Source organism: Mus caroli, unplaced genomic scaffold, assembly GCF_978045245.1.
Source record: "Mus caroli unplaced genomic scaffold, Mus_caroli_1 scaffold_12, whole genome shotgun sequence".
Classification (NCBI taxonomy): Eukaryota; Metazoa; Chordata; class Mammalia; order Rodentia; family Muridae; genus Mus; species Mus caroli.
The window spans coordinates 45,340,638-45,412,726 of record NW_028227267.1 but is presented as its reverse complement, the minus strand read 5'-3'; the positions used below and the strand labels follow the sequence as shown (position 1 = coordinate 45,412,726).

Sequence of the window (72,089 nt, the reverse complement as noted above, 5' to 3'; positions counted from 1 at the left end):
TACATCCATGGGAAGAACAGCCTGATATGGTAAACACAGTTGATAGCTTTCAGTGAACAAACCCAGTTTTCTATAGCACTGTTTTCACAAGCTATTGTCAAATATTCTTTCTTGGGCAGTTGTGAAACTATTAATACCAACTTCAAATATTAGAAGAAGCCCTATGGTCACCTTAGTAAACAGACTTTGACATATATGCAAGCTTCTGGCAAGGGACAGATTAGTGCATTTCAGTTTATACTATGTGATAAATGACGCTGGAAATATTTACTCAAGATTGTCCTTACCCAGATTGATAATGGCTGTTTGGCAGTGCTAAGCTCTCAGTTCCAAAAAGATTTGCCACACAGTGTCTGTCCTACAGTTCACCTGCAAGTATTTTTGGAACAGTGTGGCCTCCTCTAGGTTGCTGATTCTCATTTTAATCAAGAATGAATCAAAGGCATTGGTGTGTCTACTAACTTATTTCCACATATAAAATTTTAACTCATTTTGCTGACACAGTACTAATTTTACTAAATACACCACACAGATTATTTTTATTTTGCCTCATCTATATGAAAATATGCACATGTTATGCTTAAGAATGAAAAATATTAATATTGTGTTAGTATTATCACTTGTGTCCCTGAGAAGCAGAAATTTCAAAATCAAAGCACTGGCTTTGAACTCCATGTATTCATATGAACAGATGAAATATTTTATCTCCCTTATATATAGATTATTCTCAAATATAAAAACATTATAACCATTTAAATTTTCCATAATGCAAATTCTTACATGTCAACTAAACATTTAAATATTAAAACTATTTTATACTTAGTCTTATGACTTCTGAAAAAGTTTAAATCTGCAATCACAAGGACTTCTCACAAAACACCACAGTATGAAAATGTTGGCCCTGTTGGAGGTTTGGACTTAGGTTGTAGCAGCAGTGTGATCCCTATTCCACATTCAGCTGTCAGTGTGCAGGATATATAATACACATCTTAGATTTTATCATAAACATGCAGTCACAAAATCCAAACCATGAAGAAGTATATACCAAAGGGATAGCATTTTCCCAGATAGAATGTCAAACAAATATAGAAACAGAAGGAAAATCTGTGGAATCTGAGGATTATGGAATCAACAACTTCAAGAATAAGCTATGGGCTAAAGACATATACTTGGGTGGCAATAAAGACAGATTCATTATTACTGTGAGACTCAGTGTAGTGGTTGTGGATGGTGAGAAAGAGAACATTGCCATTAGATGGGGCACCTGAGGGTTTCTGAGGGACCTGAGCATTCTCTTTAATCTACCTGTTGATTGTGAGACAGGCATTTACCATAATAAAATTTATTTTATGTACTTTAGGCATTTGCTTTTAAAATATAGAAAATGGCTGGGAAAGTATATGGATCAATGGATAAACACTGAATGTACAGTCAGATGAATCCATCCCCTAAAACTCACATACAAAGCCAGAATGGTTGCATTTTCACCAGTAATAGAGGCAATGTAGTCTGGAGTACATAGTATATCCTAGAAACAAGAGAGTCTTTGTCTCAGCATGGAAGAAGTGGAGAGCCAAAGCCTGAAAGATGTCAGAGGACATCCACAGATATGCTTGTGAGGGTTCAATTGCCAGGAAAAAACAATGACTAAAAGCAAGTTGGGAAGAAAATGATTTGTCTGACTTACACTTCTATATCACTGTTCCTCAGGGAAGGAAGACAGACCAGGTACTAAAATAGGGCAGGAACCTAGAGGTAGGAGCCAATGCAGAGGCCATGGAGGGCTGCTGCCCCCTGGTTCACTCTCCATAGCTTGCTCAGCGTGCTTCCTTGAAGAATCCAGAATCAGTAGCCAAGGGGTGGCCCCACCCTGAAAATGGAATGAGCCCTCCCATAACAATCACTAATCAAGGAAATGCCCTGTAACCTCTAGCCCGACCTTATGGAGAAATTTTCTCCATTGAGGCTTCCTCCTCGTTGATAACTCTAGCTTGGGTCAAGTTATAGCATGTACGCTATGGCATATGTGTACCCACATTCACACACACACACAGAGTCCCCTTTGCCCCAACACATACAATGTTTGAATTTGATTTTCTGTTACTGTCATTAAACACTCTGACCAAAAACAAAAACAAATTAGAAAGGGGAGGATTTATTTCATCTTACAATGCCCAGGTTACAATCTATCCCTAAGGGAATTTAGAGCAGAAACTCAAGGCAACCTCTAGGCAGACTCTGAACCAGAGACAATAGAGAAATGTTGCTTACGGGGTGGGTTTCTTGCTTCTAATCAGCTACTTTTCTTATATGCCTGCCCAGGTCTACCTGTCTAGTGATGGCAACACCCACAGTGGGCTGGTCATCCTGTATCAATCTTTAGCCAAGAAAATGACCCATAGACATGTCTCTAGGCCAATTTGATGAATGCAATTCTTCAATAAAGTTTCCCTCTTCCTCATTTTGTCAAGTTGGCAACCAAGTTTAGTACATACACAGATAAACACACAAATACATAAATAAATACAACAATACAAATAGTATTGCAATAATTTTTTCCATTAACCAATTTATTCACTTCACTTCCCAATTGCCACCTCCCTCTCCTCCAAGTCTCTCTCACATGGACCATCTCTCCACCCCCTCCCATTCACCTCTGAGAAGGATGGTCTTTCCCATGAGCCAACCTACTCTTGCACCTCAAGTTACTGCAGCACTAGGTACTTCCTCTCCCACTGAGGCTAGATAATGCAGCTCAGTAAGGGAATATGATCCACAGGCACACAACAGAGTAAGGTTAAACCCTGCTCTACTCATTGGGGAATTACATGAAGACCAACTGCACATCTGCTACATGTGTGCAGGGGACCTAGGCCCAGCCCTTATATGCTCTTTGGTTGGTGGTTCAGTCTCTGGGAGCCCACAAGGGTCCAGGTTAGTTGACTCTGTTGGCCTTGTGGAGTCCCTATCCCCTCCTGGTTCCTCAATACTTCCCCAACTCATCTACAGAATTCCTTGAGCTGTCTAATGTTTGGCTGTGGGCCTCTGTATCTGTTTCAGGCAGCTGCTAGGTGGAGCCTCTCAGAAGACTGTAACACTAGGCTCCTGTCTGTGGATCCAGGCTGACATATACAAACATAACCTAAGTCTTCATGACAGTTGAAGGAAGAAGGCAGGCCTGCAATGTGTCCAGATAGATCTGAGCACAGCTGGGAACATTCTCACCAAATTGGCAAGGGTTGCTACTGCATTTACTACATGTCAATCACACATAAGGCACCTGTGTATCCATGGCAGCAGTGACAAATATAGCTGTCAACAGTGTCTTCACATGTTGTATCCTTGTGACAAGGATCTTATCAACAAAAAGTCTTCAAGGTCTCACATTATGTCTCTGTGAATCTACTACCTGAACAGACAGAGTTGTATTTTCCTTTGTCCACACATAGACCTCCATGAATACATGGCTGACTATCACATTCTCCAAAGTCGAGTTCACAGTTGTTCCCAAGGAATCTAGGTGCACAATTATAGGTAAAGGCCCCAAGAGCATCCTAACATGTGGCACCATGTAGGCGCGACTGGGCTCCACATCTGTCCATTTCCAACTCATAGTTCACACCAGAATACTCTTGAGGACAGACACATGTATCTTCCTACCTCATTGAGGCATACAGCCTCATTCATGCAGCGATCAGACACACATTCATCCACTTCCAAGACCCAATGTCTGCCTTGGTTTCCAGGCACACAGAAGCAGGAGCAGCCACTGACTCCATCCTAGCACATAGCTGCATTGTAGCAAGGGCTGGAACCACATTCATTGTCATCTGCCTCACAGAACCTTGCAGCATATCCAGCAGGGCCAATACAGACAGGATGCTCAGGGTCTTTATGGCAGGTGCCTCGGTGTGGGCAGGTGTTCCCTGTCCAGGAATTAGTGGCAGTTCCATGGGTCAACCCTCTCTACCCAGAAGGATATTGGCACAAGTAGCCCCTTTCTCCTGGGGTACTTATGCAAGTGGTAATTCCTTGGCAGGGACAGAGATGCAAGGATCTTTTAGATCATTAGATTAAAAAAACAAAAAACTGTGTTTGCTGCCTTATAATTTGCATCTCTTAAGACATGGAAACTTAGGCATGCTGGACAAGATTTCTAACACTGAGTTCTATCCCTAGGCCCAGTATCTTTACATGTGTGTGTTCATGTCAGAATGTGTGTATACATGGAAGCCAGAGGACAGCCTTCAGTGTTGTTCACCTTTCTTCTCTTTCTTAAAATAATTGGGCTTCTCATTGTTCTGGATCCCTCGAATTAGGCCAGGCTGGCTCACACCTGAGCTCTAGGCATCAGCTTAGTTTGCCATTCCAGTTACCAGCATATACCATCAGAAGGAGATTTCCTCACATAGGTTCTGTGGGGAAACTCGGTTCTTGTGCTTACACAGCAAGCATTTTACTGACTGAGACTTTATCCACCAAAATTTGTTATCTTTTAATTTTGCTTTGAACCCCCAACTTTGTTTTTCTTTTAAACTTACACAGAGTCAAACTTACTTTTATCAGTTTAGAAATCTGAGTTTGAAAATAGATGTGGAGAAAAGCACCAGGGTAGCTAGGGCGCAGGGTTGGCTGACACCCGCCAGCTACCCACGACCCCCTCCACAGGATTTTGAGACTGCTGGTGAGTGGAACACAGCTTCTGCTCCAGTCCAATCACGTGGGACCTGAGACTGCTCTGGTTGGGGAGGCAGAAATCCGGCCTACGTAGGGCCACAAGCCTCTTCCGGTCAGAAAAGCACCGGGGTAGCTAGGGCGCAGAGTCGGCTGACACTCGCCAGCTACCCACAACACCCTCCACAGGATCTTAGACTTCTGGTGAGTGGAACACAGCTTCTGCTCCAATCCAATTGCGCACGGGACCTGAGACTGCATTAGTTAGGGAAGCAGAAACCGGCCTGAGTAGGGCCACAGGCCTCATCCGGCCAGAACAGCACCGGTGTAGCTAGAGCACAGGGTCGGCTGACACCCGCCAGCTACCCAGGACCCCCGCCACAGGATTTTGAGACTGCTGGTGAGTGGAACACAGCTTCTGCTCCAATCTTTAAACAGTGACAACGACAACAACTAACCCCAGAGATTACCAGATGGCGAAAGGTAAACGTAATAATCTTACTAACAGAAACCAAGACCACTCACCATCATCAGAACCCAGCACTCCCACTTCGCCCAGTCCAGGGCACCCCAACACACCGGAAAAGCTAGACACGGATCTAAAAGCATATCTCCTGATGATGGTAGAGGACTTCAAGAAGGACTTTAATAACACACTTAAAGAAATACAAAGGAACACTGGTAAACAGGTAGAAGACAATAAAGTGGAAGCACAAAAATCCCTTAAAGAATTGCAGGAGAACACTGCTAAATAGTTACAAATCCTTAAAGAAAAACAGGATAACCTAATCAAACAGGTAGAAGTCCTTAATGAAAAACAGGAAAACACATCCAAACAGATGATGGAAATGAACAAAACCATACTAGACCTAAAAAGGGAAGTAGACACAATAAAGAAAACCCAAAATGAGGCAACACTGGAGATAGAAACCCTAGGAAAGAAATCTGGAACCATAGATACCAGCATCAGCAACAGAATACAAGAGATGGAAGAGAGAATCTCAGGTGCATAAGATTCCATAGAGAACATCGGCACAACAATCAAGGAAAATGTACAATGCAAAAAGATCCTAACTCAAAACATCCAAGAAATACAGGACACAATGAGAAGACCAAACCTACGGATAATAGGAGTGGATGAGAATGAAGATTTTCAACTCAAAGGACCAGCAAACATCTTCAACAAAATTATACAAAAAAACTTCCCAAATCTAAAGAAAGAGATGCCCATGAACATACAAGAAGCCTACAGAACTCCAAATAGACTGGACCAGAAAAGAAATACCTCCCGACACATAATAATCAGAACAACAAATGCTCTAAATAAAGATAGAATACTAAAAGCAGTAAGAGAAAAAGGCCAAGTAACATATAAAGGCAAGCCTATCAGAATTACACCAGATTTTTCACCAGAGACTATGAAAGCCAGAAGATCCTGGACGGATGTTATACAGACACTAAAAGAACACAAATTCCAGCCCAGGCTACTATACCCAGCCAAACTCTCAATTAACATAGATGGAGAAACCAAAGTATTCCACGACAAAACCAAATTCACACATTATCTCTCCACGAATCCAGCCCTGCAAAGGATAATAACAGAAAAAAACCAATACAAGGACAGGAACCACGCCCTAGAAACTACAAGAAGGTAATCCCTCAACAAACCTAAAAGAAGACAGCCACAAGAACAGAATGCCAACTTTAACAACAAAAATAACAGGAAACAACAATTACTTTTCCTTAATATCTCTTAATATCAATGGACTCAACTCCCCGATAAAAAGACATAAACTAACAAACTGGCTACACAAACAAGACCCAACATTTTGCTGCTTACAGGAAACTCATCTCAGAGAAAAAGATAGACACTACCTCAGAATGAAAGGCTGGAAAACAATTTTTCCAAGCAAATGGTATGAAGAAACAAGCTGGAGTAGCCATTTTAATATCTGATAAGATTGACTTCCAACCCAAAGTCATTAAAAAAGACAGGGAGGGACACATCATACTCATCAAAGGTAAAATCCTCCAAGAGGAACTATCAATCCTGAATATCTATGCTCCAAATACAAAGGCAGCCACATTCATTAAAGAAACTTTAGTAAATCTCAAAGCACACATTGCACCTCATACAATAATAGTGGGAGACTTCAACACACCACTTTCACCAATGGACAGATCGTGGAAACAGAAACTAAACAGGGACACAGTGAAACTAACAGAAGTTATGAATCAAATGGATCTGGCAGATATCTACAGAACATTCTATCCTAAAACAAAAGGATATACCTTCTTCTCAGCACCTCATGGTACTTTCTCCAAAACTGACCACATAATTGGTCACAAAACAAGCCTCAACAGATACAAAAATATTGAAATTGTCCCATGCATCCTATCAGATCACCATGGACTAAGGCTGATCTTCAATAACAAAATAAATAATAGAAAGCCAACCTTCACGTGGAAACTGAACAACACTCTTCTCAATGATACCTTGGTCAAGGAAGGAATAAAGAAAGAAATTAAGGACTTTTTAGAGTTCAATGAAAATGAAGCCACAACATACCCAAACTTATGGGACGCAATGAAAGCATTTCTAAGAGGAAAACTCATAGTTCTGAGTGCCTCCAAAAGGAAACTAGAGAGAGCACACATTAGCAGCTTGACAACATACCTAAAAGCACTAGAACAAAAGGATGCAAATTCACCCAAGAGGAGTAGACAGCAGGAAATAATCAAACTCAGGGGCGAAATCAACCAAGTGGAAACAAGAAGAACTATTCAAAGAATCAACCAATCAAGGAGCTGGTTCTTTGAGAAAATCAACAAGATAGATAAACCCTTAGCCAGACTCACTAGAGGGCACAGGGAAAGCATCCTAATTAACAAAATCAGAAATGAAAAAGGAGACATAACAACAGATCCTGAAGACATCCAAAACACCATCAGATCCTTCTACCAAAGGCTATACTCAACAAAACTGGAGAACCTGGATGAAATGGAGAAGTTCCTAGACAGATACCAGGTACCAAAGTTGAATCAAGATCAGGTCAATGATCTAAACAGCCCTATATCCCCCAAAGAAATAGAAGCAGTTATTAATAGTCTCCCAACTAATAAAAGCCCAGGACCAGATGGGTTTAGTGCAGAGTTCTATCAGACCTTCAAAGAAGATCTAATCCCAGTTCTTCACAAACTATTCCACAAAATAGAAACAGAAGGTACTCTACCCAACTCATTCTATGAAGCCACAATTACTCTGATACCTAAACCACAAAAAGACCCAACAACGATAGAAAACTTCAGACCAATATCCCTTATGAATATTGATGCAAAAATCCTCAATAAAGTTCTTGCTAACCGAATCCAAGAACACATCAAAACAATCATCCATCCTGACCAAGTAGGTTTCATCCCAGGGATGCAGGGATGGTTCAATATACGGAAATCCATCAACCTAATCCAGTATATAAACAAACTCAAAGACAAAAACCACGTGGTCATCTCGTTAGATGCGGAAAAAGCATTTGACAAGATCCAACACCCATTCATGATAAATCTTGGAAAGATCAGGAATTCAAGGCCCATACCTAAACATGATAAAAGCAATCTACAGCAAACCAGTAGCCAACATCAAAGTAAATGGTGAGAAGCTTGAAGCAATCCCTCTAAAATCAGGGACTAGACAAGGCTGTCCACTTTCTCCATGCCTATTCAACATTGTACTTGAAGTCCTAGCCAGAGCAATTCGACAACAAAAGGAGATCAAAGGGATACAAATTGGAAAAGATGAAGTCAAAATATCACTTTTTGCAGATGATATGATAGTATATATAAGTGACCCTAAAAATTCCACCAGAGAACTCCTAAGCCTGATAAAAAGCTTCGGTGAAGTAGCTGGATATAAAATTAACTCAAACAAATCAATGGCCTTTCTCTACACAAAGAATAAACAGGCCGAGAAAGAAATTAGGGAAACAACACCCTTCTATATAGTCACAAATAACATAAAATATCTTGGCGTGACTCTAACTAAGGAAGTGAAAGATCTGTATAATAAAAACTTCAAGTCTCTGAAGAAAGAAATTATAGAAGATCTCAGAAGTTGGAAAGATCTCCCATGCTCATGGATTGGCAGGATCAACATTGTAAAAATGGCTATCTTGCCAAAAGCAATCTACAGATTCAATGCAATCCCCATCAAAATTCCAAATCAATTCTTCAACGAATTAGAAAGTGCAATCTGCAAATTCATCTGGAATAACAAAAAACCTAGGATAGCAAAAACTCTTCTCAAGGATAAAAGAACCTCTGGTGGAATCACCATGCCGGACCTAAAGCTCTACTACAGAGCAATTGTGATAAAAAAAACTGCATGGTACTGGTATAGTGACAGACAAATAGACCAATGGAATAGAATTGAAGACCCAGAAATGAACCCACACACCTACGGTCACTTGATCTTCGACAAGGGAGCTAAAAACATCCAGTGGAAGAAAGACAGCATTTTCAACAAATGGTGCTCGCACAACTGGTTGTTAACATGTAGAAGAATGCGAATCGATCCATTCCTATCTCCTTGTACTAAGGTTAAGTCTAAGTGGATCAAGGAACTTCACATAAAACCAGAGACACTGAAACTTATAGAGGAGAAAGTGGGGAAAAGCCTTGAAGATATGGGCACAGGGGAAAAATTCCTGAATAGAACAGTAATGGCTTGTGCTGTAAGATCATGAATTGACAAGTGGGACCTCATGAAACTGCAAAGCTTCTGCAAGGCTAAAGACACCATCAATAAGACAAAAAAACCACCAACAGATTGGGAAAGGATCTTCACCTATCCTAAATCAGATAAGGGACTAATATCCAATATATATAAAGAACTCAAGAAGGTGGACTCCAGAAAGTCAAATAACCCCATTAAAAAATGGGGCTCAGAACTGAACAAAGAATTCTCACCTGAGGAATACCGAATGGCAGAGAAGCACCTGAAAAAATGTTCAACATCCTTAATCATCAGGGAAATGCAAATCAAAACAACCCTGAGATTCCACCTCACACCAGTCAGAATGGCTAAGATCAAAAATTCAGGTGACAGCAGATGCTGGCGAGGATGTGGAGAAAGAGGAACACTCCTCCATTGTTGGTGGGATTGCAAGCTTGTACAACCACTCTGGAAATCAGTTTGGCGGTTCCTCAGAAAATTGGACATAGTACTACCTGAGGATCCAGCAATACCTCTCCTGGGCATATATCCAGAAGATGTCCCAACCGGTAAAAAGGACACATGCTCCACTATGTTCATAGCAGCCCTATTTATAATAGCCAGAAGCTGGAAAGAACCCAGATGTCCCTCAACAGAGGAATGGATACAGAAATTATGGTCCATTTACACAATGGAGTACTACTCAGCTATTAAAAAGAAGGAATTTATGAAATTCCTAGCCAAATGGATGGACCTGGAGGGCATCATCTTGAGTGAAGTAACACAATCACAAAAGAACTCACACAATATGTATTCACTGATAAGTGGATATTAGCCCAAAACTTAGGATACCCAAGATATGAGATACAATTTGCTAAACGCATGAAACTCAAGAAGAATGAAGACCAAAGTGTGGACACTGTGCCCCTTCTTAGAATTGGGAACAAAACACCCAGGGAAGGAGTTACAGAGACAAAGTTCGTAGCTGTGATGAAAGGATGGACCATTTAGAGACTGCCGTATCCAGGGATCCATCCCATAAGCAGCTTCTAAACGCTGACACCATTGCATACACTAGCAAGATTCTGCTGAAAGGACCCAAATATAGCTGTCTCTTGTGAGACGATGCCGGGGCCTAGCAAACACAGGAGTGGATGTTCACAGTCAGCTATTGGATGTATCACAGGGCTCCCAATGGAGAAGCTAGAGAAAGTACCCAAGGAGCTAAAGGGATCTGCAACCCTATTGTTGGAACAACATGATGTACTAACCAGAACCCCGGAGCTCTTGTCTCTAGCTGCATATTTATCGAAAGATGGTCTAGTCGGCCATCAATGGAAAGAGAGGCCCATTGGACTTGCAAACTTTATATGCCCCAGTATAGGGGAATTCCAGGGCCAAAAGAATGGGAATGGGTGGGTAGGGAAGTGGGGGGCGCTATGGGGGACTTTTGGGATAACATTGGAAATGTAATTGAGGAAAATATGTAATAAAAATATTAAAAATTAAGAAAAAAAAGAAAATAGATGTGGTATCCAATAACCATGAAGAGAATAAAGAGAAAGGACTCCCCTGTCTTCCCAGAATTCCCTCTGGTATTTTACACTTTATACATTGTATCCTATTCAAGCCAACCTCCTATCTCTCTCTGGCAATCACTGATCTTTCTGTTACAATTTTGCCCTTCTGCAATGTCAGGCAGTGAAATAATAAAAAGGATTGCCTTCTGAATATTGATTATTTCACTACCAATAATAAATTTAAATTTGTCTATGTAATGAGATGTTTTAATAATTCATTTTTGTTCATCACAGCATTACTAATTTATTTCTTCTTTTATTACCTATTCCTTCTTTGTTTCCTTTCCAGTTTGGTGAAATTATTATTAAAATTGTCTACACTAAGAAAAGAAAAGAGATAACAGAGATAAGAGACCAGACACCCCCAGAAAGGAAACAAGACTGATGAAGACTGTGTTTTAGCGATGTTCCTGTTTTTCCCACCTCAGAGCTTTTGTTGTCTTGTTTTGTTCTAGGTGTATAAATTTGGGGTTTCTTTTTAACTTAATCCTTCCCCAAGTTTGTTTTTTTTTTCTTCTGTTCTTTGCATACATACCACTCCTCTGATATCTTTGATACTAAACATAAATTTTAATGTAATTTTCTGCAGAATTATAGGGAGGCTGCCTTATTTTGTTTAAATCCCCATGATAATTACTCCATCTGCAGTGAACATTCATTGCCTTAAGAATGGATTAATGAACAATATTTTGTTTGGCTATGTATGGTTCTTATGTTACAATTCCTTTCTTGCACAGCACCATGTTTCTTGCAGCTAATTACCTAATGTTCCCGTTTTCTTTATTTTCCTTATACTATCCTGTTAGTTCATCAGGAAGCCTTCAGCAGGTCACTCTATTCATATCTCTTTCTTTTGTGCCATTCCCCTCCAGCCCTTTTCTCTATCCTTTCAGTCCTGGAGATCTGTTTGCTTTGCACTATTCTGAAAACTACATTCCTTATACTGTGTGTTGGCTGCCTCTCCCTTGCATCCTGTACCTTCTTCTGCTTTGTGCCCTCCTGTCATTATGACACACATTTCACTAGCTCCTACTGGAAAGGTAAATGGCACGTATACTTCTAAAGATGGCTATTGAAAACCAGTTATTCTATGTTCACTCTTCATAGCTTGGGCATTTTCCTGCCCGTTAAAATCATTACATCGCCCTTTTGGTCGGCGCCAGCAAGCCGGGCCACCTTGGGCACAAACTAGGCAGAAGAGTCACACCATCCCCAGAGTACTCTCCACTCCCCAGGCACCCTAGAATGCCCAGGATCTTAGGATCCCATGCTCATGGATTGGCAGGATTATTATAGTAAAAATGGCCATCTTACCAAAAGCTATCTATCTATTCAATGCAATCCCCATCAAAATTTCATCTCAATTCTTCATAGATTAGAAAGAGTAATTTCCAAATTCATCTGGAATAACAAAAAAAAAAACCAGAATAGCATATTCTCAAGAATAAAAGAAATTCTGGGGGAATCACCATCCCTGAATTCAAGCTGTACTACAGAGCAATTGAGAAAAAAACTGCATGGTACTTGTACTGGCTAGTTTTGTGTCAACTTGACACAGCTGGAGTTATCACAGAGAAAGGAGCTTCAGTTGAGAAAATGCCTCCATGAGATCCAACTGTAAGGCCTTTTCTCAATTAGTAATCAAGGGGAAAAGGCCCCTTGTGGGTGGGACCATCTCTGTCTGGTAGTCTTGGTTCTATAAGAGAGCAGGCTGAGCAAGCCAGTAAATATAGCTGTCTCTTGTGAGACGATGCCGGGGCCTAGCAAACACAGGAGTGGATGTTCACAGTCAGCTATTGGATGTATCACAGGGCTCCCAATGGAGAAGCTAGAGAAAGTACCCAAGGAGCTAAAGGGATCTGCAACCCTATTGTTGGAACAACATGATGTACTAACCAGAACCCCGGAGCTCTTGTCTCTAGCTGCATATGTATCGAAAGATGGCCTAGTCGGCCATCAATGGAAAGAGAGGCCCATTGGACTTGAAAACTTTATATGCCCCAATATAGGGGAATGCCAGGGCCAAAAGAATGGGAATGGGTGGGTAGGGAAGTGGGGGGCGCTATGGGGGACTTTTGGGATAGCATTGGAAATGTAATTGAGGAAAATATGTAATAAAAATATTAAAAATCAAAAAAAAAAAAAAAAAAGAACATCCCTCCGTGGCTTCTGCTTCAGCTCCTACTTTCTGACCTGCTTGAGTTCCAGTCCTGACTTCCTTGGTGATGAACAGCAAGTATGGAAGTGTAAGCCGAATAAACCCTTTCCCCCCCAATTTGTTTCTTGGTTATGATGTTTGTGTAGGTATAGAAACCGTGACTAAAACAGTACTGGTACTGTGAAAGACAGGTAAATCAATGGAATAGAATTGAAGATGCAGAACGGAACCCACACACCTATAGTCACTTGATCTTTGACAAAGGAGCTAAAACCTTTCAGTGGACAAAAGACAGCATTTCCAACAAATGGTGCTGGCTCAACTGGCAGTTATCAGGTAGAATAAGGCAAATCAATTCATTCTTATCTCCTTGTACAAAGCTAAAGTCCAAGTGGAGCAAGGACCTTCACATAAAACCAGATACATTGAAACTTATAGAAGAGAAAGTGGGAAGAACCTCGAATATATGGGCACGGGGGAAAAATTCCTGAACAGAACACCAATGGCTTGTGATGTAAGATCAGAATCTGCAAATGGGACCTCATAAAATTGCAAAGCTTCTGTAAAGCAAAGGGCACTGTCAATAAGACAAAAAGGCCACCAACAGATTGGAAAAGGATCTTTACCCATCCTAAATCTGATAGAGGGCTAATATCCAATATATACAAAGAACTCAAGAAGTTAGACTTCAGAGAAACAAATAACCCGATTTAAAAATGGAGTACAGAGCTAAACAAAAGTCCTTGGACCTGCAGGGACAATCAGCGGGGACCCAGGGCAGGACAGAGAGAGAAAGTGGGAGGGAAAAGAGACATGAAGAATGAGAGCAAGTCAATCATACTGATCAAGCTCTGAAAACTTTATTCAGGAGTGGTAATATAAGCATAAGCAAGAAGAAGCTCCAAGGGAGGGGGGAAGAGCCCGGGAGCTCTCTGAAGGTCAGGTGGCAATCTTCAGCTCCTGGAACCAACGGTCACAGTGTCATCTTTTCCCATAAACATTCTTACTATTATGACCATGAATGTTCTCTCAGGATTGTTTATCTAAGCTAGAAAATATCCACAAAGTCATCTCTAAGGCCATGGCTCCCTGCAACAAAGAACTCTCAACTGAGGAATACTGAATGACTGGGAAGCACCTAAAAAAATGTTCAACGTCCTTAATCATCAGGGAAATGCAAATCAAAACAACCCTGAGATTCCACCTCACACCAGTCAGGATGGCTAAGATCAAAAATTCAGGTGACAGCAGATGCAGGCAAGAATGTGAAGAAAGAGAAACATTCCTCTGTTGCTGCTGGGATTGCAAGCTGGTACAACCACTCTGGAAATCAGCCTGGCGGTTCCTCAGAAAATTAGACATAGTACTACCTGAGGACCCAGAAATACCACTCCTGGGCATATACCCAGAAGATGCTCCCACATACAATAAGGACACATGCTCCACTATGTTCATAACAGCCTTATTTATAATAGCCAGAAGCGGGAAAGAGCCCAGATGACCCTCAAAGAGGAATGGATATGAAAAAATGTGGTCCATTTACACAATGGAGTACTACTCAGCTATTAAAAACAATGAATTCATGAAATTCTTAGGTGCTGAGCAGTGGTGGCGCATGCCTTTAATCCCAGCACTTGGGAGGCAGAGGCAGGCAGATTTCTGAGTTTGAGGCCAGCCTGGTCTACAGAGTGAGTTCCAGGACAGCCAGAGCTACACAGAGAAACCCTGTCTCGAAAAACATAAATAAATAAATAAATAAATAAATAAATAAATAAATAAATAAATGAGATTCTTAGGCAAATGGAAGGAACTGGAGGATATTATCCTGAGTGAGGTAACCCAATCACAAAAGAACAAACATGATATGCATTCACTGATAATTGTATTGCCCAGAAGCCCAGAAGCTCCGAATACCCAAGATACAATTCACAAACCAGATGAAACTCAAGAAGAAGGAAGACCGTATTGTGGATACTTTGATCAATCTTAGAAGGGGAAAACAAAACACCCATGGAAGGAGTTACAGAGACAAAGTGTGGAGTAGAGACTGAAGAAATGACCATCCAGAAATTGACTCACCTGGGGATCCATACCTTGTACAATCGCCAAATCCAGACACTATTGTGGATGACAACAAGTGCTTACTGACAGGAGCCTGACATAGCTCTCTCCTGAGAGGCTCTGCCAGAGCCTGACAAATACAGAAGTGGATGCTCACAGCCATCCATTGGACTGAACATAGGGTCCCCAATGCAGGACCTAGAGAATGGTCATAAGGAGCTGAAGGGATTTGCAGCCCCATAGGAGGAACAATAATATGAACTAGTCAGTAGTACCCCTAGAGCACCCAGGGACTAAACCACCAAACAAAGAGCACACATGGTGGGACTCACAGCTCCAGCTGCATATGCAGCAGAGAATGGCCTATTTGGACATCAATGGGAGGAGAGGGCCTCTGTCCTATGAAGGCTCTATGCCCCAGTGTGGGGGAATGCCAGGGCCAGGAAACAAGAGTGGGTGGGTTGGTGAGCAGGCAGGGGTGGGGGTGGGGAGGGTGTTTTTCAGAGGGGAAACCAGGAAAGGGGATAATATTTGAAATGTAAATAAAGAAAATATGCAATGAGGAGAGAGAGAGAGAGAGAGAGAGAGAGAGAGAGAGAGAGAGAGAGAGAACAAAGACATGGAAAGCAAAGAATTTTAGCATACTAAAGATAGACTCTCAACTGTGCCATTTTATTTTTCTCTTAGAAGAAATATTTTAAATGTTAAGTACTAAATTTTAGCTTTTGCAGTCTATCTAAGTCTTTGTAGTTATCCATTATTTGTAGACCTTCAGTTTTCTTAGGTCCTAATGTATACTAAATGCATATTAGAAAGAATAAAAATAAAATATCAAAGAAGTCATTACATAATTTTTGTCTAAAATCCAGTACAAATTGCAAGAAGTCAGGAGCTCCAGTGATATAGACCTGCTTTGTCTTTAGTGGTCTAAAATTTACATCCCTGGTGTGGTCTTTTCACTTGCATTGCTTGATGCTCAGTACAACTTGCCTTTACTTTCAGTCTTACATCCTGGAGCCCTGCTGTCTCCTATTCCTTCTCTGATGCTTCCTCATCCTCCCCAACCCTGCTTCACTGTTCCTGTTCACATGAGTGACCACTTGACTGATATCCAGCCTCATGGATTGCTCTACACATTGGTTTTCCTCTCCTATTGTTGATATCTTTGCCTTTTGGGCCATCACTCTATTTGGAGTTGACAGTGTCACCTTTCTTCTGATCCAAATAGCCCCTGTTTTATATAGCACCTCAGATAACATTTCTTTTCTGATCCCCAATAATATCCTGTCATGTTTTCTAGCCTCCTTCAGGGAGGGTTTTTCATGACTGCACTATTTTCTCTTTTAAATGTTGGAAGATTCCCGTGTTTCATATGTCTGTTTGATTTTCATAATGAGACTCTAAAAATCAGGAGAGATTAAACTTCTGAATGCATGGTCAGGGACTGTCTAATGCGTGGGGCTTCCTTACACTATGACGTGGTTGAATATCATGTGTTGGGGTTTACAACTCTCTCTTGGTTTTTCATGACAAATTTTAGAAATAAATAATCTAAAAGTTTCATTTTTAATTTCAACATGTATATTGAGAAGTATGTAAGAAATTTACATGGAAAATACTGGGATCTTTAATGATAACACATATGGAGATAATTGACTTAATTATAAGAAAACAGGAGGGAAAATTCAATTTCCCATGATGAATAAAGTTGAAAACTTAAGCAAACACACTATTATCTCTAGCAAGGAGAATTTTCTATGGTAGACAAGATTCAGGATTATGACTTATGACAACTATTGTATTTCCCAGCTTACACATCCTGGAAACTGTCTGCCCTTAGAAGGCAAATACTTAAGAGAACTTATAGTTCTGTTTTCAGCAGTCAGTGCATGCATGGGTAAACTCAGAAGTGCACCAGTAGACAGAAAGAGGACTTTGCCCTTTTGTTTCAGAATTGTAGTCAATGGGATCTAAATAACTAGAGATACGAGAGTCCTCAGGTAATCTATCTCTCACTGATGTGAGAAAACAACACTACAATTATTCTGAAATATTTATTCTAATTAAGCTCAAATTTCCTGTCAAATACACTTTTGTCTTGTAAGCTACCACACCTTTGTTACTTTACTCACATAGAAATTATATTGTTTTTATCTTTAATATATTTTCACAGACTAGCTATCTTCTGAAAAACTCCCAGTCTACTGCTTCACATGAGGGCAAAAGGAAATGGTGGGATGCTAGAGGTGACAATTTAGCTGCCAACTTTCTAGAGGGAAAAAAGGGGGTGACACTAGGAAGCGACCCCACTTTTCAGTATGCAGTCTTTCCTTCGCTTCAGCCTTTGCTTTCCTGAAAGAAACTCCATTCCATTTGCCTTAAAAATGTGTTTCATGCCAGCTTAGTGGAATTTTGAGAGAATCAAGCAAGTTGTACTCAGTGTGACATATTCAGTAGCAGGTTCTGATGAGAGTCTGAATATGCAAGTGTCTCACAAAGCCATGGAAACAGAAGTCCCTGGCTGTTGGTCAGTTGCCCCCTTACTGTCCATGGCAGAGACTCCAAGGCCTGCCTCTCTGTCCAATCCTTTCTCCCCTCAGTAGCTCTGTGTTCTAGCATTCCTTGATGTTTGTGATGGTTAATGTGTATCATCAGCTCAATTGGATTGAACAGTGCCTAGACTAGTAAATCGCACTTCTAGCTGTGTCTGTGAAAATGCTTTCTAGAGAGATGATCAACTAAAGGGGATTCTTCCTGATTTGGGGCAGGGCTATCCCAAAGCTGTGGGTCCGGGTGGAATGCAAGAGGAAGCAGGTGAAAGCCACTGGAGTGTGGTTCTCTGTGCCTACTTCCTGTCATGAGGTACCTGCTTTGCTCCACCATACACTTTTGCTGCCATCAAGTTCTACCTGCCCACAGGTACACAGAACTGGAACAAGTCAGCTGTCCACTGAAACTCCTGAAACTGTTGGTCAAACATCTTTCCTCCCTTTAAGATAGTTTCTTCAGTTTCTTGTCACAGTATGAAAAACTAGCATACCATTTACTGGAAAGACAGAAACTCCAAGCTCATCATGAAGATGGCCAAGAGAGCTAAGGTACTGCATTTAGGATGGCAAATCCCAGTTTCTGTTGCAGCTCTGTGTGGTCATCTGTGTTCCAGTCAATGAAAATTCACAAACACGGTATATGCAACTTCTGGATGCTATCATTCAGACAAACCCTAGACCAGGAGTGTCCAGCCTTTTTGCTTCTTTGGGCTACACTTGATAAGCAAAAATAGTTTGCTACAAAATATGAAATCTATTGGTGTCCAAATTATGACTAAAGTGTTGTGAAAGCAGACATATGTTAATTTTTATAACATTGTGAGAGGATACTATCATCTATGATGTTCACACCAGAGAAATATGCACTCATGTTATCAAAAAAATCACAAGAGTATCTCACCATATTTTAAGATTTTCTGTTGAACCATATTCATACCTAACCTGGGTTACATGTGACCTGCTGGCTGGGGGTTGGATTCCTCTGCTCTAGACTCACCAACTCCTAAACTGCATCTATGAGGGTTCTCTGCATCCAAATTCACTTTACTGCACCATCAGTGACACTGATTGCTCTTCTGAAATGTAGGATGTTTCCCAACTATCCGTGTACAATTTCGTGTTGTATTTTCTCAGTGATATTCACTGAGCCAAGAGCCACACAAGACTTGAGCTGCATCTCTAGCTCTGACACTTTCCACAACTGATAACAGAGACTCTAACCTTAATTTTCTATGGGATGTACAATTTTCTATTGATGCTCTAACAATTTATCACTTATTTAATGGGTTAAATCTTATGGATTAGTTACTGTAGGTTTGGGTGTTCAGATTTTTACAGCACAGAATTGCTCTTGGGATGGGCTTCCATGCTCCTCTGTGGTGTAGTGGATAGAAAGGAATTCACTTCGGCTATTGTCATTCATATGCCTTCATGAGAAAACATGTTTTTCCTATACGCAGCTTTTCCTTGTTATTATTGCATACAGGTTGAACTAAGGAGAACTTTCCTTAGGTGAGGCTCTGAATAATGTTGAGTATGTGATGATGCTTAAGTCTGCCTTATTTTTAAAGCTCCCTCTCGCAGGTTCATGCTGCCAACTAGAGCAGCTACAGAAATAATTAATTCCTTTCCCTTTTCTACTTTCTAGATTCCATCCTCACACTGGTTTGACTCCAGCTTCTGCTTCCACTAACACCCCTCAGATTTCAATCTTTCTGTCTCCCTCTCCAAAGGCCTCTTGGGATTTTATGGACCATCCCCATTTCGAGATTTTAACTGCATTTCTACCATCCTATTTGCCAGGAAGGGTAGCATATCTACAGCATGCAGGACCTGGAACATGGACATATTTGGAGGCCATTAGTCTGTCCACTACAGAGCCAATGAACTCAGTCCTAATGAAGAAACCATGTCTGATCTAATTCGATTTTAGCAATCCTGATGCCTTTCCCTGACAGTTGTCTGTGAGGCAGGCTTGTGAGGCCTCTGCCTAATGAGCTACATACAGATACCTAGAGTTTTTAACAAGATTTTTCACTTGGTAGGTAATATGCAAGAGATGAAAGCCATGGGATTTGGCCAGTTTTTATTTTTATATCATTATCATCATCATTTTCTGTACCATTGGCTCTCCTGGGATTCACTCTGTAGAACAAGCTCGCCTCAAACTCAGAGGCCTGCCTGCCCCTGCCTCACCAGGCATGTGTCTCTACTACTCTGCTATTATTTGCTTATTACTATCTGAGCATGTTATGTGACATGGAAGAATAGCCCAAAACAACACTTGCAATGCTACATTAGAAGCCCTCCTTGTCAAGTTATTAATCTAATCCTGGAAATATCTTTAGGCATCTTACTAAACAGTGTGCATAAAAGCACACATTTTCAGCCCTTTAGTGGGATGCTCTCCTATTGTGACTGACCACAATTCCAAGCAGACCTAGTTCTAAGTTGCTGGCTCTTTCTTGCATTTGACTCAAACTCTGCTATTTGGATTCCAAGAATCCTGACTCTTAGAAAACAAATATAATGTTTAACCAGAGAGAGAAAACATAAAGATGGGAGTGTTGGTCATTTTATTCTCCTAAAAATCATATTTAAACTTTTAAACTCATATAATAAAAAGCTATCTTCTTAATAACATTAAAGCACATTCTTCCGGGCAAACTAAACCCAGATGGGTTATGTCTGATCTCAGTTACACCCCCTACTATTGCTAAGGAAAGTAACAAAGGCCTATAAAGTACTTAAAATTGAGCTGTGTATGGTAGATGTTCAGTAATTTGCAGGTATTTTCATCTACTCTTTGACTGCTAGCATTTTGTTTAGACAAAATTCATAACAGTCTTATTACCTCACATTGATACAAACCAAAGTGGAAAAAAGGCCTTGTACCCTCATCATGTAATAGAGTATGGCTAATTTTACTCAAAATTGAAGAAATTTCTCTCTGAGAAAATCTTGTGAAAATTCATCATATTCAAATTCAAGACCTGTGTTCTTAATATAATGAGATAAGTTTTGAATGTTGGGAATTTGGAAATGAGCATTTTCTAAGGAATCTCCTTAGAATTCATATTATCAAATGAATCTGGATCAGTAAATTAACAGAACCAGCTCTGGACACAGTAGGGCAACAACTTTCTCAACTCCATTTTAAAGAAAAAGATAGTTGCATTGTCCTGTGATCTAATGTCTTCTAAAAATACCTAAGAGAAGATTTCCCAATCTTTCATGTCAATGAACTGTTGACAGACTGAAATCAATCCTGTCTGTCCCTCCTTGGGCAAACATAGGTCTCTTCCTTTAATAAAAGACCTGGGTTATTGAAGATGGCCTAGAGGAAATCACCATCCCATCATTAACTGGACAAAGTGCCTGAAAACTAAGCTCCTACACAAAATACAGCTCCATGCTACGGTGCCTGAAAACTAAGCTCCTACACAAAATACAGCTCCATTCTACACACAGAACACTGGCTGGGCTCTGGTTTCACAGAGCAGTGCTAACACTTGGTTTTTGTTGAAGGAGCAGGAAAGTGTTGAGGTTTGAGCTTTTGCTATGGAATATAATACAAATTACATGGCCTGGTTGATAAGAAAATCTGCATGTAGACCCAAGTAAGGCTATGTAATCTAGTCCCCCAAGTTATCCCTGATTACTGAATAAAGATGCCAATAGCCTATAGCTGAGCAGAACTGACACAGGCAGAGTTTTGGGTTCCTAGACTTGGGTTGGAGGAGGAACACGAGGGGGGTGAGAGAAGATGGAGGAAGGGGGAAGCCAGCATAGAGTAGTGAATCATGAAAATACAACCATGAGGGTTAGTCAATTGGAGTTAACAATTGTAGTTAATGGTACATGGCAAATTATAACGAGGTTATGATGGGGAAGTGGATTTTAATAGCATGGAAGGGTAGATATCTGTCCAAAACTAGTGCTGATTAAGACTTAATACAAATATAAAAGTTGTGTGTCTTTTATCTGGGACCTAGATGATCAAAAGCAGGTTAGAAATCCAGATCTAAGATTAACTATTTTCTACAACATATTAGCAAACCAATATATGACAAGAACTCACTTTTAACAAAACTGAAATCTTAAAAAAAAAATTGGGGGGCTGGTGAGATGGCTTAGTGGATAAGAGCACTGATTGTTCTTCCGAAGGTCCTGAGTTCAAATTCCAGCAACCACATTGGATCACATCCGTAGTGAGTTATGACGCCCTTTTCTGGTATGTCTGAAGAAAGCTACAGTGTACTTACATATAATAATAAATAAAATCTTTAAAAAAGAATTCTGACTTCAGATTCCCAAATGAAACAAAGACAACAACTACAACAACAACAACAACAACAAAAGTGTTGTCCCATTAATGCCAGAGAGGCAGGAAGAACTGTTTCCTTAGCAAAATTTGTTTTCACCAAGACTTGCAAGGTTCCAGCAAGGATTAGCATGCATGCTGGTTTGGCATGCATGATTCCATCAGTGGGGGGTGAGGTGGGGTTATTGTAGGAGTTAAAGCATGGCCTAAAACATAGCTACAACCCTGCTCACCAAATGGCAAAGTTCTTGAGCAACAAAACAGTAGGCTTAAACACTGGCCAGCCTAGGGTCTTTGAGCATATTACTTGGTGCCTGGCTGTAACTGCACTGCCCCTAAAGTGCATCTCTGAGCTAGGAACAGATGTAAACCTAGCTATACACAATCAAGTCAGTGTAGGACCTTCTACTGATAGATACTGCCACTTTCAAACAACAGTCTGGGAGCCAAAATGACATATTTTTCCTTAGAAGTATTATATAGGTTTTTGCTTAATAATAATTGGTAATGTTCTTAGTAACTTAAAAAATAAAATAAACATCATTCTTAAATATACATAAAGAGAAAGGTAAATCTGGACACATTTAACAGCATCAAGTATTGTTATTATTTAAAAATTAAGCTTTTCTGTTGCCAAGAAGCATTTTGTGCTAGGAAAGGTATATTCTGCTGGTCAGTGTCAATGTGAGGACGGAAAGATGGGGTTGGGAAGGAGTTGTTTTGCTTTTAATCCAACAGAAAAACCAAAGCTATGCTCAGGAGAGCTGTCATGGGTTAGAGTTTCACACTACTCTGAGCAGTGACCCTGTATCATTGGGATCATTGGCTCCCACAAGAGAACTCCCAGGACTCTGCTACATTGTAGAGATTCCTCTCATCTGTCACCCCTGAGGTTGCATATTTCCATTTATTCTGCTAACCCTCAGGGCTTCACTCTTGTCCTTCTCCCCAATACCTGACCCTGGTCATCTTTTTCCCTCCCCTTCTGCTCTCACAGCCAGCTCCCTCCCTCCCTCTGCCTCCCATGACTGCTTTCTTCTCCTTCCCAAGTGGGATTGAAGCATCCTCACTTGGGCCCTTCCACATGTTAACCTTCTTTAGTTCAATAGTGATTAAAACTGCAAGGTATTGGTACAGAGATTCATAGGTTGATCAATGGAATAGAATTGAAGACCCACAACCACACACTTAAGGACACTTGATCTTTGACAAACAAGCCAAAAATATATACAATGGAAAAAATAAAGCATTTTCAATAAATGATGCTCCTCTAACTGGTAGTCAGTATGTAAAACAATGAAAGTAGATCCATATTTGTCACCTTGCACAGAGCTAAAGTCCAAGTGGATTAAGGACCTCAACATAAAACCAGATGCATTGAATGTAATTGAAGAGAAAGTGGGAAAGAACTTTGAACTCATTGGCATGAGGAAGGGGGATTTCCTAAACAGAACTCCAATGGCTCAGGCTCTAAGATCAAGCATTAATGAATGGAACCTCATGAAACTAAAAGGCTTCTGTAAGGCAAAGGACATACTCAATAGGACAAATAGGCAACCTACAGATTAGGAAAAAATTCTCACTAACCTCACATGGGTAATATCCTAAATGTATAAAGAACTCAAGAAGCTAACTCCAAAAAAACCAAACAACCCAATGAAAATATGGGGCATAGAACTATACAGAGAATTCACAAGAGAGGAATCTTGAATGGCCGAGAAGCACTTAAAGAATTGTTCAAAGTCCTTAGTGGTCAGAGAAATGCAAATCAAAATGACCTTCAGATTCTACCTTACACCAACCAGAATGGCTAAGATCAAAAACTCAGGTGACAGCACATGTTGGCAAGAATGTGGAGAAGAGGAACACTCCTCCATTGCTGGTGGGATTGCAAACTGGTACAACCACTCTGGAAATCAATCTGAAGGTTTCTCAGAAAAATTGGAAATGGATCTTCCTTAATACTCAGTTATACCAGTCGAGCATATACTCAAAAGATATTCCACATATACCACAGGAGCACATGCTCCACTATGTTCATAGTGGCCCTATTTGTGATAGCCAAAAGCTGGAAACAAGCCAGATGTCCCACAACAGAAGAACAGATACAGAAAATGTGGTTCATTTACCCAATGAAATAATACTCAGCTATTAAGACAAGCACATCGTGAGTTTTACAGCCAAATGGATGGAACTAGAAAATATCATCCTGAGTGAGGTAACTAAGACCCAAAAGGACATGCATGGTATGTACTCACTAATAAGTAGATAGTAGCCACAAAGTACAGAATACCAGGGTACATTCCATAGAACTCACACAAAGAATTTCCTTCTCCATGAAACGTTCCCAGATTAACCACTGCATACCTACACACTACCAGCATCATCGCCTATTTACAAAAAGAAAAAACAAATCAAATCCAACTTGTGCTACCCATATCGTTTATCATATATTTTTAATAGATTTTTGAAGCAAACCACAATGATCACTGTTAGAGAACCAGGATGATCCTCTGTTATGGTGGCTCAGAAAAGGTGTACCCCAAAATCTTAAGTCATATTTTGAGACAAACAAGTTTTCAGTTTGTTTTAAGCTCATTTCTTTAGGGAAACAGTTCATTTGTTGGTTACTTCATACAGTATGAAATAAAAATCTGATGGAATTATTTTCTGTTAAAACTGGCCTATTTACATATATCCAGAAGATGTCCCAACCGGTAAGAAGGACACATGCTCCACTATGTTCATAGCAGCCGTATTTATAATAGCCAGAAGCTGGAAAGAACCCAGATGCCCCTCAACAGAGGAATGGATACAGAAAATGTGGTACATTTACACAATGGAGTACTACTCAGCTATTAAAAAAATGAATTTATGAAATTCCTAGCCAAATGGATGGACCTGGAGGGCATCCTGAGTGAGGTAACCCAATCACAAAGGAACTCGCACAATATGTACTCACTGATAAGTGGATATTAGCCCAGAAACTTAGGATACCCAAGATATAAGATACAATTTGCTAAACGCATGAAATTCAAAAAGAACGAAGGCCAAAGTGTGGACACTTTGCCCCTTCTTAGAAATGGGAACAAAACACCCATGGAAGAAGTTACAGAGACAAAATTTTGAGCTGTGACGAAAGGATGGACCATCTAGTGATTGCCATATGCAGGGATCCATCCCATAATCAGCTTCTAAACGCTGACACCATTGCATACACTAGCAAGATTTTGCTGAAAGGACCCAGATATAGCTGTCTCTTGTGAGACTATGCCGGGGCCTAGCAAACACAGAAGTGGATGCTCACAGTCAGTTATTGGATGGATCACAGGGCCCCCAATGGAGGAGCTAGAGAAAGTACCCAAGGAGCTAAAGGGAACTGCAACCCTATAGGTGGAACAACATTATGAACTAACCAGTACCCCGGACCTCTTGTCTCTAGCTCCATATGTATCAAAAGATGGCCTAGTCGGCCATCACTGCAAAGAAAGGCCCATTGGACTTGCAAACTTTATATGCCCCAGTACAGGGGAACCCCAGGGCCAAAAAGGGGGAGTGGGTGGGTAGGGGATGGGGGGGTGGGTATGGGGGACTTTTGGGATAGCATTGAAAATGTAAACGAGGAAAGTACCTAATAAAAAAATAAATTAAAAAAGAAACTGGCCTATTTAAACAAGGACACACTTTTATTCAACTTATCTATAGAGCTGATACTTAATCTACACTCTCAGAAGCTTTTAGATCCAAAGAACTTTTAAAAATTATCCATGCCTCAGGAGAACAGAACCAACTACATAAGGTCCTTGAAGAGAGGGACCATTTACTCCTTTTATCTTGCCATTTATCCTAAAGCAAGAGAGAAGGAGTCCTCCATCCCCATTTCTGAGAGTGTAAGTCAAAAAGAATTGCACAAAATGGTGTTTGGTTCTTCTGGGGCGATTTAAGCTTCATGTTTATTGACTGCATTGCAAGTACACTTAGGCCCTGAATGAGTCACTAAGATTCCCTGCTTACCCAGGGATAACTTGCCAGTCCTTCAGAGAGGACGGGCACCACGAATTCCCTTTGATTCCCTGTCTCTTCTTGCTTTAGGCAATGGAATGTGAGCAGATATGTACCTCTTTGGAAGAAAACACTGGATTTTAGGTCCTACAACCCCAAGCATTTTCTTCTCTTTCTCAGTCATCACCCCAGCACAGATTGTGAAGTACTCCATAGCTCCTGCCTGTGTCCCTAAGGAATTCTGACACCAGAGCCCACTTGACAGCCATGCTAGACATAGGGTAGGAGTCTTTAGTTAACCTTTGCTATTGTTTGTCCCTGAGATTTGAAAACAAAATGTTATCACACTCTGCTTTATTTTCAGTGGGTGGTAATTAAGGTCACCTTTGTTGTGGAAGCAAAATCGGTTTGGGATGACCCTGAGGGAGAGTTCAGGGAAGTATAAAGAAGATTTCTACTCTGCCTCTTACTTCCATGCAGGAGGTACACGTGCAGTTGTACCAGGTCCCTGCCAGTAGTCCCATGGGCAGTGAATGGCCAAATAGTGCTATGATCAAGAGTAGGATCCTTGCAAAAAGAATGACCATATGGTCAAGAATTATGTATAACCAGACAACTGACCTAGTGCAGGAAGCACATACCGTGGAGGCTTCCAGAGCTCTAGGAATGGCCATTGCTGGTAATTCTAGGTGCCGTGGACACAGAAGAAGCCATGTTCACCGTCAATACAATCCAGTTATTTAAGGTTCCAAAGGACAGTAAGGCAGGCAGGAAAGGAAGGTCAGACTGCTCCAGCTCTAGAAAAGCTTCTGTGAACAGCAGTGTTCTCAAGCCATACTCAGGAATTCTGCATTTTCTCCCAGGCCCTGGTATCACTTACCACCAGCTGGACAGAGCCTTGAAAGCCCTGGCTTTTTGTTAATTCTGTGCTGGATCTCAGATGTTACAAATGGTGCTTTCAGTTGACCAGGCTGCTTCTAGACATCAGAAGCCAGTTTTCAAAGCCAGCACACAGCTGCGTTCCATCCTTATAATGCAGCTTAGAAGAGTCTAACAGGGGAGAAAGACCAACTATTAGATCATTATTTACTGGGAGCTGCTATTAGAACTTTGGGTGTGTTTCAAAGTCCACAGATGACCAAGTGCTTTTTGTCATTCTCTCTCCTTTGCAATAGTGAGCATACGTACATCCTCATTCATCAGGATGGGAGGCTGACCCTCCCTCAGACACCTGCCTAAAGAAAGAGGAGTCAGCCTAGCTCTGAATTATCTCTCAGCCCCATCTAACACCACCCTACCAAGAGAGTTTCCCACAAAAGCCCAATAATGCAAGAAATACCTTTAAGTCACCTGTTCAACTTATTGCTTGAGAAGCAGAAGCCCAATCAAAGGAGGCACCTCCTATGTTCTGTCACCAGACACAGCATCAGTGGCACAAGTAGGTCAGAACTTGTGTCAGAGAAAACCACGGAGACGGATTGTGAAATTTCTGTGCCCAGCAACATCCTGGAGGGAGTGGCATTGAGCTGGAGTATCATAGCAGCCTGCTTGGCTTCAAAGGGGATGAAAAGAAGTTCTAGCTAAGCTGGTGTGACTTAGGGAAGAACATGGTGAAAAGTTAGCCCTATTGAAGCTAGGGTAACTTCCCTAGTTGGATATTTGTGTGCCACTAGGCAGCAATGCATTCCTTTAACTTTAAAGAACTTTTGCTTGGGAAGCTAAAGAATCACAGAAATAAAGCCGCAGTTTCCAAGGTTGCAGGAAATGTCCAAACCTCAGCCACATTCCACAGAGAGGAAGCTCTAGCAAGGCAGCATCTCAGCTCCAGGAAGCACTATGAAATGTCCATAAAGTCTTCACATATGAAGGCTGCACCATGTCCAACCCAAGACAGTTGATTCTACAACACACCAGAAGGTATTAGTGTTGTCATTAGTCAACAGGAGCAATCACTGAGCCAAGACTTTTGAAACAGTGAAATTACTTCCCAGGGGGTAAAGTGTGAATCATATGCATACTCTTAATGCCTTTCTCTATTGATAATGTACTGACCAGGGCTCTTTAGGTCTCTGCAGCCTTGCTTCCAGGATAGAAAAGTGTTCTGAGTGAAACAACACCCCCATTAAACAGCATCAGACTTGACTTCAAGGTTGTACTTAATGGTTTCTCCAAGTCTGGAGATGCTCTTGTTTCTTAGCAGATTTGTGCAGGTGGAATAGCAGGGCAGTGGGCTGAAACACAGTCTCAAGCTCTAGCTGCACCACAAACTGGGATGGAGAGGTTTGGGTCACCACTCAACCCTGTTTCCTTTCTTAGGAAGCTTGAAGGTTGTTAATGGTAGATAATGACTTTAATTCCTATACTTGACCCCAGGATCCCTGAAGGAACACAGATGCCTGTGCCCTACCACGCACCTACTGGATCTGCATCTCTGCCAAGCTCCATTTTTAAACTCTGGAGTATAATCCTTCTGTAGATCTGTATTCCAGGGGTGCAGACAGCTCCAGACACCTGGGTTTTCAGTCTCCATCTTAACAGAGTTGCTAAGAGCACAAATCAGAGTTGTTTTCATCAGGAGTGAACCCACTCCCTCTGTGCTAGCCTCTCACCTTCTAAACAGGTCTCAAAAAACCCAACACAAGAAACATTCTCCTTATAGCATGACTCCAGTCTGCTGCTGTTCTCCTCAAAGCACATGAATTGGGAGAATCAAGATCTCACCTTTGCATGTGTAGTATGTGGTGCATGTGTAGTATGTGGTGCATGTATAGTATGTGTTTCATGTGTAGTATGTGTTGCATGGGTAGTATGTGGTGCATGTTTAGTATGTGTTGCATGTGTAGTATGTGTTGCATGTGTAGTATGTGGTGCATGTGTAGTATGTGGTGCATGTGTAGTATGTGTTGCATGTGTAGTATGTGGTGCATGTGTAGTATGTGTTGCATGTGTAGTATGTGGTGCATGTGTAGTATGTGGTGCATGTGAAGTATGTGGTGCATGTGTAGTATGTGGTATATGTGTAGTATGTGTTGCATGTGTAGTATGTGTTGCATGTGGAGTATGTGTTTCATGTATAGTTTGTGTTGCATGTGTTGTATGTGTAGTATGTGTTGTATGTGTTGTATTTGTAGTATGTGGTACATGTGTAGTATGTGTTGCATGTGTAGTATGTGGTACATGTGTAGTATGTGGTGTATGTGTAGTATGTGGTGTTTGTATTAATTCAGATCTGTGTATGAAAGAAGCCATGCATTTTAGTAGCTTATCTCATAAAATATGATATTCATCTGTTTTAATACAAAGGATATTATTCAATTATTTTTTGTGACTGTACCACTATTCCACTTACAGTCCTCTTAAAGGATTTTGCCATGTAAGCTTGGGATTCCAAAACTGAAGGCTGTGTAGTCAGGTGTAGTTGCTACCACCTATAATGCCCACACTTAACAGTCTGAAGTGCTAGGACTGTTACAAGTCTTAGGCTACCTTGGGCTACACATCAGTGAGTTGCAAGCCAGCCTAGTGTAAGAGTTGTCTCAAAAGAACAAGCCACTACAGGTTCTAGAAGTCACTTCTGTTAATGAGGGTGTCTCCCATAGGAGACTCATCTACTTCTGATTTCATTTTCCCTATTAACAGCAGCAATGGGAAGAGGATAAAACAGAGTGACTGCTACCACATGTCCATGTCTGTATGGATTAAAAATAGAAAAGAGGCAACAAAACCCTCTGTTTCTCTTGAAAGATGCAGGACATGAAGTGGTCAAGGCCTTGATCAGCAGAGCTCTGGGATGATTTCAGTTTCCACTCTCCCAAAAGTGAGGTCACTTCATACAGCCTGAAGCTCAGCCACAGGGCAGCTCCGCGCTTGAAGACAAGGTAACCCATTCCCACTCTACAATCCTAGTGGAAGAAGGTGGAGTTCATCAAAGCCTCAGTGTTTGTATAGAGAATCCAACATTTAATAAAATGTCATCAGACATGATAGAAAAGCAGCAAGCTGAAACATACTTCCATATGACTCAGACTGACCTGTCATGGGCCCTAAGGATAGCTATGCGTAAAATATATAATATACTTTGTCATAGGACAAGAATGAATATATGCATATATGTATATGTGTGTGTATGTGTGTATAGGCAAATAATATACCTACATACGATGTACACAAGTACACACTTCAAATAAATATAATTGAGTGCTGTGTTTGTGTGTGTATCCAAGTTACAAAATAAAGGATTGTACAAAAGGTACATGGAGAAAATGAGAGTCCTGTATCTGACTGAGTATGGAGAAAGGTCTAAGCCACAGGAGAATAAAGTACCTCAGGCACCAATCCCTGGCACACCAGCCTTCCTGACCCTCAGTTCAGCTGAGCTCCCCACACAGCATGGCCTGAGGAAAAGGTACAGAGCATTGCCAGCGTTCTAAAGCCCTAGAAATGGGAAAGAGCTTGCAAAACACAACTCTGGTAAACACAGAGAACTGTTAGATAAAGAAAACAAAACCAGATTCATTAGCCCTGATGGAATTCAGAAAGATACCAGGAAATATTCAACCGTAATATCCAGAAGGAACTGATCATTTGAATTAACAACTAGATAAGCAGGAAAACCCTGGAGCCTCAAGTGTGATCTGTTTCTCCTTTGGTTCAGCTGCTAAATCCCGTTTGTTTGAAACTTGAGATTTTACTACAGGAGATCTTCTTAAACTGCACTTAGGTCTCTAAGTGCCTGTGGCTCTTGAGTGGTTTTCTGTTTGCTTGTTTCCCTCTCACTGGCACTGGTGTGCTCTAGCTGGTTTCCCGTTCTTTCTCTGTAGTGATGCTTGGTCCTGGGTCTCTCTGTTCACTCTCTTGGGTCTGATCACAGGGCTTATGTACCTAAGTAGTCTGCTGCAGTTTTATGCCCAGAGGCTTCCAGGAGGAAACTTCCCTGCCAGCTGGGTTTCTCTTGTTCCTCCAGGGTCAGTAAGGTCATTTCCTAAGAACCAAGTCTGGGCATGTACCCAACAGCTGACATTAATCTTCTCCCAAGAATCAAAGATTCCCTGGACCAAGAGTTCCCAGGCCTGGCTGCTAGTGGTTGTTTGCTCAGGCTCTCTCTCTCTCTCTCTCTCTCTCTCTCTCTCTCTCTCTCTCTCTCTCTCTCTCTCTCTCTCTCTCTCACTCTCTCTCTCTCTCTCACTCTCTCTCTCTCTCTCTCGTGAACTCCAAGTCACCATTTGGATCATAGGGATCAGAAACAGCTACAGCAATTTACAGCTCAGTTAGAGGGTGACTGGAGGAAAAACCTGTTTGTATACTTCCTCTCTTATCTCTAATTCATTCCTTTGACATCTGTCATCAGTCATTATACTACTATACAAAAAGTACTCTTATTGTTTAGAGATCCCACGGTCTTAAATGCTCATGCAATTATCTGTCCCAATAATACTAGACAAATGTTATTCTGAGCACTTCATCATTTGGGAAATTATAATATTTTATGAGATATCTTCTCAAGCCAGAGGGGGAAACTCGCAACATCTATTTATTACCACCATCGATATTATTATTTTCTTTCATATTTACCATGAATTTTCAATTTCAAAGACATAGACCCATTAGTCTAATGGCTCAATCCTCTGTGTACTCTATACCACAGGTTTAAGGATTCTTCCTTGGGTTTTTACCTTTTGGTTTTTATTTTCACTTCGTTGAGTTGTTACTGCTTATGAACTTGCAAACTTGGTATGTACAAATATAAGAGATTCTGAGTATACGCACTAAAAGCATGATTTTGTAACTAATGACTGCTTTGAAGAGCCTCTGGTGACCTGTGACTCTACATCACTAGATGCTCTGTGGTAGAGCAACTGATGACCTGAGTGGCCTTTTTTTCCTTTAAAAAAAAATCACATTTATTTATTTATTCATTTATTTATCTGATCATCTGTTTATGTGTGCATGCACATGTTATATTCTTCATGTGAAGACAGAGGACAACTTGATGGAGCTGGTTGCTAGGTTCCTTCCTCTACTGTTCACTACATTTTTCCTGAGGTGGGATCTCCCATGGAACTAGAAGCTTGCCCTTTGATTGTCTAACTAGCCATCTTGCCTGAGGGTCCTGTCTCTGCTTCTATGGGTTAGAAGTGAGCCATTGGACGTATTCAAACTCTGCCCTCACACTTATATGTCGAGTACCTTATCCAATGGTCCATCTTCCCAGCTCTGATGCACTAGCTCATCCTGTTCCCCACATCTTGAAAGTACTAATTGCTAGGTCCAATTTAAATCTTTAAATACTAGCCCTTTATACAGGCTCTACAGGTTAGAGTACCCTTTCCTTTTTAATATTTTTTTCCATCTTGAGGAAATTCATTGGAAAAATGAAGGAAGGTGGGAGCCTGAGTTTTTCTGGTTTATAAGGAATATTTCACATCACTATAAGCTATAGATTCTTAGTTTTCTTGAATTCGTTGTATCTACTGTGTATTCTGTAGTTTTAGTCAGTGAGAACAGTTTAGTGTTTTTAATTTCTTTTTCAAACCCAAAATCTAAATTAACTGTGGTTCATTCTCATTTAATGGCATATATATATGCATATATATATGCATATATGTATGTAGATATATATCTTCTATCAGATAATCTCTATATTATCTTATTAATACTTACTGATCTTTTAATAATTATTTAGCAGTTATTCAGGGTTCTTGCCTGGTACAGACTACAAATACTAAAACTTTATAGTGTCTTAAAATGGAGCCCTCCTTGATTAATGCCTCTCATAATACCTGCCCCATTCCCATTTCCTTCTTTCAACCTCAGGATATGAACAGTTATTCCCAGGTTTGGAATCACATGCTTCCCAGGATTTTCATTTCTTCTTTTCACACCCAAAATTACCCCCCTGCTTCTTTTGATTCACAGTTTCTGCATCCCTACATCTCCTGCAATCTGATAATTACCCCTACACTGGTTTCGTAATAACCATCAGTAACTTCCCAATGACAAATCCCATGAAGTCAGTCCTCATTTCTCCTGACCACTCTGCAAGACCTGAGTCATTTGTACTATGGATGATTCTGCTAACTCCACTAAATAGCACAGCACTGTTCCTTTCTTTTTTCCCAACCACCTTATCTTGCTATAAACTCAATTTTACATTCTCATCACCATGACTTAACAAGGCTACTTGTTGTTTTGGTTTACATGTGAGCCAAAAGTTTGTTCCCAAGTTATCAGAAAGCTTCCCACATCGTCATTCTGAGGCCCAAGTTCTTTCCAGGTTCATTCTTTTCTAGGACCTCAGATGGTCTCCATTCAGTCAGGGCAAAGAAAGGGATCAGAGACTAGACAGCATGAGGGAAGACCTCAGCTATACAATGACACGTAACTACGAAGGAGACCAGAAAACATAGTTTTTGTGCCTGCCTAAGATGAGGAAATTGGTCTGGTAAATGACAAGGCAGTCTCTGCCATAAGGTTAAGTCACTCATCTACCCATCTCTAATGCATCCACATCAGCAGGCACAGCTGTGAAAACTCTGTAGACACAGCTTCCCAGCTCAGTGTATTCCAGGGCACGAAATCTCGGTGTTTCTTCCTCACCATTTACCATAGCAGACCTATGAGTCAACATTTCCCTTTTTTCTTCTTATTGTCATAACCCACAGGTTAATTTGCACTGAGCCATAATCCAAAGCAATTTCCTAATCACTACCACCCACGAACTTTTGCAGCTGGAAAAATAAAATTTAAGAACTAGATACTGAGATAAAAGAACAGGTTAGTTCAGGTATATTTTCAAGTCCCCATCAATGTTCAAACTTACAAAATCTTGGTTATGTTCATTGTTGTTCATAATAATGATTTTCCAAAGATACAAAAGATAAAGATGAGACTTTTCAGACAGACAAAGATCCTCGTGTCTTGCTGGGTAGAGAACAACCCTCCTGTCAGTTTAATTCACTCTGAGGCTCCCCGAGGAAACCTTTCTCTTACTGCTGGCATGCTCGTCTCTTCCCATGTTTTTAAACTTCACCAGGGTTTTCTGTTTGTGGTTGAACCATTGGATAATAGTGTCCTATTGATAGACCTTTCTGAGGGTGGCAACAGAGGCTGAAAGGTTTCAGGTGAGGTGTTTCCTCACTTGTCTAGATGGTTGTTTGTTTGGTTTTTGTTTGTTTGTTTGTTTGTTTGTTTTTCTTTCCTGGCCAATGAGATTGCAACCCTACTTTGATTCTAATTTACAAGGAAATGATGGCTGAGAGGGTTGAGGAAGAAACTGCTGCTTTAGGATCACGTTTGAACAACCACACAAAATCAGCAGCTTCCAAATTGTAACCCACATGCCAATTCTGCCCTTGCTGCTGTTCTTAATACAAACTGGAATTAAGAATAGGTTTTTTTTTTTAACAAATGAATGTTTGTTATCAGTTTGATGGTAGAATCAAAGACTCTGAGCCCCTAGTAAGCTAAGGTCTATTAAAATTGTTAAAAAGAATTAACTTATTTTTTATTAGGTATGTGCTCAAGTCTCCTTGCTTCTTCAAGTTATTCAGTCTTGGCTCGGTCATGCACTTAGGGGCTCTTATTAACCTCCTCACAGGAGTGCAGAGATGAGGAAGTCAAGACGAGTTACTTTGTCTGTGGAGTCAAATTGCAGTGGTGACTCTCCAGCTTCAATGTCAGTCCCTAGGTAGTATCCTGACACCTATGTACAAAGCTTTTGATGTAAAAGCTTTACGTGAGATTCACAAGTGACTACCTGGACACACGATATGTAGACCCTTCTGTTCAAGGGTGTCAGGAAGACCTGTAGCTATTACTCTTCTGTTTAAAGATGGAAAACCTGTGAGTTTTTTCTCATTTCACTGCTTCCCATCAGCTAACTTGCAGGCAGCACTTGCTGAGTTCATCCACCTTCTGAAAGACATGGTGGTGTCCTAGCGGCAGGCTTTGCACAATTAAAACAATGTTTTAGGTTGTGAGGTAGGGGTGGGGATGGGGCCATGGTTTAGAGAAACCCTTTCTCCAAAAACGTGTCTATGGTACATGGAAACTGAAGTCTACTTTACATCATGAGATATGTGGCATCAATACGGCCATCAGAATGATCATGGCCTTGGCACTGTGCATCTGGGAACTGAAATGAAAGCCCAGTGTTAACATCTAGAGCTCTGAGGAAATGATGGCCAGTATGATCCATCCATCCAGAGTCCTCTAATCCTAGTCTGCAGGTGGCTTTTGAAGTGATCTATGTGAGAGGCTAGGAGGGAGTCAGACAGGTCTCTGATAGGTAGACAGACAGGGAAAGGAGTCACAGAGAGATAGTAAGTAAGGCTGGCAAACTTCCAGTTTTTTCTTCATAAACGTGACTGAAGACAAAGGCCTAAAGACTTGTCTTTCCCCACATGCACATTCTGAAGGACCAGCTAGACAAGTTCAAGGCTGGATCTGGATATGTTTACACCACACTTGTGGACAGACCAGCCTCCCTGTCTCTGCCCAAACTAACAAACACTAGATTAGGGGAGGAAATTCCTTCACAGACCCTTAAACCCAGCCTCTGGGAGAGGGAGCTTCAGCTTCCCCAGCTCCCCTGTGCTTTGCAGAGGGTCTTTTCTCTGTGTATTGGCTTTCTATGTGTGCTTCCTCACCCCTAATAAAAGCCTTTCTTCACCTGCTGACTCTGCCTGCTGGGTCTGAGACTTTTCCCTGGTTCTCCCTGCTACACTGGAGATTTCCCTTGCCTTCAGCTTCCTGACTGACAGAGACAGCAAGCTCAGTCACAGCCTGGGCAGCACCACATGCACCATCCACGGAGCAGAAATCAGCACAGGGAGTCTCAGCCTTCCCTAGGTCCTCTTTCCCCTTTTCAGGCCCTATTCATCACACATGTCCTAATTTCAGAATGCCTAACTCTGGTTTTAATTTATGGAACAATTTTAGAGAGCAAAATCCCACCAGGAAAGTATAGCTTAGTGAAGCCCAGTGATGGGAGTTGAGATGCAGTAGCCTTAGTTGAGATGCAGTAGACTTAGTTAAGATGCAGTAGCCTTAGTTAAGATGGAGTAGCCTTAGTTGAGATGCAGTAGACTTAGGTTAAGATGCAGTAGACTTAGGTTGAGATGCAGTAGACTTAGTTGAGATGCAGTAGACTTAGTTGAGATGCAGTAGACTTAGTTGAGATGCAGTAGCCTTACTTGAGATGCAGTAGACTTCGGTTCCAGATCTGGTTGAGGACTGTTGGTCAGAAACTCAAAACAGGGACAGGAGAGGCCAAGCAAGTAGAACAAGTTGCAGATTAACTGGGGTTAAGCCTCTAACTGGAAAAGGAACTGTTGACTGCATTCCTGAATCATAGTGTTGGCTTGTTTTTAAGTTCATACTGTGAGGGACTATTGATTGGTTTGTTTGTTTGTTTGTTTGTTTGTTTGTTTGTTAAGTGGAAGACCTGGTCTGAAACAACAGTGAAGATCCACTTAACTGAAGGTGTACTTACAAAGCTCAAATTCTGTGTTGGGAAACAGATGATGCTTCATGCTTACTGCATATCAAAAACCATCCTATCTGTGTCTTTACTTACAGGCACCATGAGACATTAGCAAATTGGTGAAGTAAAAGATATTAGTTGAAATCATCCACACAGAGGAACATTCTCTTAAAAGGAAATGTGTATTTAAATGTTCCTAACAGTTGTCAGACATTATTAATGATGTCTCAATGACAAAGGCCATTCCAACTGTTCACTAATATTTACTTCTATATTGTCAAGGTAAGTTCTCTGTGGGCACCCAGAGATGTATAGGTTTCTTTTGAACCTATACCTGAGCTTCTTTTGGTTTTGGTTTTGTTTTGTTTTGAGATAAGGTTTCTCTGTGTAACACTGGATTTTCTGTAACTAACTCTGTAGAGCAGCTGGCCTTGTGCTCAGAGATCCACCTACTTTTATCTCCTGCATTCTGGGGTTAGAGGTATGAGCCATCACAGACTGGCTTTTTTGTTTTTTACTCACTACCTGAAATGTTATAGTTCATATCCTCGTGATTGACTAATTTCATACTAGACTTTCACCACTCATTTACATGACATTTTACACAAGAAATAGCAGGAACCAACAGGAAACTCCAGGATTGTTTACTTCAACGTTTTCTATAGTGTAAAGATCAGATTTCCACTAATCGGATTTACTTAGAAATTCTAACCATGGAGAATTTGTGAAGATGAAGATATTTTAAGAGTGAGCCAATGGTAGGCTCTTGAAATTTCAGAACTGAATAAAAGGCATAAACACTTTATCCTAATGGCATGTGGAGAGCAGTTTAAAATGATCAGAAACTAACCACAGTTAGCCAAAGGCTGAGAAAAATGAGTGGGTGTGGGTGGGAAACGGAGACACGAGCAGGATCTGAGACAAGGCTGGAGAGCTTATTGTTTCCCGTGCTCTGTTCCTTTTCTGGAAGAAAAAGAATTTCCACTTATCACTGTGAAATGATGATAATAACTGACATGAGGAGTAAATTAATTTATACAGTATTAGTGAATAAACACTTTGGATTATGTTGCTGTTCTGAAAGGACTGGGAAATCAAGGTAACTAGTAGCGATGTAAAGATGGAGGTTATATAAATGGCAACGATTGATCATTCATGATTAAAGGCAACACTTTATAAGAGCACAGGGGATCTGCTGTAATTCACAGCTTTTATATTTTAAAATATACTTTACCAAGTTTTCTAGTTGAAGAGGAGCCATTTTTCTGTCCACTAGCTTCTTTTCAGTGGATTAGGAATGGAGAAACAATCCTCTGTATAAGTGTTTGGGCCAGCACGGAGCCCATTCTCAGGCTACATAAGTAGCTCCTGGTACTTTTATACATTTACTTACAAATAACAGATCAAGTTCTTAGAGCAGACATCCTAATTCCCAGCAGTCTAAGACAGACACATTGTAGAGGGGTTGGGATCTTGCTTAGTGAGACTAGAAGTGCTTTCTTTTAGAGATAATGGTCAGCATCCTAGCCCCACCTTCAAAAGCTAATGTGGCCCCAAACACAAAACACTCTACCCATAAAACACAAAAGCACAGGAGCCATGTTCTGGTTAAATCACAACATTCCCCAACACAGACTCTCCTTCTGGGGTAGCTATGAAGATGCCAGTTTCACAGTCCAATTCGTTATTTAAGAGGGCAGTGTGACCAGCTCCATTGCATCCCCCACTAGGTATAACTTGCCAGTTCAGACCATCTGCTGTGGCAGAGGAGGGAAAAGAGGGACAAGTGTGAGGGCAATGGGGAGCAGAGCACAGCTGAGAAGGGCAGTCCCTTGGTGTCAGGGTTCTGATCTGCACCCCTTTCCCCTTGAGGATGAATAGATGGCACCAATCAGAAACATCCATGAGAAACAGAGAAGAGCTATTTCTTCAGCTTCTACAAGTCAGATCTCTGACTAGACACTGTCCATGCCATCCTTTCCCACCACCACCCCTTCTGTAGCTCTTCATGAGGGACCAGAAGGCTCCAACTTTGGCTGTGCATCCACATTAGGCTTTAGCAGCTCAGCATTTATTTCAGAACTCACTATCAATGCTGCCTCTAACTGGGCAACACCCATGTTTCTATCCTGGCCCTGCCTCAGTTCCCCAGGCAACCTTTTCCCTCATCCCTGAGATGTTCCAGCTGTTACTGCATTTATCTATGTGCTCACAAAGTGCACAGCTACAGAATGACGAACATCTATGTGTGCTCCTGATAGTGACATCAAGAGACTATTTTGTAACTTAATGTTCCTAAAGTCAAATAAAAGAGGCTATAACCTTCTACACCAAGTGCTATCTGAATGCTGTGGGTTGACAACTACATTTTGCCCAGGAAAAATGAAAGCACCAAGAGAATGGGTCTCAAGGATAGCAAAGTGGGCCCCAATGATCAGATTATAGCATTGACAGCATCCTATCTTGGAAGGGACTCCAACCAGTTACCAACCCAGGGAAGGGACCAAGTAGAAGGTTCTTGGAAGTGCCAAGGTAGGACCATTCCTATGGAAAGACAGGAAGAGGAAGGAAGGAAGTGGGTAAGTTCAAAAGGAAAGGGGAAGGCAATAGACCTTTGTCAATTAGGACATTTCTCACACAGGCTGTCAGTGTGTACTTGGAATTGGGGGGGGGGGTGGTAAGAGGAGTTTGAGCAGGCTGCAGTCTGCTGGGCTGTGGAAACAAATATGACTTACTGTGAAAGGCAAGGAACATATGGCAAAGGTGATGGTCATAATGGCTAGGAGAATGAGGTAGGACCAAGCCAGCTCAGTCAGTGATCAGGTTCTCCAGGGCAGGAGCAAAAAGAAAAAAAAGCAATTAGCCAACACTGTAGCATGACCCCAGCAAGTTTTGAGGATGAAGGGGGGTTTATTTTTTTTCAGTCTGCTTTTATACCCCTTTAAATACATGCAAAATAATTGTTCCTGGGTCAAGGAACAAGCAAGACAATAAACAAAATCCCTTGAGCACCTTTCTATGGGCTAATCAGAAAGACCAAGACAGAGGGAATGGCACACATGCCTCAACTGTGCCACCTTTGAGCTTTGCATTAACTCAAATGTAAATGTTCTCAATCTGAGTCTATTTCCTGAGCCAGAGCCCAAAGTCAGATTCCTGCCTTGAGCTTACTTTGTCCTGGCCAAATGTCAAATTGCCACTAAGTTTCTACAAGAGGGTACCAAAAAGTTCTCCACAGAGGTGGTCTGTCTCCTCTGCCATTGACGTCTTTCCTCCTTTTCTGCAAGCCCCAAGGTTTCTCAGGCCACTGCCAGACTACCTGCAGTGACTTATTCTGCTCCAACAATGCATGCGGAGGAGGCTAAGGATGACGCTGATGTTGCAGTAAAGCACAGCCACGCTGAGCAGCAGCAGCACCTTGGTGTACAGCCAAAGGCATGCAGTCCTCCCATACTGGATAAAGCACCGCGTCCTGGGACAGTACTAGATGTACTCCCTATAGTGGAGCAGCGGCAGGGAACAGAGGAGCAAGGAGACCCATAGATGGCAGGCAGCACTGCCAGACCCCGCAGTGTGAGAAGCAGATAGAAGGCTGCCAAATGGAGTGTGGAAATGTGTGACCTTAGAGAACAGAAGATGGCCGCTGAAAGACCTTGCTAGAATAGCTGGCTGGGGATCTTCTGCTAGAAGGTTGTGAGGAACACTCCCATCCCAGAATGACCCAGGAGAAAGCCCCAATGGCAAGGCAGGTGCATTAATGACCAAGAATGTTTCAGTTCCCTCTTCTGCTGACTAAGACCTCACCTCACCTGGGACCTTCAATGTTGCTTAGGGAAAGTCTTGAAACACTTGCCTCTCTGGAAGGGAGAGGCTAATTGCCATTTCTAAAGCAGGGGTTGGGAGGTGAAAAGGTCTGCTCAGGCCAACAATAGGCTTAAACCAACTCTTGTTGTTATCGAGGCTTACCCTTAAACTGTATAAAAAGTATGTGTTTAGCAGATTCAGGGTCGCCTCTGCCCCATTACAGGATGACCCCAGCGCACTGGATCAATAAACCACTTACTTGTTGCTGTGTTTCTGTGTGTGGGACATCCTGGATGTAAGACTCTTCAGGTCTTACAGAAGAGGTAGTGTTCCAAGGCCATGACAAAGAGCATGAGCATTATGGCCAGCTAAAAAAGGTCATAGTGAAGGCACATGAGGCTTTCAGGTCCCAAGGCCACCAGGGTCTGGTTTCTTGAATATGAAGCCACCATCACCATGCTGATGAGGCAGGTCTCCAGCAGGTTGGTGAGTAACAGTTCTATTACCAGCACATAGAACAAGTGTGATGGGATTTCCTAGAACCCTCAGCAGAGAACAGTACTGAGCTGATGTCTGGGCTTTCATCTGAGTGGAGCCACTGAGAACTCTCACCGTCCTACACTTGTCTAGAGTCATCGGAAGAACTGTCCATGGTGGAGGGCAAGGAGGAGTGATGAGCTCTCCTCCATGCAGGTACCAGACAGTAGGAGGGTCTTGGGGCTCCAGTGCTCCAAGACACAGCATGGGAAAGGGGAGGAAGAGAAACCCAGAGCTCCCTTAAGGCTCCATAGCACCAAGAGCAGCATCGCTCAGGTCTCCTGCCTGTGCAAGTAGCGGCCTCTTCCCTACAACATCCAGTTACCCTCCCTGCTCCTGCTCTTACCTACCCTAGTTAGGTTTGCTTGCCAGAGCATAGAGGAGCAGCTGCTCCCCCTATAGCCTTCCCAGGTCAGGTCCAGTACTGGCATCAGGACAAGCAATTTAGATTGCATGAGAGCTGCTACAGAGGGCCAGGCAGGTTGGAGGGGTAAGTGGGATGGAAGTTACAGGGCCCTGTGGATTCAGATCTTAAGTCTTTAGTCTTAGCATAAGACTAAGCAGAGTAATAGGTTGGGGTAACAGGAAAGCAAACAAACTCACCAAGCTCAAATTAAGAGCGTCTAGCACTGTGAGATACGTAGGGCAGAGGAACAAAGACATCAAGACAACTTTAAGAGAGAAGTTATTGTTTTCCTTTAAAAACTTTCTTTTTTTTCCCAGGAAGATACACAACAAAGGTGGGATAAAAACTGGAAGGAGGTAAAAAGCAAGCTTATCCACTCAAGGAACAGAACCATGCTCGTCACTGAGTGGCCAGGTGTACAGCTGCATTGATTTTGTTACCAAAATTTTGTTTTCCTATGTCAATACTATAACAACTAACAGCTAAAAGGTTGCTTAAGCAATCTTAGCAAAAACAAAACAAATGAAACAAAACAAAATAACCAGGAATGGTTTTTGTAATCCTCTAGAGTCGTGTTTGTGGCCCCCAATGGAAAACAAAGGCACTTAAGTGTTCTCTACTGAGGCTCAATCTTGAAGAATCTGTTAATAGATTGTTCACATTCGTTCTCTCCACAGTCAGTTAACCATGAAGGCCCATTCGAAGGATTTATTCCCAGGGCATGTTGGTAATTGGCCAGTTTCACAATGAAGCTGGCATAAATAGTTATTTATCATCTGTTGCCATAGTTACAGAGTAGTAAAAATGCAGCAGTGTTTCTGGTTTTCTAAGTCCAGCCTGACAGACAACGTAGGCAAGGGTATACTACCAGAAAAAGTATATTTCATGCAGGGAAAGAGAGTGTGCTGAGAAAGAAAGGTTTGCCCAGGAGTAAAAAGAAAAGCAATGGAAAGATTATTTATGGAATACACCTTGCTTCTTGACTTAGCTCACCATGCTCTGGCCTGGGGACTACAGGGGTTTTCTAGCAAAATACGGGAAGCAGAATCTATTTGGGAGGCCTACGGGCTCATTTCTCACAGCAGAAGCTATCCACTCCATTGCTAAGCTTTGTAGGGCATGGATGCAGTGGGTGTCAAACTCCTCTAGTTTTCTTTCAGGCTGTAAACTGTGGGCCAGTAGCATCCTCCACACAGCCACCCAAAGTGGACTCTCCCGTGTCCATCTTGAGCCATCTCCCACATGGTTGGGGAATGAGCAGAACAAGCAGGACTCTGATGATGTTTCCACTGTGTTTACTTTCCAAAGGCTTTTATACCCTTTCTGTTTCCATGATCACCTTATAACAAAAGCCCCTTGTGGCACGATTTCTATATAATTGCCTCTACCTCTTCACTACATGAGCGGCATGACTCTGCTGACTTTAATGGATACCAGAGAAAATTCGAGATCCTCATCCCAACCCCCTCTGCCTTTATCTTGCTAGTCTCCACCCCAACTCAGGAGTACACTGTGAGAGGATTCTCACAGAGGTGTGTGGACAATCTAGTTTCTGATGACCAAGCTCTGTCTACATCCCTTCCTTAATGACAAGTTCAAGCTCAGTTTATCCAGAGTCTAGGATTTCTTAACAGAAGCATTTTAATGCCTTCAGTTCTAGAATTGAGGCATAAAACTTTGCTAATTTTCAGTTCCTGTTCCTGGGGTCCTTGTGTTTGGAGAACATCATTGTAATTAGTAATGTTGTGTATCAACTTGGTCAGGCATGAGATACCCAGGAGCTGACTAAACAGTATGAATTTATCTGGAAGAGTGTTCTAAAGAGCTTAGCATCCACACTGGTGGACTGACTAAAGCACATAACTGCTCCAGTGTGGGTGGGCCCCATATGGTCTGTTGCTGGCTGAGTAGAACTCGAAATGAAGATGAAGGTTGACTCCCAGCTTGGTCTGATTGATCTGCCAGAGACATTCCTAATTCTCAGGCTTTCAGGCTGACTAGAATCTCAACTGTTAGCTCTTCAGTTTTGAGACTTCTTCCAAACATAACATAGGCTTTACAAGTAGACACACATAGAGAGCCACGTGTAAATCAATGGGCTTGTATGTCTGGCTGAATCTTGGATAACATAGAAAGCAATTGGCACCTTCAAGCAGAAGAGCCTTGCTACACAAAGCCAAAGGATGGGGCTGGAATACAGACTGAGAAAGCTGTTGCTAGGCAGTTTTGTTATTTGAGTGTGAAGTACACTATTGACAAAAACATTGTGTATCATATGACTTTGTATACAGAATACACACACAGAGAAAGACATATACAATTGGTTCTATTTCTTTGAAGACCTCTGACTAATATATATTAATTGATATCTAAAATTATAGTTTTCCTTTATGGACCTGTAATTCAAGGGCTTTGGAAAGCAAGCTACTTACCATAGGTCATTCTTCAAAGGACAACAAAGATAAACATTAAGAAAAGGAGAACTATGTGAAGGAAGCTAACATCGATTGTGTCTTGCATGGTTCTGTTTGCAGGAGCTATGTCTTTCAAAACAATCTTTACTTCTTGATATCAATTCAATAATATTTTTTTTCAAAGAGAGTTCTAAGAACACCATCTGTGCCCTGTAGTAAACTAGAGAATGCTCACACCATTCACTGTAGCAAACAGAAATCACTGAAAACTGGAGATTAGGTTCAAAAGATGGTTTTGGTGACAGTCCACAGAGTCCACAGAGTTCTGGGACGTTTCTAGGATAGATGCTTGCTATTCTCCAGCCCTGCCAGCCCCATCCTTTGGCTTTGTGTAGCAAGGCTCTTCTGCTTGAAGGTGCCAATTGCTTTCTATGTTATCCAAGATTCAGCCAGACATACAAGCCCAACATACAAGCCAGTAGCCACGTGACAGTTTGAATTTATTAAAGGTAAACATTTAGTTAGTCTGGTTAGTGACTCCTCTCCTGGGAAGCTGATATGTGAAATACTTTTTTCATTTCAGAAGTTAAGAGTGAGACAATGCTGCCTTAGGTCCTACACATCAGTGGTCCTCACTTTCCTAAAGCTATTTCCCTTTAATTCATCATGGTGTGGTGACCTCCAACCATAAAATTATTTCATTGCTACTTCACAAATGCTGCTACTGTTATGAATTGTCACGTAAATATCTGATATGTAGGGCATCTGATATGCAACCCCAGAGTGCCAAGGACCATCTTCAGTTTGGAGAGGGGTTCTGAGAGAAGGGGTTCTGGGAGCCATGAAATTAATGACTCGAAGTCAAATCATGGCTATAAGCTGGGGACCTATGCTCTGCTTCACACAGGTTTTCCAGTCTGCTTTTCTCTATGTTCTGCTTTCTCTCTGGCGATTTCTCTGTCTATATTCTGTTTGCTTGCTATTCTAAGAGATCTCACTGCCCATAACCTGCTTGCTTGTGTGTGTGCGTGTGTGTGCGTGCGTGCGTGCGTGCGTGTGTGTGTGAGAGAGAGAGAGAGAGAGAGAGAGAGAGAGAGAGAGAGTGTTTTCCAAGCAGTTCTCTCTTTTTCTCCTAAAACCTTCTCTGGATCACTCGTCTCCTGCAGATCATAAGCCCAGCCTTATATTTTACATATTTATCCAGTCATTTACTCCAGGTTTACTTTTGATTATCCTAAGAATCAGTATCCAGTGACCCAGCCCCTTGATTCTTTGGAGACAGCAAGCATACATTTTCTCTTAATATTGCAAAATAATTAAAAGATCTTCTTGCCTCTGTTAAACACAGATCATAAACTAGCTGGGTGGGATCCTGTCCTGAAACTACCATTTCTATCACACCTGGGTCTAACCTTGCTATGTCCCATGCTGACCTTGAACTCAGGAATCTGTCTTTGTATCTTTCTGACAAGCTATCTCATAGAGTAGCTACCCCTGTTCCTTTAGATTCATGAAACCCTTCATGATTTATATTGCATCCTTATATTTCTTCATAGTTAAGAAATTATATGTTTCGAACTCATGTATTTAGAACTCTTTCCCATAGCTTTAAGGGTTACCCTGAAGGTCCCAATGTTTGCCATTTTGCTGAGATATTGCCGCATGCCCTTGACTCCTGGACTCCTGCTGTTTCTAATTATCAAGGAATCATTAAAGTTAACAGGGAAGACATTCCTCAGAAAGAAAGAGCCCTCCAATGCTAGTGGGGTCCAGAAAAGTGTGCATTATTACACAAACAAGCCTTATACCCACAGCAGTCATCCGCACTCGTGGAGGTTCACACTGGGACCCTGTCCCAGGGTCAGGACTCATGCCACTCTGTCAGAGCTCAGCACTGAAAGGGGCATGACCCACAGATTAAGAACCACTGTCTACATGATGTGGGGATTGGTGGCGGAGACTACAGTGTTTGTCACTATCCTTGGTTCTAGTTTTGAGTCCAAACCTCATTAGAGACCTGCTAGAACTGCTTCAAGTCCAGGTAATGTCCTATGCAGCAGGATAAGCCAGCCTATCAGAGGGAGTGTGGGAAAGCCACCAGCATGCCCAGAGACTTGCATTTTGTCTTTAGAGCAGGGACAGCATGATGCTGCTTCTCTGCTGCCTTTCAGGTCGCATGCAACATGCCACTTGTGACAAGCACTGGCCTTAATGTGCTAGGATTCTGGATGCTATTTTCTGCTTGACTGGAAGACACAGGCCAAGCTTACCATTCAGTTTCTTCAAGGGTTCAGGCATCCCATCTGCAGTGTAGGCAGGGCAAGAGGAGAGACAGTGTCCTGAGTGCTCTACTCCACCCTACTCTGCTTTCTCATTAGAAAAACAAAAGGCTTCCCAGGAACACTGAGGCAGGCAAAGGAGGTAGAAACAGCTTTTGAATTAGTCAGAAGCATTTAAAAAAATCTATTGAGAGAGTTCTCATTTGAAGTTCGTGGTACACTCACTTCCTAGTTTGAAAATTGTTATTTGAGCAGCAAATTAAACATCCAAACTTCCTTAAAAAATGTATCTTCAAGAGACCAAATCGGTCCAAATGATACATGTTCTACATTATAGAAGACTATCAACTAAGACTATATAGAAAGCAAGACAGAATCAGATAAACAACATTCTGTAATTCCTATTGAAGTTAGCAATTTAGTTACTATGTTGGTTGTTGGGACAGCTAAAGTAAGACCAAAAGTAACATTACAGAGATTGCTTTCTTGTGATGGGCTGGGGTGTGAGTGGGGGATGGAGAGTGGGAGTGGAGAGATACTAAGGGTACAAGGAAAAGCTCAAAATGGGCCAACAAGCCCATCAGGGAAAGGATCTTGCCACCAAGCCATCAACTTGAGTTTGATCCCTGAAATCGCATGCTCAAGAGAGAGAACTCCTCCTAAAAGTCATCCTCTGACCATCACACAGGCACATTAGCATTCATGTTCACAAGTGCACACAAGCACACACACACAAAGTGAATAAAGGTAATATATTTTGTGAAGACCCAAACTGACATTGCCCAAGAGTGAATCTTAGCATCCCGAAGGCAGAATGAAGCAGTGTGTTCAGCAGGGCCAGCAGGATGAGTCTTCAGCAAGCTAGTGTTTCTAAGAGGGGGGTGGCGGGGGTCCTGGGGCAAAAACAAGGTCTGGAACCAGGTTGTGGTCCAAACAAATGGACCATAAAGGGACTTTCTGAGAACGTGATGCAGACATTTGCACTTTACAAGAATTACTGTTAATGTTGGCATTCATTCTACACACCACCCAACTGTACCTAGCAACAGCCAGATAGGCCTGGCTTGCTATAAAAGGGACTGATTGGCCTCTCTTACTCTCTAAAGCCCTTTGCTCTCCCTGACCCTTTCCCCTTTTTCTCCCCTTCCCCCTCACCCATCTCTCTCCACATGTTCCCAGCCTCTCTCTCTCTCTTTCTCTCTCTCTCTCTCTCTGTCTCTCTGTCTCCTCCCTTTCTCTGCCTCTACTCCCTTCTCAACTCCCTTTCCCATGCCCCTGAATAAATTCTATACTAGACCCCATCCTATGGCTGATATCTGGGGTGGGGGTGGGGGTGGGGAGGATACCTCAGCATGGACCCGCTGAGGTACCCCCTCCCACCACACTCCATAAAACATATCCTTGGCTTTTTATAAAGCACATCAATTATAACAGGTGGAACTGTGCTGTGTGGAAGGTTAGAGAAGCTTGAGTGAAGCAAGCGGGTAACAAAGCATTGTCATTCTTCAGTGACACCTCACTCTCCAGTATTGAGGAGGAGTTGAGACAATGTGTCCATAGCAGTGATGTCTCAGTGGTTGGAAGATCCTGTATCATTGCATTTCTCTTTATTTGAAACAACCATGATCTTTTTTTTTTCAGGACGCACACCTAATATTTGTTTGTTTGTTTGTCAGTTTTTATTTATGTGTGTGGGTATTTTGTCTGCATGTATGTGTGTATGCCATATGCATGACTGATGCGCTAGAAAGCCAAAGACGGTGTCAGATGTGAGTTGTGAGCTGACCCTAGTTGCTAGAATCGAACTTGGGTCCTCTGGTAGAACAGCCAATGCTCTCAACCACCGAGCCATCGTCCCAGCTTCATCATCTCTAGAACAATGATAACACCAAGAGTAACAATCAGCAGTGATACTACTAGGCTGAGTAGGAAACACAGATGGGAGAGGAGGCACCGCCAGACAGGCAGGAGAGCGCAGCAGCTGTCTGGGACAAGACTCCACAGCTGAGGAGCTAGGAAAGCATCCATTCATTTCATCCACCAGGCTAGGGAAAAGCAAGCTTCCTGGGTAAGCCATCCCCAAGTAAGAGTTTGATGTGCCATTTCTGATGTGTTTACAAAAAGATAAAGGGGCAAGGGGAATATGGTTTATGGGGGGTTGGTGAGTTATGGGGGTGTGTCTCAGCGAGCCCATGCTGAGGCATCCCTTCCCCCCTGAGGGACCAGCTACATGGTATAGTATAGAATAGAGTTTATTCAGGGCATGAGGAGGGGAGCCAAGAGGGTAGTAGAAGCAGAGAGAGAGAGAGAGAGAGAGGAGGCCAGCCATGAGCACATGGGGAGAGGTGGGGAAGGAATGGGGAAGGGGGGGGGACAAGAAGGCAAAGAACCAAGAGAACAAGGGAGAGGGAGGAGGGGGCAAGCAGCCCCTTTTATAGTGGGTCAGGCTTACTTGGTTGTTGTCAGGTAACTGTGGGGTGGAGTTTAGAGAGAATGGTAACAATTTCCACATCTAGATTCTAGGATAAAGAGTCCCACTTGTGAATCCCCTGCCTGTGAGTCCAGAGAGTTCCAGGTGTTGGTATTCTGTTTGGACTCCACCCCCACAGTTACCTGGCAATAGCCAGGTAGGCCTGGCCCACTATAAAAGGGGCTGCTTGGCCCCTCCTCTCACTTATGCTCTTGCCTCTTTCTTGACTCTTGCCCCCTTGCTCCCCCTCCCTCCCCATCCCCTCCCCCCCCCCCCCCCCCCGCCCGCTCTCTCCACATGGCCATGGCCAGCCTCCACTTCTTTCTCTCCTCTCTGGCTTTCTCTGCCTCTGCTACTCTCTTGACTCCCCTCCCCATGCCCTTAAACTCTATTCTTTACTATACTGGTGTGTGACTGGTCTCTCAGGGGGAAGGGATGCCTTGGCATGGGCCACGATAAGGCACGCCCTTCCCCCACACCTCTATAGAACATATTCTTATATTCCTTTATTTATTTATTTTTTTAATGAGCACAACATTGGTGCCCTGACTTGGATCTAGAAACTCTGCAGGTTTGCATCCCACCTCAGTCACCACAAGAGATCCATGCATGCTAGCCCAGATCTGGTAAACCCCCAGCCCCCACTGGTCAGAGCGACTGTCTGCATGGTCCCAGAGACAGTTTCTTTCTTGTGGCTGAGAATTCCAGGCCGGGCCTGGATAACTGCTTCTTTGGCTTAGCAGCACTGGCTCTGAGTGTTAGACTTTCCCCTCCCCACTCCCTCATTTGCAGCCTGCTGTAAACACTAGTTTAGCTAGTCTGCCTGAAAATCTGAAAATCGGGCTGGCTCTGCCCCCTGCCAGGGGACTCTGCTGCCCTCCTCCCACTCGCGCTCCCTCAGCCCGCTGGTGCTGTGCGGTGCTGCAATGGCCACAAGTGCATTGCTAGGATACGAAACATGCTACTTTGGGCCCTTACTTTTCCCTGCCCACCACGGACTCTGGCACTGAATCGGACTTTCAGCTACTGGTAGGAAGTCCCGCCCTACAGTGGCGCTGACCTGTGGTGACTGACCCGACGGCTGCCCACTCCCCTACGCAGGCAAGAGCTCCCACAGATCTGCTGCCACACAGCCCCCAGCCTCTGCCATGTGGGCTACACAGTCAGACAGGCCCAAACCAACCAAGTTCCACATTTTCTGCTACCAGACTGCGGAACCTCACACACACCACCAGACATATTGGCTTGTAAGGAGTTTCTCCAGTTGGTGGGAGGGACCCTATATGCCCAGATAGCGCCTGGCCAGTCTCTTTTGGGCTAAGGGCTTTCAATGCCCTGGCCCTTATGACCAGCCTCCTGGCTGACCTACCAGTTAAGACTTAAGACCTTTGGGTGACTTCCCTTCTTGAAAGCAGTTCATAAATTTGTGGTACCAGATTGAATTGCTTTCTGGCAATTTCCAGGAAATTCCAGCCATAGCCTCTAGTTATTCGCGTGACAACCTGAATTTCTAGTTTAGCTGTACACTGACCCATTGAGCTCTTCTCGGGATGCCGATACAGTAACATCCCCATCACCCAATGGCCACTAAGTTGTCTTCAAAGGTACACATACTGCCAGCAGTCTGGTAAATGGAAAAAGGGCCCAAGTGCTTACCTATCCATGCTCCCACACCCCTAGCCTGTTCTCACGTGCTGGTTGCTCAGTTTGGGTCACAGGCTTAAATCTGCCTGGACAAACTCATTTTCTGTCACCATGATCTTATGCCACTGCTGCCAGCTTTCTTATTCTAGCCTTAGCTGAATGTTTCTTTGCTAATTCAAAACACACTTTTCTCTACCTACACAACCTGTCAAAGTTACCTAAGGTTTTTATTACTATCCTGTCTCAATATGATTTTTACTACTGTCATTAAATTTTATTCAGTTATTACCAATCTATAGCGTCCAATCCTGTCAGAAATTTGTTAACTATTAAGTTTATGACAGACAGAATTCCCAAAAGGCTCTAACAGTTTACCCCACAAAGTCTCAGAAGATGTGGACACTGCTACAGGATGCTGCCTGGATTGTGATATAATCACTAAAAATGCAGTGGACAAAACTGGATACTCTGAGTCAAATGACTTATATTGTCTAAAACAAGGTAAGACATTTCTCATGTTACACGTATCCATTCCACAGAGAAAAAGCCCTGCATCTTCTGCACTTGGAAGCCAGACTGACAGCCCAACTTGTCATAGAAACCATGGAGACCACAGAGAACTGTTGGCTAGTGGACTCTGACAGTTTTTAAATAGTATAACTGCTAAATTATTGTTTATTCCCCAGACTTCTAACTACATTGACAGCTAAGACAGCAGCTAGAAAAAACTTGTAGCTGTACTTTAGGTAAGGAGATAACAGATTAGATGCAATCTGTTATCTCCTTAACTAAACTCTGCTTCCATTAATTAAATGCCTCATATTTCCTCTTCTTGCTATGCCACTGTCCGGATATCTGAGTTCCTATAATTTTGCCTAACTCTAATAAACCGCTCCACTATATGATCCAACTTTATAATCTTATTCCTTCTGCTCCACAAAAGGCTCATCTTAAAGACTGCTCATGTTACTAACTTGTGTTTTTATCTCTTTTATAAATTTATAAGCTACAGGATACCTACTAAGATCCACCTCTCATGGACCAAATAGGCTCCATCCAGATAAGTACATCTGCCTAACCTATTCCAGAGAATAGAGTTTATTAAGGGCATGGGGAGGGGAGTCAAGAGAGTAGCAGAGGCAGAGAAAGCCAGAGAGAAGGAGAGAAAGAAGAAGTGGAGGCTGGCCATGGCCATGTGGAGACAGGGGGGAAGGGGATGGGGAGAGAGGGGGAGCAAGGGGGCAAGAGTCAAGAAAGAGGCAAGAACATAAGAGAGAGGAGGGGCCAAGCAGCCCCTTTTATAGTGGGCCAGGCCTACCTGTCTGTTGCCAGGTAACTGTGGGGGTGGAGTCCAAACAGAATACCAACACCTGGAACTCTCTGGACTCACAGGCAGGGGATTCACAAGTGGGACTCTTTATCCTAGAATCTAGATGTGGAAATTGTTACCATTCTCTCTAAACTCCACCCCACAGTTACCTGACAACAACCAAGTAAGCCTGACCCACTATAAAAAGGGCTGCTTGCCCCCTCCTCCCTCTCCCTTGTTCTCTTGGTTCTTTGTCTTCTTGCTCCCACCCCCTTCCCCATTCTCTTCCCCCCTCTCTCCCCATGTGCTCATGGCTGGCCTTCTCTCTCTCTCTCTCTCTCTCTCTCTCTCTCTCTCTCTCTCTCTCTCTCACTCTCTCTCTCTCTGATGTGTTTTAGTACTGGGGAAGAGAACTCCTGTGGTAGGGCATCTACATATCAGTATGAAAAGGCAGGCATGTTAAAAATAGGGAAAGACTCCAGAGGAAGCTTCATAAACAAGAGAATTTCCAAACAGCAGTCTATAAATACACTGTGTGTGCAACACCATCTGTAACAAGGAAAACACATCAGAATCTCAAGGAGTGATGTTCTAGACACGGTGGCACATGTGCGTAATCCTGGCACTTGGGAGGATGAAGCAAGAGGATGTCTGTGAGTTTGGTGTCAGCCGCCTTAGAGTTTGTGTAAAAATTTTTTTCCCCAGTGAGATAACATAACAAGTCCAGAATAGATAAACAGAAAAGTCCAACAATAGATGTGTTACTAAGGATGCAGAGTGATGGGAAGCGGGAAGCACCCACAATCTTGGGATGTGGTGTAAGTTGGAAGACATTTTTATGCCTATAAAACTAGGTGTACACATAATCCTATGATCCTGAAGTCACATGCCTGTGTACACTGCATTGTACATGTACTGTGTACATGGCAGGAAGCAGAGCCATACTGGCCGCAGAGTGAGTCTGCAGCCATAAGTGCTGTGGGTCCCACTCAGTCCTCCAACTCTTGGGAACACTGGCTGCTAATGGTCCAGACTGAGCTCCTTAGCCCTTGGTTAAGTTGTTAGTGCAAGCAGGCTGTGTAGTCTCTGGGGTCTGGAAAAGCATTTGACTGTCATTCCTGGAATTAACCTGCTGTGGATGGCTGAAAGAAGCTGTGTAGGGGAACTACTAGCAGGTATCTTGGTGACATTAAACAGGTACCCTTCCCCTGGAGACTCCCCAAGGTGAGCGTAGATTGGGTCCATTCCTAGCTGATAGGGTTGGGAGTGGAGCTTGGATTGTCTATGAGCTCCCTACTTCTGGTCTTTTGGATTATCAGGGTTTAATGCCTTTCCCACAAAACAAGACAAAATAAGAAAACTATCACTATAGGACCTTTGTGTGTCTTACCTTTAGTGGGTTGGAGATTCCCGTGATGAGCTAGCTTCTGTAGCCCCCTTTAGATGGGTGTGGTGACTCCGGGTGCTGAGGACCACGGTCTATGGGTTTTCACGGTTGGTTCCAAGCTCTGGGTCAGGATCCTCTCTATCCATGTATGGTTTCCTGGCTGGAACTCCTGGTCAAGCTCAGACATGAGCAAGGGCTCAGCCTTGTGAACAGTCCTCTGGGTCTGTTGCAGGCTATGTAAGAATGTGAGGGAGGAATGGCTAGTAACTTTTGTCTAGTGAACATCTCAGTATGGATGCATCTGGCCTTTAGGAGGGCAAAAGGTGGGAGGTTGGCCCAATTTTCACTGGTCTCATGGACATATTTATTTTTACCCTTCCTGAACTTTGCAGCCTCTGGGCACAATGTCATTTTCAATGAACATTTAGGGCCTTTGCCAGACTTAGGGGAAACTTTGGTCATGAAGGTGGGGCTGTTGTCAAACTCCAGGGATAGAGGCAACCCAAATATAGAGGTTTGGTTTTTGTTTTTTTAGGTTTTTGTTTGTTTTGTTTTAATCTTCTGATAAAAGCAGAGAGCACGGATCTCTTGTTCAACAAGAACACCATCCATTTGTCTCTTGTTTCTTTTTGTCCACTTGGCTTCTTCCTGTGTCCTTTCTGTCAAGGTGAGGAGTCCCCTCTCTCTAAAGAGGGCCCATGGACACTGGCATTGGCAAATGCATACCAACTGTTCATGGTGTGCCTGTCTTTGCCCTTCTCCCAACAAATTGCATGGAATAAAGCCAGAAGGTCAGCTCTTTGTGCTGAAGGCCATTGGCTGATGGACTGGGCCTATACCATCCTGGGTAGGTGACCACTGCAGCCCAGAGTACCTGATTCCATGTTGAACACAAGTACTCCATATAATACCTCTTCACGTCTGACGGTCGGACTGTATCAATCACTTTTAGAAGTGCAAAGTGCAGCTGCAGTGGAGCTCTGAGTGGAGACCAGAGACTCCAGCCAGCCCCACAGCAGAGGAGGATGCAGCAGCCACATCTGCAGGGGTAGCAGCAGCTAGGGCTGGGGCCCTGCTTGAGAAGGGAGATGAAGCTAATCAAGTCCACTTTCCACCACAACTGTGAGTGTTTCTGCATTGCCAGAACCTGCCTGCAGAAGCTGAGCTTTGAGCTCCTGTAGGTAGGAGCTGGAGGGGCCAGAGCCAGGGCAGTGCCTGGAGTACATTTCCCCTCATGAAGGTTAGTATAGGGCCCATCCACATCCAATGCTATGTCTGTCATCTGGTCAGTGGAGTCTCATGACCCTAACTTGGTTGCTGTCTTGGAGTGGCTCTTTTGGGGTTATCATCTGGTAGCGGACTGGCTGGGCTGATGGCTGACATTTTATTAAGTCAGATATGGGGCTGGCCCAGAAGATGTGCCTCATAATGGGTTATTTGAGTGTTACATATCCACTTACTGCAGTTTCCCCCAGGAGGTCCATTACAATGTCTAAGATGTAACTTAGTAACAGTTCCTGGCACACAGTCAATCTATTTATTAGAATGGTTGTAGCAGCAACTGCTCACAAACAAGCAGGCCAAACAGGATCAAGTCTTTTAGATAGGAAGGCCACTAGCCTTTTCCAGGGTCACAGTGCCTGGGACATTCATCATATCCATCCTCCTCCACAAAACTCCCTCTGGGCCTATGGACATCACCCACAATGCCACTCTTACTGCTAGCATCACCATAAAAAACAGTAGCAACAGCTTGCAGCACAGCTGCTGCCAGAAGAGAGGATGGCACAGCATGACCCATGAGTCTGTGGGAAGTTGCTAGTCATCCCAGGGGCAGCAGTAGCTGTGGTTCCCCTTCCTTTTTCGATCTTTTTGTCTAATCAATAGAACTAACAGAACTGCACAGAGAGATACATAGTAAAGACAACCAGGGGTGGCCACCATGCATTAATACACCTGAAGAGACCATCAGGATCCCAGACATAAGTCTTCACCACTGCGTCTCACTTGCACTCTAAACAGGAGGTGCTTTAACCAGACTTAGCTCCAGCAGTGAGAAACCAGGTAACTTTCAATTTAGTTCCCTTGGGGGGTGGGGGGGGTCAGATTCTTCAGAAGCATCGGGTAGCAGCAGTTCATCAGAGGGAATCCTGAGACTGTGGAACTTCTCAGGTTGTGCAATCCTTGACCATCACATTCTTTCCAGCTCCAGAGGACTCCAAGACCTCCAGTGTTTCAAGGTCTGGACTCTGAAGATGGGGGCGTGTTACTGGGAGTGGTTTTTGAAGTTTCAAAGGGGCCCCCACCATTCACAGTTAGCATTTTATCTTCTTCATCAACATGGGAGCTCTTAGGTGTTCATGCCCCATATTCTTGTTCTAAAACTCTGAAACTCTAAGTCCCCAATTCAATATGTTGTACTATATGTTGCCTTGGTCACCAGTCTTATTACAGCAATAGGAAAGTAACCAAGATAGCTTAAAATGGCAGCACTTGGTAACAGGTGTACTGGATTGTGCAACTTTTAACTTTCTCTCCTCTTTCCAGTTAGGTTCCTGATACATCCTAAGTATGAAACCATCACAACACTTTATGAGCTTGGCTGAAATGATACTTCTTGGTTTTCTTGATGATGCTTGACCATCCTTCTTAGTTATTATGGTAATTATGGTAATACAAATAACAACAGAAATCAAGTCTTTTCATTTTCCAGATTCTTTTCCAGGACATGGAAGTACTAGAAACCTTCATTGTGATGATTTTCAAGACTAGACTGATTTCTGAACCCTTGGTTTCCTCAAAGACTAGAATATTGCCCTTGTCAACTACAGATGGGACCTGCTGATTGCTTTAACTAAGTTAGGCAATTGTGAAAGTCAGGAAAGAGGAAGCTCCCAGCGCCCAACCTCAGTTAGCTGCTAACTTAGCTTTGCTCCACCTGGAGGCCATTCTGGGAAGAGAAAGCCGTCCATTCCAGGCAGTCAAGTGAGAGAAGGTGATTGGTCTCATCCAGAGATCAGACTCATCAGAGCTAAAAGGTGCATGTCTGATAATTTCCAGGTAATGAAGCTACTGATGCTTGTCCAGGCCTCACTTTCAGAAGTGTTGGTCTAGCGTGCCTGGCTGGTAAGTGTGGGAGTTCTTCAGGCTTTGGTGTTTATGGAATTTCTACTTTCCTAAAGGTCTAGGAATATATGGCAAGTAGGCTTGAGACTAAATGAATAACTTGCCTTCATAGTTTACATGGTGGTTAGTATTTATTGATCATCAACTTGACAGCACCTGGAATTGCCCTGAAGACACACCTCTAGACACACACATGGAAGATTATAAGGTTATTAGCTCTCTTATATAAGGTATTACTAGATTAGGTTAGCTTCTGGACATGCCTGTGAGGGACTATTTTGGTTTGACTATATAGGAAGACCCACCCACTACTGGTGACTGGGATGGTGGACTAGATGAGAGGGAGGAAGTGACCTGAGTACAGCATCTTCCTCTGCTCCCTGCCTGCAGTCAGTACAACAGCTCTCAAGCTCCTGCTGTCTTGACTTTCCGTGATGGAGTATATTTGTTTTGTTTTGTTTTGTTTTGTTTTGTTTTGTTTTGTTTTGTTTTGTTTTGTTTTGTTTTTCGAGGCAGGGTTTCTCTGTATTAGCCCTGGCTGTCCTGGAACTCACTCTGTAGACCAGGCTGGCCTTGAACTGGCCAGGCTGGGATTAAAGGCATGCACCACCACCGCCTGGCCCTGTGATGGAGTATCTTGCAACTATAAAACGAAGTAAGCTTCTCTCCCTTAAATGCTGCTTTTGTAAGCATATTTAATCACAGCAACAGAGAAGTAACAAAGACAATTAGCTTTTAGTTAACCTCCTTAAAATCCACAGGAATCTCAACCAGGAGCCATAGCCTATTGTCCAGGAACACTGGGAATGTAGGGGGAAGAGACAAACACTCTTCACAGTGCTTCTCCTTTCCTAGCAGTTTATGGAAACACAGATACTCAAGAGTCAGAAAGTGGACAACTGCAATGGAACTGAAAGGACACAGACCCCTGTCACCTGGTGGATCCCAGGAGTCACATGGTGGGATCCCAAGAGTCACAGTAGAATCCCATGAGTCACAGAGTGGATCCCATGAGTCACAGTAGGATCCCATGAGTTCTGCCTCTTAAGCCACTGAGCACTTATTCTCTATTTCCCTACTATTTGAATCCAGTTCAGCTTGCCTGCATCTTCCTAATATGTGTGATGGTATTAACACTTTGGTTTCCCATGATTCCCATGATTGCTTTTCCTTTGTATTCTGATGGCCACATTGCATGTTCAAAAAACACCATGCTGTGATGTATTTAATCCTGGGTCTATCCTATAGCCACATAGTGAGTTTCAACCATTAAAACTTAATGGTTTGAATTGTGCTTTGCCTAACATTAGTTTTTGTTCACCTTTAAAGGACAGACTTTGATTCGTTTTTACCTTTGAGTGGAGTCTTATGACTAGCCTTCTCTGGGACTGCACATACAGAGCCTCTGTGACCCCTTTCAACTACATAAACTATAAAATATTCCTTTCTCTGATTTGGTGGGTTCCATAGCAAGAACATCCAGGGCCGGGCTCTTTATAGATTCACTACATCCTTAGCTTGTCCAGCACAAAGACTGTAGCACTGTATCAGGCATGGCACATTGTTCTCATACTTTCCGGTGCCCCTGCCTGCCCCGTTCACAGTCCACATTCCAGGGTGAGTCCCCAGCTCCACCCACCAGACTGCCCCCATTTCAAAGCCTCCAGTTACCAGCAGGCCGGGCCTCACAGAACTCTGGCTCCTATTGCTGACCCACCCTCTGCTTCAAGGTGTGAAAACTGCCACCCTTTCAGCCCCTTCTCTGTGAGGTTTTGGTCCTGAATCCCATACTTGGGACAGATGAAGCTGCTAAGCCTGCTGCCCTCCCTCTCGCCTGCCTGCCTGCCTGCCTGCCTCTGTACATTCTGATCTTTCAGACCCAAAGCTCACCCTGGGTGCCTTTTCCTCTTACTTTCTCAGTTTAGTTCTAGACACCTTTTCAAATATACTTTCACGTAAAAGAAATAAGTATCTCAAATCTTATGCCTGTGGACAAGAGCAGCTGTGATTCATGCTTCTTTTGATTTATTTTTGCAAGATATTTTCTTTGTGCACATACTTATTAGTCACACATAAAAGTAGTTTTTCTATAAAGGTATTTTTGAATTTTTTTGTTTTGTTCTTATTCTAGTAGTTTCTTTTCTTTTCCTCTTTCTTTCTTTCTTTCTTTCAGCTACTTATAGTAAGGCTACAATTTTTTAATTCTGACAATATCTCTAGTTCTTCTGGAATGAAATTTCAGATTGGAAATGCTGCCACCCTAGAATTTTTTAGGCTCTTAGTGTATACATAGTAAGGCTGCTATTAGGAAAGGGTGTAGAAACTGACAAACTTCCCAAAACATCGTGAGTATTTGCATCTCAGTAACCTCTCTAAGTTTTGTAAGCCACAGGGTTTTGCTTGGCCCTGCATCATTTAATTCACCCTTTGCATTTCTTTGATTAGGTTGCATGGTTTCCTGCATCTCTTAGTGATATGTGTTTCTTTTTCTGTGGACTGTCTTTGAATGTCCTTTCAGCTTTCAGTTGACCTGTGTACCCACTTTCAGTGTGTTAAGAAAACACCTGCTCCCTGAGAAGTTCTTCAGACAGGCTTGCACTGCACGTAGCTCTGCTGGGGACATCTTAGCACTGCAGGAGCACAGAACTCCTGAGAATCTCCATTTGCATTACAACTGCTCAGTCCTGTCTCCCTCCAGTGGACAATGAGCAACTCGCACCTAGCCAATTGCTGTGTGTCCGTGGTGATTTAATCCGCTAATGATCAATCAGTGAGGATCCCTGCTCAGTGGATTCCTGTAACTGGACATGGCTACCATCAGAGCAGTTTATCAGCGTTTCATGGAACAACAACAACAAAACAAAAACAACCTTCCCCTGCAACCCCCCCCCCCCAAAAAAAAAGAAAACAAAGCTCTTGGATAAGCCTAGGAAACTGTAAGGTAAAATAAGCCCTATTTCAGAAAATCCACACTTGCATGGCTAGGGATTGAAATATTGCTGGCAATTATTTGCTCACAGAAAAAAAATAACCTTTTATATCAAAGAGCAACTTTCTCCAAAAAATCTTATAAAAATCACATTTATTGATTCATCTGGCACTTTATCAAATTCTCTAGACAATTACCATAGCATACCTTCTAAAAATAGGACACACACACAAAAATGCCTCTCCTCAGACCAAAAGAAAAGAAAATCATCATTCACATTAAATATAGAAACACAAATTAAACCAAAACCAAAACATTTTTCTTTGTGTCATACTCTCAATTTATACTTTCTTTATTCCTAATTTGGCTTTTTCACAGTTTTGCTCTATGTACATACATACATACATACATACATACATAATAAGCTAAGTTAATACCATCTCTGAGGTCTCAGGAAAACGAGAGTTGAGAAAATTGGTTTTCTGCTGACCAAGAAAGAAGAGACCTCCTCTTGTCTTTGAGAGGAACTGCCTGCTGCAGACCTTGAGTCCATTCCAGCGTCTGAGTGTCAGGATGCTCGGGGACTCGGAAACTCTCTCCTATCCCCCTCTACTGCTTTATAACTGTCTAAAGCTCTTGCTGTGAGCTCCAGCTCTCTCCCAATGTAGGGCCACTCCCCATCTCCCACGCCACACATTTTCTCTTTAGGTTATAGTGTTGCTGGCTTGTGTGACCTCAAAAGTGAGTAATTAAAGTGCTCCCAGTGTCTTTCAGGGCTGTTTTACTCTGGCTAGGCTAGCCCAGCTCACTGCAGCCCCATGTAACATCTCATTCCCTCTACTAACAGCAGAAGGAAGCTGTAAGAGGCAGGTGTGAACGCCACTGCCATTACCCTCCACAGAAGCTAAGCCCTGAGTGGGCTTCTTACTGTGCTCAATGCCCTGTGAGTTGACACAGCTGAAATTGGTAAATAATACAGCTCTTCGGTAAGTCAGACACCAGGGTTTTCCCAAGAAACATAAATCCTGCTCTTTAAAGACTCCATCAGTGTGAAAATGAAGGTTTCCTGAATTGAAAATCTTAGACTGATCATGCAAATTACTGACTTCCCTTGCCATCCCTGCTTCCAGACCAGACATCAAAAGACCAGTGTCCTTTTTCCACTTTGAGTTGTTGACCCTAGTTACATCTTGTTTCATTTAACTACATGGGAGTTGCAGGTCTTCTCCTGTAGCCCCTGAAATGGTCTCTCCAAATGCCTGACCTCATCTGGTTTCCCAACTCATTTCTCTTAAATATTATCTGCAATTCAGATTATTTTTAGGTCATTTGACAAAAACAAACAAACAAACCAAACCATCAACAAAAAGGGGCAACAATGATACAAAATAAGTTAGGCTTTACTGTAACAATGTGTGAGATGTTGCTAGGTTTGTTCAAGAATACCCACCACAAAATTACAAGCATACAGTGAGATGGTGTTGTTTCTATCATATTTCAATTAAAAACCCATAGGTCTCAAGACTGCCCTAAACATTTAGAACCATCAGGTACAAATGTTGAGACAATTAAAATCATTGCTATAGCACTGTTAACATTGTTTATAGCATACAAAGTTTAATTGGTGTTAATAGCGCTTTAAAAAAAAAATGGACCAAAAGGGTTTATGGATGCAGAGTGACAACATATAAATTGGTTACCTTTGAGATGTCTTAATTATGGGAGATATTTTAAATTAACTTTTATTACTTTTAACTCTCTCTCTCACTCACTGTGTGTGTGTGTGTGTGTGTGTGTGTGTGTGCTCACATGTGGTTATATGCACATGAGTGTAGGTGATCATGTAGGCCACTGGTGTCAGATTCCCTGGAGCTGGAGTTACAGTGGTGTGAGGCACCTGTTGTGGGTTCTGGGAATCAAACTCGGGTCCTCTGGAAGAGAAGTAAATGATCTTCCGTGCTGATCCGACTCTCCATCTCCTCATGGGAGATATTTTTTAAGGATTTAAATTGTAAGGCTTTTCCAAGCATGGCTCTTTGAATGTGTGCTGTATTTTCAGCTTACCAGAACGTGCAAAGCCCTCACAAAGTGGATTCCACGTTCCTTCGCCGGGAATGGCTGCTCCAGTTTCTGTAGATCAGAGGTCTTGTGAAAACCTTGTGAAATAACATCCGGAATACTGAAGTCCTGAAGATGATGAAGATCCAGGGGTCCACTATGGAAATCACAGACAGGAAACGCAAGGCTTGGAGGTCTTCTGAGTCTCCTTCAGCTCTGTTCTCAAGTTTAAAGGCTCCATAGTACGCACGATACTGTTGGGGAGGAAAAATCGTCACACAGATAAAGATAAAGAAGGCTGACAGATGGAAGGCATTCCATCATGTTGTTTGTCTTAGCCTGGAATTCTCACGCTATGGCTGATGGATGTGGATGAGGAGCCTGAGGAGGAGCCTGAGAGACATCGGGGGGACCCATCTGACTGACTCCCTCACGGCTGCTCTGCAGTCTCAGGTTCCAGGACGTTGCGAGACTACGAAGACCCCAGGCTTCCCCACACAAAATCCTTTTTTAATTTAAAAATTTTTTGTATTGGTTATTTTATTTATTTATATTTCAAATGTTATTCCCCCTTCCCGGTTTCCGCTCCGCAACCCCCCTATCCCATCCCCCCAACCCCCTTCTTCTATGTCGGTGTTCCCTCACCCACCCACCCACTCCTATCTCATCACCTAGCATTCCCCTACGCTGGGGCCTCGAAACCATACAAATTCTTTAGCTAGTGTCTTTACGTGCACACTTTTCTTTATTCAGTCCTACTACCTTCTGTCCACTATTATCAGTTTACTTAGAAGTAACTAGCAGACATATGGACACACCAGTGGAATGGGGGTTTGAATAGAAGTAAAAAGACAGGAAATATGATCATTAACATTTATGAGGTAACCAGATGAAAGTCCTGGCCATCTCATGTAAATTGGTCTTTTTCTTAAGGTAGATTCTATGTAAAATGGGAGTAGGAGGTACCCAAATATAGATGCCTGCTTACCTGTGTCCAGCCTCCTTCTATGCCTTGATGTCACCTGGGTCCCTGCAGTTTCCTCAGAGCTCTGTGAAGTGCCTCAAATCATGACTCTCCCTGCTCACCTTCAGGTCACACTGCTACCTAGATTGGCACAACTCCAGACCACCATCTGAGGCTGGATACTTTTTCTTATGGCATTAGACTTCCCCTGCCTACTAGATCCTAAATCCACAATGAAACAAATCAACCCAATGGAACCCAAACTTCAGAAATCCAAAATTAGTGGGATAGTTGTGGTTAAGAGCACTGAAGGCCACCCAGGAACATGTCTCAGAAAAGATGCACGTTCCCAGAACCAATCTTCTTAGCCTCTGACTCCCTCTCTGCATCATTTCAGAGCGTAAGTGTTTTACATCACACTCACCTGATACTGATATATGGACACTGTCTCTCTTTATTCCTGCTTCATAATATTACTATTGAGCAATAATATTGACTAGTGACTACTTAGACCCTCCACTTCCTTGGCATGGTTCTATGTCTTTTAAGGGTTTCATGTTCTTACAAAAGGCTTGTGTGTAAAGACAGTCATCGTCTTCCTTTTACAAACCTGGAAATGGGTTAAACAGACAAACAGCACTGTCCTTCAGATCAACTTCAAATATTATCCCTTCTAGGAGCCTCACTGAGATGGTGGCTAAAGGTCTAAGCATCCAGGTTAGAGTCCTCTCTTCAGACACATGGCTTTCAGGGAAGATGTGGTTTTCCTAGTTTTACGGGAAGGACACTGTGCCTGGTTTCCAGGATTCTCAGGAAGTCAGAATGAGGTGGTGTGAAGAAAGCTTTAAGAACAGGTTCTGGTATGTTATAAACACTTGATAATTAACTTGTGTGTTACTTTCTCAACCAGAAGGTGGCCCTTTAATCTGCCAAGTTCTCCTTTAGCCTTCACCATTCTTTTCCCTTATAGCCTGTGAAGATGCATAGGATGTTTCTCTCATCTTTATCTCACTCAGCTACAGAGTGTGCTGGGTGAGGTAGGTAGGATGAAGTCCAACATCTACTGAAAGGATATGGCTCAGACCACAACCTTATATTGATTTTAAAACCAAAATTTCACAGATGTAGTATATATTTGTTAGTTTCCTCCTTAGAGAGGAGTGTGATGAAATGTAATTCCAACCAAAATTCCAACCATGCAAGAAAGCTTGATAAAGGATTGGGTCTTGTATAGTTAAAAAAAAAGAACACTTTATACTTTCAAATTAAAAAATATATTTATTTATTTTATATATTTAGGGCTAGGGGCATCATAGTACACATATGGAAGTCAGAAGTTAACTCATGGGAGGTTGTTCTCTCCTTCTATCATGTGCATCTTTGAATCGTGTGTGTGTGTGTGTGTGTGTGTGTATGTATGTATGCACACGTACAGGTATATGCAGGCAAGCACTCATACATATGCACATAATTAAAATTTAAAATATCCTGAATGTAAAAAGAGCATTCATTTGAAAGAGTGCCCTCAGGTGGGTTCAGCAGTCATTGAGAAAAATGTTTCTGTTGCCAACTTGATGGTGTGTTACAAGGGTGTGGGGGTTCAAACTCTGGCTCTTACATTTGCACGGCAAGCACTTCGCCAACACAGCCATTTTCCCAACACCCTTCAACTACATTTTATAAGCTTCTCAGGTTTACTATATGATACGATAGATATGGATTCAGATACTATCCATTTAGATACAAGTTGTATGAGTCCTTAGTAACTTTTGAGAATATTAAGAGGGCCTTAGATGCCTGGCAGTGCTGGCTTATCTCTAATCCCAACACTCGGGAGGCAGAGGCAAGTGGGTTTCTGAGTTTAAGGCCAGCCTGGTCTATGACCTTGTCTTCAAAAACAAAAGAGAGAGAGAGAGAGAGAGAGAGAGAGAGAGAGAGAGAGAGAGAGGAAGGAAGGAAGGAAGGAAGGGAGGAAGGAAGGAAGGAAGGAAGGGAGAGAGAGAGAGAGAGAGAGAGAGAGAGAGAGAGAGAGAAGGAAAAGAGGAAAAAGGAAAAGGAAAAAGAAAAAGAAAAAGGCAGTCCTTAGAACACAAGGTTGAGGACTGATGCCTTAGGCTAGCATGCAGTCTACTGAGGAGATCAGACCTCATGATAATTTCCTGTAGTCACTAGGCAGTAATAATAAGCGGGAGCCACTATTAGTAACAATATTGATAATTAGTGAGGCTAGGCACTGGGTTCTGTGGTACACACACACACACACACCTATTCCAAACTGTTTAGAACTAGAAAACTTTTTGGTTATTTCCGCCCAGAATGGTGGAATATATGCATACCCACGAGACATTGTAGAACAGAATCCTCCAAATATGACAGCCACCACTTTCATGAGATGTCTGTCTCATACACCTGTGACCTGAAGGTGTCATTCTATGCATTTTGAAACAGGCACACTGTTTTGGATTCCAGTTGTGGGAATTTCCCACTTTAAGCATGACTTTAATGCTCAAAATGTTTTAGATTGTATAGCATTTTGAATTTTCTGCACAGTCACTCAGTGTGGGCTGGGAAGATGGCTCAGTGTGCAGAATCCCTGTGAAAGCTTGAGAGTCAGTGTTCGACTCTGCAGAGCTCATGTACAGTTAGTGGTGAGACACATCTGTAATCCTATGGTGTTCTGGTTGGATTTTTGGTCAACTCAAAACATCAGAATGTGGTTCTAAGCCTTCCTAGTGCTACAACTCTTTAATACAGTTCCTCATGTTGTGGTGACCCCCGACTATAAAGTTACTTCATTGCAACTTCATAACTGTTATTTTACTACTGTTATGAATCAGAATGTAAATATCTGATATGCAGGCTATCTAATGGGGTCATGACCCACAGTTTGAGAATCACTGAGATAACTAAAGTTATCTGAGAAAACAGAACTTCCATTTACAAAATGCTGTAGGCAAATCTGTGGAACATTACTTACTAGTGATTGTTAGGGAAGGGCCCAGGCTATTGTGGATGGCGCTACCCTGGGCAAATGAACCTGAGCTGTCTACGAAAGCAGGCTGAGCAAGCCACAGGTGCAACCTGTGAGCAGTGATCCTCCGTGGTCTCTGCTTCAGTGCCTGTCTCCAGGCTCCTGCCTTGACTCCCTGCCCTGACTTCCTCCAATAGATTGTGCTGTGGAACTGCAAGCTGAAATAAATCCTTTCCTCCCCAGTTCCTTCTGGACATGGTGTTTTATCCCAGCAACAGAAATATAGCAAGGTAGGAGGCTGCTAGCCAGCTAGTCTGGCTCACACACCAGCAAACAAAGAGACCCTGTGTCAATCAAGATGTTAGGCAAGCATCAACAACCAAGGTTGCCCTCTGGCCTCGACATGTGCACCACGGAATGCACATGGCTGTACTCATATAGGCGTGCACACACACACACACACATGAACAGAGCAAAGAAAGCTCTCTCTCTCTCTCTCTCTCTCTGAGTGTGTGTTAGTGTGTGTGTGTGTGATATTTTAAACCTTTGTTAATCCTACAGAACTAGTCTGTTTATCCCTCAACAGGTCAGGTCAATCAGTAACTAAGCCACTACCACAGCTAGTGGGTGCTGAAACTTGATCCAGGCCAACAGCCAGTGCTGTTCCTCTGTCTAGGAAATGATGGCTCCTGAGAGGAATGCTGTCTGGGTGACAGTTCTCCAGAGCTTTGCAGATTCTTTCACAAAATCACTGTCAAATATGTTAGTTCCTGTAATTCTCACAGTACCACAAGGCAATACAGATCCCCTTAGAGATGGATCCAAGGGCTGTGTTCTTTCCATTGCTTACACTGTTTATTGAGTAATTCTCATTGAAGCAGCCAAATGCTGCTGAACACCTTCATGGGTTTAGCTACTGTTTGCTCTTCTCACAGCATAGGTATGCTCCAACTCATCTGGAGGTATTTTGTAAAGGCCCAGAGAATAAAAGGTTTAGGTTTTTAGGCCAAGGTGCCAAATTATGGGTATTCTATAGAAACTAATTGATCCAGAGATAAAACATATCTCCACAGTTTTTATTTCTTAGCTTCTGTCTACGGATGTTTTGTTTGCATGTATAGCTGTGTGCCACACGTGTGCCTAGTTCTTTCTTGTGGAACCATCAGCCGGTTTCTGATCCCCAGAACTGGGGTTTCAGATGGTGATGTGTGCTGGGAATTGGACCCTACCCTCTGGAAAAGCAGCTAATGATAGCTTCTGAGTCATGTCTCTACCTCCTTCTACAGTTTTTATTGTTGACATTAAAGATGCAACAACAATAACTGTACCTTTTAATGTATATAGCTAATAAAAGAATTGAATTATTTTAATAATTTGAACAGAGCTTAGCTTAATTGGGACTCAAACTCTTTGGTGTCTTTTATTAAACTGATTACGAATATTCATTTGTAAATAAAACAACTATTCTTAATTCCAGGCTGTATCAAGAACAAACAGCAACAAGGGCAGAGTTGGCCTCCGGGGTGCAATTTGGGAGCTGTTGCTTTAGTGTAGCTGTTCAAATGTGATCCCTAAAGCAGCAATTTCTTCCCCAACCCTCTCTGCAGTCCTTTCCTTGTATGTTGGAACCCAAGTGAGTAGGATTCGTTGCCATCTTATCGTCCAGGGCAGAAACAAAACCCATCAAGACACGTGAGGAAACAACTGGTCACTTGAAACCTCTTGGCCTCTGCTGCCAAACCCCCTCACCCCCCCCCCCCAGCCCTCACCCTCCACCCCCGGTAGCACCTTCCACCAAACAAGAGTTTTTCAGAACTAAATCTGTGTTTATCACTCACCTCTGTAATCCTCTGGGGATAAACTGAACCTTTTACCGTCCCTTCTCTCTCCTGGCCAAAACACTGAGAGAAACTCTCTGACTAGTCCGTTTCCAACACCACTAAATTAAAGGGCAGATCTAACGAAATAAAATAGTACACAGTATGTGCCCTGGTGAGGGAATAGACAACTAAGGTCTAGAGCACACAGATGACTGGAGACTTCATGGAACCGGAGAAGAGAGGACAGGGGTGTCTGCTAACTGGAAAAGGATTTGCTGAGGTCAGGAGACACCACCCGGTTCATCTGTCTAATCTTTATCTGACTTCTCTCTGCTCCTTCTACACTCGGAGCTGTACTTTAGGATTGTGTATGGAATTCACACTCCTGGGGCATTAAGCACAGGTTCTAACCTCCCAGGCCCTGGATGCAACTCTTAGCCCTTCCAACCCACCTCCCACAAGTTCCCACAGGGCTCTTGCCTGAGGTGTCCCAGTTTCTCAAACTTTATTGCCCAGCAACTCACAATTAAAGGCAGGGAACACATGGTGAAGAGCACTGTCATGAGAGCCAGCAGCACAAAGTGGTCCAGCTCCTCCAAAGGATGCAGGGACCCGTGCCTGTAGTCTGAGCCTGACTGGCTGTGGTCCCTGGAGCAGCGGTGAGGATAGTGCCTCTGGCGCCTGTGCATGTCATAGAGGTTGTACATGGCACCCAGGTTGCACACCACGGTTGCGAGGACCAGCAGCGCCATGAGGCTGGAGTAGAGCACAGAGAAGCCTATTACCGAAAATGAACGCTCCTTGTGCATCATCTGGATGAAACACCAGGTGCCTGGACAGTACTGCACGAACTTCCCAAAACCAGCAAAGGGGAGCGCACAGAAAGCCAAGCAGAAGGCGGCCACGACCGGTGCCACCAGCACTCCCCGGCTCAAGGTGACGTGCCTTTGGTAGAAGAAGGGGTGTCCCAGAGACAGCCAGCACTCCACCGCCATAGCCAACAGCTGTAAGGTCGAGGCTAGCCCAAAGAAGGACATCAGGAAGGCGAACGTTTCGCATAACTGATTGCCTGAGGCAGGCAGCAGTTCCTTTAGGCTCTGGTTTTGCGCGTAGGCAGCCAGGACCATCGGGCTGATCAGACACTTGCCCAGCAAGTCGGTGACCGTCAAGCCCCACACGAGCACATAAAAGACCGAGGGCGGCGGGTGTAGTGGCCGGCAAGACCCCAGTCCTGAGCGCGCCAGCAGCACCAGCGCCAGAAGATTGCCCAGAAGCCCTGCACCGAAGAGCACAGCGCCCATCGTCGCCGAGGATCCCCTTTCCACCCAGGTGGATGTCTGACAGCGATAGGACTCGTTCATAGCCCTTGTCCCGTCTGACTGGAAGAAAGGCTGCAGCCAGGCCGGCTGTGAAGGAGCCCCAGGCTGCTCAGGGCGCAGCTAAGGCACAGAGGTTGTACAGCAGAGAGAGCTCCACTGGTGGCTGGGTGTTATTCACAGTCAGCCCTCCTATCTAGGCTCCTCAGTCACACCCTTGAGGAAGGCAGGACTCCACCCCTGTGAGTATCCCGCGGCTGCAAAGCTGAAAGCAGCTCTGCTAAGAACTCAGCCTGATGCACAGGGTCCTAGGGAGAGACCTGTACCTAGAGTCAGAAGGAGATGGGGAAAGTACCCCAGAATCTGAGTGTCTAAGGCTGGCCCTTCAGAGGAGGCAAGAGAATTGCAAAAATGGAGAGGGGAACCGAGTAGGAGCAATGGGGAAAAGGAAAGCCAGGTGCTGGTGCTGGCCGTGAACTCTGCAGATAAGCCAAGCAGGGAGCCTGAGAAAGGGCTACGATTTCCATCACTCTCAAGGCTTGACTCCAAATCTTAGATCGCTGCAATGTGGAGATAAATGGTGAGGTAAGGAAACAGGGGGCTTGAAAAGTTAGGAGATCTCCTTCAGGTGACAGATTTTGGAAGCGGCAGAGTCAACCAGGAATCAGGAGTTTCTTAAGTATACCTGTCTGTTTCCATGGTTCGTTTCCCTGTGAGGTAGAACAAATTTCAGGGGCAGCTTTCTCAGCACATGGAAAACAAACAGGTGATATTGAATAGGGTGTCAGAAACCACACTGATTGCCATACAACACCATCTGTTCTGGCTGCTTGGTGCCTTTGGAGTATGGAGTCAAGACATAAACTGTGCATGGGCAGTCCTTGGTGTTTTGGTTACCACAATTTTATTTGAGGAAAGTGGTTTTTTTTTATTTTGTTTTGTTTTGTTTTTTAGCTGATAGGTAGCTGCAAATTTCAATGTTGATTTGAAACCAGAACATATAGGCCTTGTTTTAGAGCCTTCCCATTCTTCTGGTCTGTGACAACTGGAGAATATTCCATCCTCCTGGCAGTGATTTTCTGGTGTCAAAAGGGGGAGGTCAGAGTTAACTGGAGTTTCTATATTTGACACTCTGTATCCTTGGACAAAAACTGGTTTCCAGCTTGGAATTTAGAGTTATGATTCGGGCCAAATTATGTAAGCAATATATTACTCCTCAGCAAAAAGAGTTTCATTTGGGGTGCTCTCTATCTATTCTGATTGACAGAGTCAGGGAGAGGGTAGGGTGCTTAGCTTCATATATGGAATCCTGGAAAGTGGGCAGACAAGCTGCCTTTAGATGAAAGTCTGGCCAGCAATTCAGGCCATGGGGTAGGAAGAGTTCAAGCTTTGGAATTACAGAGGACATTAGGATTCTGGCTTAGTGATCCAACTTTAGTTGTTGAAGGAATTTTAGTGTCCTTCTCTGTAGGGCATGGGACTGCTTTGACCTCACAGGATTGCTGCTGTGAGGCTGAGAAAAAGAAATAAAGCGCTTGACACAGAATAGTGACAGTAAAACTAACATTTTGGGCCTCGACTATGCTAGACAACATCTAAGCCTTTCATAGCACTGACTATGAAGGCTCTGCACAGGGTTAGCTCTATGTCTTGTACTTTCTTTCTCACCCCTCCCCCTGTCTCCTAGAAAATAATGATGAACTTAGACTAGTCTCATGTGCACATGATAGAATGGAAGGGGAAGGAAGTTCTATGGCCAATGGCAGTAGAATCTGAAGACGGTGGGGGTCTCTTCTCAAGACAAACTCATAGCTTATATCAACATCAGAAATTCACCCTTCCCTGAGGTCCTGTTGTGGTATCTGAAGGTGAGCCAAGTTGAAGAATTCTGTCATTGCTCCTGAAGAACAGCCACATGATTCCTGGTGCCTTTCTCTACTTATGTGTAGCTGCCCTGGGTGCAGGGCAGAGGGAGTGAGGAGCCCTTTTTGAAAAACAAACAAATTTTCAATATGACTTGGGACCCGACAGAGTTTACACGTGTTGTGTTTCAAAGATTGGAGGTTTTGTAATGGGTACAATTAAGGAAACCACGCGTTTCCTACTGGTTAATTCAGCAGGCCTTTACCACAGGGTTTCCTGGAGCCTTTCCTGCCTGCTTTGCTGCTGTTCACCCAGCCCTCAGCACAACATCAGAGTCCTTAGTCCCTGTTCCTAGGAATCCTATCAAATGACATCACTGTCGAGCTATGAAACTACCATTTATTCAAGCATCCAGTACCTTCTTGAGCTCCTCCCCCTGTGAGGCTGAGGAGAGGGCTGTTGGTTCCCTATGCTCTTACAACTAGAAAGGGAAGGCAAACCTGTCATGTGACCTTTACAATCTTATGTTTTTCTGTCAGCTTTCAGAGTAAGCAGACCTAGTTTCTGTTTGTCTTAGAAACTTTTAGTGAAAATATCTTATGCTAGAGACCATCTAGATGTCTTCCCATGAAACACCTGAGTGATATACAGTGTTATTGATCTGGAAGGTCTTGGGAGGTTTCCTGTGAGGACCTCTAGAACTCAATTTTTATTTATTTATTTTTATTTATTTATTTATTTTAGATATCAATTTTTTTTGAAGTGAAGGATCAATTGTCTTGAGCATGCTTTAAAAACACTTGCAAAGATGGCTCATCAGGTAAATAAAGGTGCTTGCTATGCAAGCCTGACAAGATGGGTTTAATTTGTGGAACCCACACAAAGGTGGAAAGAGAGAACTCACTCCTCAAAGTTGTTCTGTGACCTCCGCATGCCCACATCTCAGCATCATATGCACACAGTTATAAGATTATTTATTTATTTTTAATTAAAAAATACATAGAAGGGTGGGCAGAGGTGGCACTTGCCTTTAATCTAAGCACTCAGAACTTTTTGTTTGTTTGTTTTGTTTGTTGTTGTTGTTATTTCTAATTCCCCAGGCTAATTGCTGTGTACCTAGAATGTTAATCCCATGCTCTGTAAGGCCCTATAAAATGTTAGTCAATGATTTTATCTTTATCAGCTATGCCACTGAAGTGCCCGTTATTCACATTCAAATAAGGAAAAAGAGACACACAGAAGTTAAGCTGTTTGCACTCCCATAACCAACACATCCTGAGTGTTTGATGGCTTCCAGATCTTTGGATTTCCAAAGTCTCTGTTTTGGAGAGAACATTGAGAAGTGACTATGAAAGTAGGGAACCTGCAATCTCCATGATAAACTCAGAAGCTGAAGCCACAGCCCCACCTGCAAATCACAAATGTGCTGTCTAGTGTGTTTCTGTGCTCAGTCAATATCTTGTGCTCTGGTCTGCCCCAATATCAGTTTGGCATGTTTGGCTAAATTTATTAGCATTTTAATAGTGTCTTTGTCTTCTCTATTACAGCTTTCCACAACCAGTTAACCCTTTACTGTGGCAAGAACACCACCCCCCCCCTCACACACACTGAACACACACAATCACACTCAATCACACACAGAGAGTCTAGGTCTTGGTCAGTTTTCCTAACTTTGTGTGTCCTTGTGTGAGTCAAGATAGGTTCCTCCATGTGCTAGGGACTGTACTTGAAGAAACCACGGCTTTAATTTTCATCTGGAGGTAGCTTAAGCCCTAAGGATCAGGATGAATTCTGAACTTGTCTTTGGGTGATGAGCCATGCATCGTCCAATTTTCAGGCTGTGGGGTCCCACTGATTCCTGAGCCTTGTCATAGTTTGGCTGTCAAGAAGCTGTTGGCTGGTGCAGTTGTTTGGGTACAGGCAGAGCAGAGCTGGGGCTGGAGATTCGGATAGGATGTGTAGGATGTTTGCCTTGAACGTAACACCTGGAGGAGGAAAGCCTGACTGGCAGAGAAACAGGAATCTGATCCTTCTGGTAAAAGTCCTTCCCTGAACAACTGGAAACTTCTGGCTACACTACTGGCTTTGATTTAGCTGCCTGCAGCCTGGTCTGAGTCTTAGTTCATCCCTCTGCTGAGTCTTCAGCAGTCTTCAGATTCTACTTGGAAGTTCTTTGGTCTTGTTCCAAACCTAAGCTTCTGTCTCTCAGATTCTGTCAAAATGCCACATTGTTTACTGTACGGTGTGTTTGTA

General features: G+C 42.8%; 1 protein-coding gene, 1 long non-coding RNA gene and 1 pseudogene across 2 annotated transcripts; 1 reads left to right on the top strand and 2 right to left on the bottom strand.

Moving 5' to 3' along the window:
- Positions 1 to 34,646: 34,646 nt before the first annotated feature.
- Positions 34,647 to 40,995, bottom strand: LOC110288885 (prostaglandin E2 receptor EP2 subtype-like; annotated as a pseudogene).
- Positions 40,996 to 51,484: 10,489 nt separating this feature from the next.
- On the top strand, positions 51,485 to 60,965 carry LOC110288887 (uncharacterized). Its single transcript, XR_002377308.1, has 4 exons — positions 51,485 to 51,586; positions 54,677 to 54,853; positions 55,337 to 55,450; positions 60,904 to 60,965. It is a non-coding gene; the product is annotated as an uncharacterized LOC110288887 (long non-coding RNA).
- Ptgdr (prostaglandin D2 receptor) lies at positions 60,815 to 68,018 on the bottom strand. Its single transcript, XM_021155126.2, has 2 exons — positions 67,182 to 68,018; positions 60,815 to 61,156 (listed from the first exon to the last, which is right to left on the bottom strand). Exons 1-2 carry the CDS (start codon positions 68,016 to 68,018, stop codon positions 60,926 to 60,928), a joined length of 1,068 nt encoding a protein of 355 aa, XP_021010785.1. The 3' UTR covers positions 60,815 to 60,925.
- Between the last annotated feature and the right edge of the window lie 4,071 nt (positions 68,019 to 72,089).

Coding starts and splice junctions, on each gene's coding strand:
- Ptgdr (XM_021155126.2), bottom strand. CDS start 68,018: ATGAACGAGTCCTATCGCTGTCAGACATCCACCTGGGTGGAAAGGGGA. Junction 61,157..67,181: donor TGTGTTCCCTGCCTTTAATT/GTGAGTTGCTGG, acceptor CCTCCCCAACAG/TATCGTGCGTACTATGGAGC.